Raw genomic sequence first — 72,089 nt, 5'->3', positions numbered from 1 at the left:
CCCCTTTTCTGAATCGTTTTGTCCACAATAAGCGTGGAAAGGTATACTCAGATGTGAGTCCCTTGCTCACTGCACCATCAGGATACAAGCAAGGCGGGCCGAATACTGCTGTAATGCCAGAAACTGGTCCCCGGAAGCTTGTTTCCTTTCCAGTATAAGAATTGGCTTGGTAGTTTGGTCTGCCCTGTTCCCATGATGCACTGGACCAGGGACAGACTAATTTGCATGTAGCCAGGTTCTCAGCTGGGATGGTGCAGTGAGCTAAAAAATGGTGATGGATCAAGCCCTGATCTGTTGACTGGGTACAAGTGTTCCTGTTTAATTCAGATACTCTGTCCATCACCACCCCATTTTCTGAATCGTTTTGTCCACCATAAGCGTGGAAGGGTATACTCAGATGTGAGTCCCTTGCTCACTGCACCATCAGGTTTCAAGAAAGCCGGGCCGAAGACGGCTGTAATGCCAGAAACCGGTCCCCGGAAGCTTGTTTCCTTTCCAGTATAAGAATTGGCTTGGTAGTTTGGTCTGCCCTGTTCCCATGATGCACTGGGCCAGGGCCAGACTAATTTGCATGTAGCCAGGTTCTGAGCTAGGATGGTGCAGTGAGCTAAAAAACGGTGATGGATCAAGCCCTGATCTGTTGACTGGGTACGAGTGTTCTGTTTAATTCAGATACTCTGTCCATCACCACCCCCTTTTCTGAATCGTTGTGTCCACCATAAACGTGGAAGGGTATACTCAGATGTGAGTCCCTAGCTTACTGCACCATCAGGATTCAAGCAAGCCAGGCTGAAGATGGCTGCAATGCCAGAAACCGGTCCCCAGAAGCTTGTTTCCTTTCCAATATAAGAATTGGCTTGGTAGTTTCGTCTGCCCTGTTCCCATGATGCACTGGGCCAGGGACAGACTAATTTGCATGTAGCCAGGTTCTGAGCTGGGATGGTGCAGTGAGCTAAAAAACGGTGATGGATCAAGCCCGAATCTGTTGACTGGGTACGAGTGTTCTGTTTAATTCAGATACTCTGTCCATCACCACCCCCTTTTCTGAATCGTTTTGTCCACCATAAGCGCGGAAGGGTATACTCAGATGTGAGTCCCTTGCTCACTCCACCATCAGGATTCAATCAAACCGGGCCGAAGACGGCTGTAATGCCAGAAACCGGTCCCCGGAAGCTTGTTTCCTTTCCATTATAAGAATTGACTTGGTAGTTTGGTTTGCCCTGTTCCCATGATGCACTGGGCCAGGGACAGACTAATTTGCATGTAGCCAGGTTCTGAGCTGGGATGGTGCAGTGAGCCAAAAAACAGTGATGGATCAAGCCCTGATCTGTTGACTCGGAATGAGTGTTCTGTTTAATTCAGATACTCAGTCCATCACCACCCCCTTTTCTGAATTGTTTTGTCCACCATAAGCGTGGAAGGGTATACTCAAGATGTGAGTCCCTTGCTCACTGCACGATCAGGATTCAAGCAAGCCGGGCCGAAGATGGCTGTAATGCCAGAAACCGGTCCCCTGAAGCTTGTTTCCTTTCCAGTATAAGAATTGGCTTGGTAGTGTGGTCCGCCCTGTTCCCATGATGCACTGGGCCAGGGACAGACTTATATGCATGTAGCCAGGTTCTGAGCTGGGATGGTGCAGTGAGCTAAAAAACGGTGATGGATCAAGCCCTGATCTGTTGACTGGATACGAGTGTTCTGTTTAATTCAGATACTCTGTCTATCACCACCCCTTTTTCTGAATCGTTTTGTCCACCATAAGCGTGGAAGGGTATACTCAGATATGAGTCCCTTGCTCACTGCACCATCAGGATTCAAGCAAGCCGGGCCGAAGATGGCTGTAATGCCAGAAACCGGTCCCTGGAAGCTTGTTTCCTTTCCAGTATAAGAATCGGCTTGGTAGTTTGGTCTGCCCTGTTCCCATGATGCACTGGGCCAGGGACAGACTAATATGCATGTAGCCAGGTTCTTAGCTGGGATGGTGCAGTAGGCTAAAAAACGGTGATGGATCGAGCCCTGATCTGTTGACTGGGTATGAGTGTTCTGTTTAATTCAGATACTCTGTCCATCACCACCCCCTTTTCAGAATCGGGCTCTGTAAAGGACAACTGTTCTGCTCCTATGTTCACCACACCATCTCTATCATCGATGTCGTTTAGGCAGCGTTTCCTTAAGGAAACGTTGGTAATATTTATATCTGAAAGGTGCCTTGTTTGACGTAAGTTTTCGGACATAAGACGTCAATAAAGATGTCACTAGGAAGTGATCGTCTCTCAGTGCTCATTAGAGTTCTATTACTAATCAAAACATAGCAAGCGGGGCTTTCCTAGGTTGCTGAGTTTTATCTTGTTGAAGAACTCGGAGTGTAATCTAGGAATCTTAGATAGTGGCTTCTGCTGTGTCATTTGCTCTAATGAGCTGCAGAGGAAGAGATTCTGAAATGTGGCTCTGATCGTGTTAGGCCAGAGACGAGGTTCTAAAATATCGCTCTTGATCGTTTATGCCATTATAGGGGTATAAATGGATTATAGCCGTATAGGGGCATAAGGTCACAGTATTGATGGGGGTCCTAGATTAGAACGCGACACCGTCACCGCCGGATTGTTACGCACCCGTTGGGCAAATGGCTCCATATAAAGGGCGAAGAGCAAGGGCGAGAGCGGGCATCCCTGCCTGGTACCCCTCCCTATGTTGAAGCTCCTTGAACTATAGCCGTTCACGCGATCCACCGCAGTCGGTACCCTGTAGCAATTCAGGATCATGGATCGGAACTTGTCTCCTATGCCCGCCTTCATCAGTACCCGTTCAAGATAAGGCCAGTGCACCCGGTCAAACGCCTTCTCAGCGTCTACCGCCAGCATCATTCTCTCACCCGGAATCCGGGAGGCTTTCTCCAAAAGGTGGACGATCCTCTTGGTGTTGTCTACCCTCTGCCTCCCCGGAACAAAACCAGCCTGATCTGGGTCTATAAGACCGGGAAAGTGGGCGGCTAGTCGGGCTGCTAGGATCCCAGGTTTGGGGATAACCGTAAGGGAGGCCCGCAGGATGTCAGGTGGGATGGCCCCAGGGTCAGCAAACGAGTTAAAAAGGCGGGTGAGAATTGGGGCTAGTGTCGTACAGAATGTTTTGAAAAAAAGCGAGGTATATCCATCCGGACCTGGCGCTTTGCCATGCTTAAGCCTGGTGATGGCAGAGATCACCTCATCTATTCGGATTTCCCGATCCAGGTGCTCCGCCTGCGAGGGATCTAAGGAGGGCAGGGTGACCGAGTCCAGGTATGTGGACGTTGCCGTCTCATCCGGTGGGTCACCAGCATAGAGATCCGCGTAGAACTTGTGGAATGCTTCCGCTATGTGTGCGTCTTCCATCACTACCGCACCTGTGGAGTCAGAGATCTCTTTCACCAGTTGACTCTGGTGCGCTGCTCGGAGCCTATTGACCAGTAGTCTGCCACAACGGTCTCCACCGGTATAATAGGTATGGCACAATCGGAGCGCTGCATATTCCGCGTGGTCTAAACCCAGGGCCGCCAGGAGTTTCCTCGCCTCCTTAAGCTGCCGCCATATTCGGGGGGCCCCAGTCCTGCAATGCATCTGTTCCAGCTCGCAGACCCGCTGGGTGAGTTCTTCCCTCTTGGCCTGTCGCTCCTTATTTTCAGCAGAGGAGATTGCCAAGAATTCCCCCCGAAGGACTGCTTTCAAGGCCGCCCACTGCGTTGCCCGGGTGGTGTCAGAAATTTTGTTGTGGGTCAGATACTCCCGGATCGCACACTCGATGCAGTCCACCACTGCCTTCCTGTGTAGCAGGGTGTCGCGGAGGCGCCATGTTCTAGGAGGACTAGCCGCCGGCGGCAGACACAGGGTGGCGGAGACCGGGGCATGGTCCGATAAGGATATCACTCCCATGTCCGACCCCGAGACCAATGCCCGCACCGGAGACGTGACCAGGAGGTGGTCCAGCCTCGCCTACGTTTTGTGTGCATGGTAATAATACGAATATCCCCTGTCTGTGGGATGCATGTGTCACAAGAGGTCAAGTAAGTCTACCTCCGACAGCTGTGCCCTACATCCGGCGGAGAACTCCCCGACCTGCGGGGAGCGTTGCGCGGATCTGTCCATGGTCGAGTCGAAAACCATGTTAAAGCTTGTGCACTTGTGTGTGAATCAAACCTCGAGTGCTCACCTGCTCATAGCACTAATCCCTACGCGTTGATACAGCCCTCTTCGCTCTTCCCTGAGACAGCGGTCCGCGCTGAGACAGGGAAACGCCCAAATCGCCCAAGGCGGTAGCCACGCCCACTGCGAGGCCACGCCCACCCTCAAGCACTACAAATACGCTGAAGACAAGCGGTTTGTTTGTTATTATTTCATGTGACCCCTCTGAGGCGGAAGCCGGAGGATTGTGAACTTGTCTTTTAAAAAAAAACTGTTTAAAATTTTAAAACTTGCTAGCTTGTGCACTTGTGTGTGAATCAAACCTCGAGTGCTCACCTGCTCATAGCGCTAATCCCTACGCGCTGATACAGCCCTCTTCACTCTTCCCTGAGACAGCGGTCCGCGCTGAGACAGGGAAAGGCCCAAATCGCCCAAGGCGGTAGCCACGCCCACTGCGAGGCCACGCCCACCCTCAAGCACTACAAATACGCTGAAGACAAGCGGTTGGTTTGTTATTATTACGTGTGACCCCTCTGAGGCGGAAGCCGGAGGATTGTGAACTTGTCTTTTAAAAAAAACTGTTTAAACTTTTAAAACTTGCTAGCTTGTGCACTTGTGTGTGAATCAAACCTCGAGTGCTCACCTGCTCATAGCGCTAATCCCTACGCGCTGATACAGCCCTCTTCACTCTTCCCTGAGACAGCGGTCCGCGCTGAGACAGGGAAACGCCCAAATCGCCCAAGGCGGTAGCCACGCCCACTGCGAGGCCACGCCCACCCTCAAGCACTACAAATACACTGAAGACAAGTGGTTTGTTTGTTATTATTTCGTGTGACCCCTCTGAAGCGGAAGCCGGAGGATTGTGAACTTGTCTTTTAAAAAAAACTGTTTAAACTTTTAAAACTTGCTAGCTTGTGCACTTGTGTGTGAATCAAACCTCGAGTGCTCACCTGCTCATAGCGCTAATCCCTACGCGCTGATACAGCCCTCTTCCCTCTTCCCTGAGACAGCGGTCCGCGCTGAGACAGGGAAACGCCCAAATCGCCCAAGGCGGTAGCCACGCCCACTGCGAGGCCACGCCCACCCTCAAGCACTACAAATGTGCCGACCATACCAGCGCAGCGGACGAGCGCAGCGGGAGTGCCTAGGGCAAGCCCGTCTGTGCCCGTCCGCGCACGGCCGGGCCCAGGGCCAGAACCCCTGCCTAAATCAGCCAACCCAAAGGTAAGCTACTCACGTAGAGAGCTACTAAGTCTTAGACCCCCAACCTCTTCCTGTGATTACATCCATGATCTAAATGGACCTTTCACTCGCTGCTCTCTATGTAAGCCAGCCCAGCTCACACTCCCTACAAAACCTCACAAGCCCGCCTCCCTCAAACTCGCTTCACTTAACTGTCGCTCACTTCCTAAACACGCGACACAGATTAACCATCTCATAGAAGACCTGGAGATAGATATCCTTTTCCTCACGGAAACGTGGCTTGCCCCACACTCACAATCAGACATGGCACTAGCAACTCCACCGGGCTATCTCATTCAGTCCCTACCCCGCCCCTTAGGCAGAGGTGGCGGTGTCGCCATTATCCACCGAGACTATCTCCACTGTAAAACCAGTGATGCGCAGATTATCGACTCAGAAAGTCTTCACTTTACTATTAAGCTAAACCCAGCCAACTCATTAACGGGAATACTTGTGTACCGTCCTCCAGGTCTCACAGGTCCCTTTGCTAGTTCCCTCCTGGACTCAGTTACTACCCAGGCCCACTCTCTATCAAACTTCATGATAGTAGGTGACCTGAACATTCATCTTGAAGACCCGGCAGACTCAGCAGCTAATGATCTGATCTTAGATCTGGCAGCACTTGACATTCGCCTCCTTAACTCCGTAGCCACCCACATCAAGGGTCATCTACTAGACCCAGTGTTCACTAGCTCTCCCTCGATGCAAGCGAAGGAGGCTCTTCCCCTTCCCTGGACAGACCACTTCTTAATCTCCTTCCAACTACCGGGAATTTTCAGGAAACCCCAAAAACCGCCCACCTACAGCAGAGACAGGACCTGGTCCAGACTCCCCACCGAAGAATGGGCCAAGACCCTAGAAAGGACCACCCCTGCATACGCGGAAGACCCGGCTATTGCCGACAAAAAATTCAGAGAGTGGATCACCTCCTCCCTGGACTTAGTGCTCCCACTTAGAACTAGGGAAGACAAAAACGGCAAACCCGGTTCGGCCCCGTGGTATACCGCGGACCTCCGACTACTTCGCAAAAACTGCAAAAAAGCCGAACGGCTTTGGAGGAGAAACTGGCAGCATGCCAACAAAGAAGCTTACCAGATCACAGTCAGACTTTATAAAGAGGCCATCAGACAAGCCAAAGCCTCACACTATGACACGAGGATACTAGAATCATCCAACTCAGTCAGGGAATCCTTCTTAATTGTAAAGGAGCTGCTCAAAGTCCCCAACACCCCCCCCTCCACCACCCCCAAAGTTGATCGAAGTAATGAACTAGCTCATTACTTTAACGACAAAATCACCCATATCCTGGCCTCCCTCCCACCCCCCGGCCCCCCTAGTCACATGGAAAGCCATTTATCCCTTGACCAGGCCGAAAGCAACCTGCGCCCCACACTGCTGACATTTCGGCCAGTAACTTGCCTAGAGGTAGAACGAACCTTGACGAAAATGAAAAGCGGATCACCTCTAGACCCAGCACCGATCAGGTTCCTCAAAACCGTAGCCTCAGTCATCGTCCCCACTGTCACGGAACTTATTAACAGCTCGCTCGCCCACGGATCTGTCCCCGACAGCTGGAAGAGCGCTGTGGTGAAGACACTTCTAAAAAAAACCCAGCTAGACCCAGCAGACATGTCTAATTACCAACCAATATCACTCCTCCCTGGTATCAGCAAAGTAGCAGAGAAATTGGTAAACGTACAATTATCCCAGTTCTTTGAAACCAACAAAGTACTCAGGCAATCACAAACTGGATTCCGCCCGGGCCATGGCACAGACACCGCACTCCTTGCCGTCATTGAAGAAGCAAGGCGCATACTGGATTCAGGAGGATCAGTGGCAGTGATCCTCCTGGATCTAAGCGCAGCCTTCAACACAGTCAACCACCGTGTCCTTCTACATAGACTGGCAGATGCAGGACTTACCGGGACGGCACTCAGTTGGATTGAATCCTTTCTTCCAGGGCGAACGTTCCAAGTGTGGGACGACAATCACCACTCATCCACCCTTCCACTCACAAGCGGTGTCCCTCAGGGCTCCTCCCTGAGCCCGACGCTTTTTAATGCATATATGGCCCCCCTTGAGGACGTGGTGACACCATTTAATATAAAAATGGTAAGCTACGCGGACGACACTCAGCTGGTCGTCTCCTTGTCCCAACTGATCGACCACCCAGAAAACCTGACCAACTGTCTTATAGAAATTCACAACTGGATGAATAATTCATCATTAAAACTCAATGGGTCAAAGACGGAGGTGATGCTCCTAGGGAAACAATGGACGACCATCCCTCCAGCACTCTGGCCTGACGTGTTCGGGGAATTCCCCCCCCCCAAAGCGTGAAATTAAGACAATCGGTGTGTGGCTCGAACCAGAGCTGTCTATGAAGACACAAGCAGCTAAAACCTCGGGCACCTGCTTCGGGCTCCTACGCACGACCCGCAAGATCCTCCCCTTACTGCCACCTACTTCCAGGAAACTGCTCATCCAGGGACTAGTAATGTCTCGCCTGGACTACAGTAACTTGGTCTACCTGGGAGCCCCCGAGGCCACCCTGACAAAGCTCCAGCGGACACAGAACGCGGCGGCACGCCTACTCACCAACCTCCCCTCCAGAATGTCCGCCAAGCTGGCCCTCAAAGCTCTACACTGGCTCCCTGTGCGCCAAAGGGTGCAATTCGAAGCGATGTGCATGACACATAAGCTGATCAACGGATCTGGCCCGGCGATCCTCAGCAAAATGATCACCCCCTACACAGCAATCAGATCCCTACGATCCCAGAACGAGAACCTGGCCAACATTCCTAGATTCAAAAGGACTCGTACAGGAGGACGACAATTCTCCGTTCAAGCAGCTGCTGGATGGAACGCTCTTCCATGTCCCCTCAGACTTGAACCTAATTACCTGGCATTTCGCAAGAAATTAAAGACACACCTATTCCCTAAATAGAGTCCCCCTATAAGTGTCTCTCCTCCCTCCCTCCCCCTCAACAGGATCACAAATTTTATAGCGCGGGGATGCCCTTGGGTCACCAGGCGCTTTAGAAATCGTTATTAAATTAAATTAAATTAAATTAAAGTGTCCTCCGAGTATAATGTGTCTGTCTTGTGAAGCGGTAACATCTACAAGTGCGGATTGCAGGAATCGCTCCTGCTGTTCGTTAGGACTATACCGTGATCTGACCGTGAAAGCGATACCTCCAATCCTAAACCGGTATGCTAACAGTCGACCTTTGTGTTCCGTGAGTTTGTGAAGGATGTCCCCTTTTAAAGTGTCTGGCTACCAGAATCGCCACACCCGCCATCTTAGTGGAACAAGAAGAGAAAAACTGTGTCGGGAACTTATGTGAGCGCAGCCTATGTGTGTCTTGTGGAAGTAGGTGCGTCTCTTGCAGGAGACACACGTCTGCACGAGTGTTCTCCAGGATAGACAGCACACCCCGCCACTTGACCGGGTTGTTCAAACCCCTGACATTCAGGGTCACTACCTTAAAAGTATCAGGATGCATAGGAGATGGTGTAAGTGAAAGCGTTATGTCCCCGCTCGGGCGAGGCAAGGTGCATGAGCGTCATTAAAGCTACTAGAACCTGCATAAAGCACTGGACGACCCCCCCTCCCTTCCAACTCCCCAACTCCTGCCCAAAACTCCCCGACCCCCCCCTCCAACTGCCTCCCCCCATACCCAACCTGCAACTACCCCAGCAACACCCCTCCCCTCCACCCCCCCTGCCAACTGTGTCAGAGGCCCAATTGTCCCAGTCCAGTCCTCAGTGGACAAGTCTGTGGAAAGTTTACTTAAGTGGACGTACAGCCACTACACCCCCACCCACCGCCCCCCTTCCCCAAACCTGCATTTCTGTGAGGGCTATGTCGATCTCCCCCCGGAGTTCTTTCTGGCCTTCAATGTAGTGTCTCAGTGCATCGGGCTTCTGGCCCCCTCTCGTACCATGCCCGTAAAAATCTCAGGCCGTCAGTGCGACGTCATTCAGGGCAGTGTCACCAGCTGCCTCTCGTAGAGCACCTTCCATTCCAGCACGGATAGTGGATGAGTCTGGTCTAGCAGAGGCGGTCGAGGATCGTCAGTCAGGGATTCTCTGCCAGCCCTCTCTGGCGGTTCGCCTACGTCGAGGTGTGTTGGCTTCGTCATCTGTCGCGGTGATCCCCAGCACTTCGCAAGTGTCCTGAAGGGACCAAAGTTGATGCAGGACGCCGTTCCACCGAAAGAAGAGCCGAAAGGGCTGACCCCATGAATATTGCGTCCCATGAGACCTCAAAAAGTCTGTTGCTATTTTGAATGTTCTTCGTTTCTGAAACGTAATTGTTGATAAGTCCTGGTAGAGTGTGACTGGGTGTCCCTGGAACTGCAGCGATTGCTGTTTCTGAGCTTCACGAAGGATTCACTCCTTAAGTGGAAAGTCTGGTAGAAAGGCCAATATATCAGGTGGGGGCGCCGAGGTCCAGCGCGCCATTCTCACTCTGTGTGCTCTGTCGTTCGCCCAATATTTCCAGGAACATGCCTTGTAAATATCCGGTCATGTCTTCCCCTTCTTCCCTCAACGTCACCCCCCGGACTCGGATGTTGTTCCGGCGAGACCGGTTTTCAAGGTCCTCGTTGTGTGCCTGGAGGTCTAACTGTTGGTCCCGGAGGTACAGCACCTCCTGCTGCAAGCGTGTGATCTCCTCATCCCTGGCGTGCCCGGATCCTTCCACCATATCCACTCTCTCACCTAGGCTATCGACCTCTCACTGCATCTCCTGGACTTCCCCGGCCACTTCCTGTTTCAGTGCCTGAAAATCATCCCTTAGGGAGCTGAAGAGAGATTCCAGAAAGGACCTGGTGACCGGTGGTTCTCCGTCTCCTGCTCCTCCCAAGTTTCTTGAAGGGCCCGGGGAGTGTTGCCTCTTGTCCTGCTTCATAGCACCCCTGCTCATCATCTCTGGTAGTGTCCGGTCCCCTTTCTTGTTCCCTCTGTTGTTAGCCATTGCGGAGGTGGGCACTACTCGTGCAGGCCTCGTCTGTTCTCTAAGTCCAGGCGGTAGTCAAAGACGATCAAGGGCGCTGCCTACCCGGAAGAGGACACCCTCTCCAACTCTGTCGTGTAGGTCGTCCGCTCCAGCATGCGCAGCAGGGTACCAGCTCCGATCACTGCTCTCCGGTGTACGTCCCAGATGCAATCACAGCGTGGTGGGCATTTTCATGCACAGGCTAGCCACGTGGTGAGTCAGCCAATCTGGCACGGTTCGATCTCGTGGCTCCTGCGGGCCTAGGCAGTCGATGCCACCTCCACAGCTCTCAGGCCACCTGACTCCTGCTGCTGTTTGGTAAGTCTTTGCCCAAGGTCCCAGCGGGGCACCGACCTGACCGGGAGCCTCTGTCAGTCGTCCACGCTGTAGTGGGGGATCTTGTGTGCTCAGTCTCTTCTCAATCCCCTCCTGAGATCGCGTAGCGTCTTCCCCGCCCCAAGCGTTCCGGCTTCTCTCCGGCTACAGGCCACGGCAGCGAGCCTGCTGCATCTCTATTGTCCCGGAGACCCTGTGGGCGCCTCGATCCACGGGCCCCAATCGCTGGCCGTCTCGCGCCACTACAGCCTGTGCCGTACGTTGGCGGTGACTCCCTTCGCTAGGCCTCTGCCGATCACTGCGTCCCTCCGCTTTGCTGAACCCCCGTACCTGCATAGGCCCGTGGGACTCTTCCGTGAGACTCAGGAGTGTTGTCCTTCAAGCTCGGGGCCAAGCCGTTTCTCCTGTGGTCCAGCCGACATCCACCGGGCACCCGGTCTCCGCTCTCTCAGTTCTGCGTCCGGGAGGTGGAGGGTGGGGGCGCCCGCCACACCCTATCGGGGACCCCACTTATAACCTGGTCCGAGATCCGGTGTTGACCCAAAGCTGCCAGGGCCTTTTCAGATCCGCGGTTGCTCGCCGACTCTCCCTCAAAGCGGTGGCGCCGGCAGGCCACCCACGTGGTCGCGCCTCCAATGGCGTCTGGCCTCTTCATGGGCCCGATCGCAGGGCTACTGCACTCCCAGTGCACAGCGAGTCTGTGGTCCAGGACGTTCTCCCCCTGCCGCTTCTTCCGTCGCAGGCATCCCTTCACCAGCCCTCTTCCATGGGTCGGGATCACCTGTGTCGAGCCCGCCACCGGGGTTCAGGTCGCTCCGGCCGCAGGCCGCGTCCCCGGCCTCGCGTAGCAGGCAATGCCGGTCTTGGCATTCCGGCGCCGCCGCTAGTCTCTTCCAGCCATGCTCCAGGCCCAGGGGCTTGGCTAAGGCTCCACCAGCGTCTCACTTGGCTCGCCGGCACCCGTGCTCCAGTCCGACCTGCTGCGGCCAGGGATTCAATGCCTCGGTCGCCGCCCGGAGGTGTTCGCCCTAGGCCCCGCCACTGCGCAGCCTCGCTCCGTGCTCGATAGCGGCTCCTCTCTGCCTCAGTACCGGCGTTCGGCTGGTCCTCGAGCGAGTTCAGGGCACTCCTTTGTTCCTGCTGCGATTTAGGCAGCAGATCGGGGGGAGATCCATACTATTCAGCGGCTTAGGGGCTCAAGGTCGGGAGAGCTTGCGAAGTGTGTGACCACTCACTCCTCCATCTTGGCCACGCCCCTCTGTGAGGTCTGCTTTAGAGGTCTGTAGAGATTCATACTGGTCTAAAAGCTCTCTAAGGTGGTCTGTAGTAGGGGTTGGCCCTGTCTTGAGACCTCTTGAGGCACAAAGCTGCCTCAATTCCTTAAAATTAAGCATAGCGAATTTGGATGGTGCCCTTGGTGGGTCACTCTCAACAGGGACAGTCCCAGTGGACCCCTCTGCTCCAGACATTGCTCTAGTGTGGGTGGATATGTTGCAATCTACCTACACTGGTGTTTACCTACTAAACCTATCTAGTAGTTGTAGTCAGGGTGTGCTACTCCCTATCCTCTACAACAACTAAGTACAGTAGAACTTAAGTATACTAGTCTTGTTTTATATGTACCTAGCAGGTACCTGTATGATCTTTCAAATGATACTCTCAAAGATTGTAATGGTAAAACAACAGCAAGCTCAAATCCCAACCGCTGCCACCAATGTGAGAAGTTGGCCTGGTATGTGATGCTCACTAATTCTAGTGATCACCTTGTACCATGCCAAGCAACCCTTATGATGATTGGTTGTAAGTCAACCTTATAGACCAGCTATCTTAGTAGCGTGGACAAAGCAGTCTTAGGCTAAACTCTGTAAAGGCATGTGAAGCGAGCTGTTTTACCATACACAATCCCCTTGAATACCAAATGAAAGGACACCAGACAGATTTATATTGAAAATATATATATATATATTTATTTACTACAAAATCCCCTATACTCTTTTTGAGCACAGAAGCAAATGCGTTAAAACAAAACACAGTTTAAATACACAAATGGTGCACAATATGGATGAGCCTTAAGGGCCACCTAAACCATATACTACAATAGTGGTATAAGAACCACCTAGCTGAAAGGAAGTAGGCCTAGGGCCTTGGGAATCGCTGGAGCTGTTCGGGACTAACAGCGAAGAAGTAGGGAAAGGCCCGCGGGACTCGGGTGCAGTGCTGAAAGTGCACGCATACACCAATGCAATGTCAATGGTACGTAAAAGTTACAAAGTTAGTGTTTAAGGAACCTTCCGGCTGACCTAGAAGGACAAAACGTTAGACCTAGGCACTAGAGGTGTATACCAGTGTAGGAACACCGGCGTTGCTAAGTTACCCCACCCACAGGAAGCGGGTGCACAGGTGCGAAGTAGTGTCGGGTTTCGTCACACAGGTCGATGGTGCTTGGAGCTGAAGATGCTGCAGGCGTCGAGACAAGAAGAGTTCCGGTGGACCCAAGGGTGGATCTGAAGTGGTGATGACCTGAAAGCAGAGGGGACAATGTTCAAAGTCACTAGCCAGTGACTACCGTGGAACCAGGATGGAACCAGGCGATGTCGGGTGCAAACAGGCGATGAGGTGAAGATTGTCTCTGCAGCCACGTGGACACGAAGAGGTCAAGGATGTCCAGGCGTTGGTCAACAGCTGTCCTGCAAATGTTCTAGCTGCTAACGGTGTCGGCTTCTTGATCGGAGCAAACAGGCATTGGCTAATGCAAGCCATGCAGGAAAAGATGCAAGCTTCTCACTCGGACCAGCAAGGTCAGAGCGGGTGCTCCTTTTTACAGAAGCGAGGGCAAGTCTAGATCAACCAGACCCACAGTGTAAATTGTAGGTTTTGTTGCCAAGATGGCCGCTGACCACGTGGCAATTGGTCAGGATGGCGCATCGAGTTGCACGATGCAAAAGGGCCCCATGCAGATCATGGAGATGCTGGGGGGCTGATCTTCAATGCAAGGGCTGCTCCATAATGAGGATTCTCAAACCCCAAAGCACAGCATCGAGGGTGCCTCGGGTGCTGCGCAGTCAGCTTCTTGGGGGTCTTCTGAGATGTCCGGTCCCACGTCCCTCGGTGCCTCCACGGCTCCCTTCTTAGCAGAGACTGTATATCGGCCTAGGCGAAGTCTGGGAGTTTGGGTCTCATCAGGCTCTGGGCTCAGGCTCCGGTAGGAGGCGGCGGCAAAGCAGACGTCGAGTTGCTGGATGTTGCCTGTGTTCACAGGGTGGCCACTCCTAGGCCACAAGGGAGATGCTCTTCAGTCTTCTGTGCAGCAGAATGTCGAAGTCCAGTCGTCTTCTTAGTTTCAAGTTGATTCAGGATGATCTGAGGTGCTATGGCACTGCTCCCACTCTTATTTCCAATCTGAGGGATGGATCACCTGCTAGGTCCCTCCTCTGGGTGGGACCAGGAAGGGGGGGCGGTTATACCCCCTTTCCTTTGTCCAGCTCCGCGCAAGGACTGGGGCTTAAAAGCCCCAGCACTGGTTTGGACTGGCTTATGCACGAGGACACCTTGTGTGCCCCGGGCATGTCTGATTCTATTCAGCCCTGTCCTACCCAATACACAAAATCCTGTCTGGGGTGGTGCTCGCACCTCCCAAGGCAGGACACCCTTTGTCCAAGCCTCCCTCGCTGGGCAGCAGGAGGTCAGACTTGTGCCTGTGGTGGCAGCTTCCATTTTGTGATGCTGAGGCTCTAGTTTAACTTTAACTGGTTTTCAGGTTATGTACATGTCGTGTCCCTCTAGAAGGGAGGAATGCTATCCCCGTCGACATAACTGTTGAGGGGATAGTATTCCAAATCATATGACACCTTACTCGACATGTTTTGATGAAGCCAAACCAAGTTAGCATATAACCGCGAGGATTAGAATGCACTTAAGAGTATATGGTATGGCAATATCCCAGAACAGCTAAGGGAGTTGTTCCCGACAGCTGCAGACAGGCTCAGCTCATGCTAGAGCACCAACTCACATGAAACCACGTACTCTGCCTCCAGGATTGTTAAGGCCTGCCATAGGAGTGACTTATAGGTTACCATGTGTCCAGTTAGGTTAGATATAGATATACTATACCTAAGTAAGAGGTGATTACACCAACTTACCCCAGCTGAGTGTCAAATATGGAGGCCAGGCCAGGGGTGGCACAATACATGCTGCAGCCCCTGGTAGGCCTTGGCTACACCTATGCCCTGGGTACCTATGCTACACTGTTACAGGGGCCTATAAAGTGAACCAGTTCCAATTGTGTATGTACCTAAGGTACATGGAGTCCATTTTAAGGAGAGAGCAATTAGCCTGGGGCCCTGAATAGCAGGATCCCAGGCCAACTATGTCAAAAACCAGCTAAACACCAGGCAAAAAGTTTGGGGGTAACTATAGTCAGATATCCACCTTCCTACACAACCTCTTTCAAATAACCACTTTTGACATGTCAAAACCTTAAAATATTTATAAGCCACCCCTTCGGCATTGCCAGACACATAATATTTAAATGTTATACATGAAAAATATTAGTGATTACCATGTCCTATAGCATGTCTGTCTGTTTCATAGTAAAGCATAAAAAGAAATATTAATTGTAATAATGTTATCTCTGGTTTGAACACAACTACAAAATTAATTCATGGACTTTTTGAAATAATCATTAATTAATTAATTCACTAGTGAAGTAGTATCTATAATAGATATTTTGGAGAAGGTATTTTTATAATGTTACATTTTCTCTGTTGAGAGAGTTTATTGATATTTGTATTTGTTCTCCAACCTCTGCCAGTCATAGAGGAACAGTTGAATAGGTGTGAAATGCCTTCCAGGAAAAAACAATAGGCTGACCTGAATCGGGAGAGATGAATGCTCAGACCGTGAAAGAATCTTCAGGATGGGTCTGTGAGCATCCTTTTTGACATTAAGGTGTCAAATCCCTCTAGAATGTCACATCCTGCTTAACAGGTCTGCTGGTCTTTCTTGATAAAACATGACTTTTACCATCTTGAAAATGCCCAAGGTAGGTTGGGTTGGCTCCAGTAACTTTTAAATTATTGGCTATTGGCATGCCTAGGAGTTATTCCCAATAATTAGCTCATGCCAGGCATTAATGTAGCACCTCACTGCAGCCACTCTAGAATATTCCAGTGGAAAATCAAAAGGACCGTATGTGCTGCCTGAGACTTAAGAAGAACCTAGTAAACTGGACCTTCACTCCAATGGTTATAAGGCTGACCTCCTTTTAAAGCTACAAGGACAACATGAGTCCTTTTCCTGGAAGGGTCAAGCTGACCAGTGCCAGCTAGACATGTAGTGGATCCTACTGTTTGTCCTCTGCCTGACACTGTGAGTTTCTAAGTTGTCTTGGCGGGCTTTAGAATTGTACTTTTGTGGCAAATTGGGACTTAAATGACTAAAAGTCAGAAGATAACATCTTTGACAGGGATAAATCTAGTTGGTGTATCCGACCCATTTTCCTTTGCAGTAATATTCAAATTGAGCCTCATCCATTGACTATCACAGCATTTAGTGCTTCTTGGTATTATGTTTCCTTAAAAATGTTCCCTTATTAGATTTTTTTTTTCATTCCCTTATTAAAATGTAGTTTATATGTTCTAATTCAGTTTGGGATTTGTATTGTTGTTCAATTTGACTTTAATATTGTTTTAGTAAACACATATGTCACTCATTACCTTTAAGTTAAGTCTGTCTGCTCTGTGCCAGAACTACCAGGGGGTTAAGCTCAGTTTATGTTAGTGATTTTAAAACTTCTTACAGTGAGGAATGAATAGTTTTCTAAATTGGGAAAATCATGGATAGGTTAGAAATTCGAGCTCTGCTGGTTTGTTAGTAAAAATCATTTTTAGCTGCGTAAAGTCGATTAGTGACTCTGATATCTTTCTGCCTCCAGACTGAAGGTAGTGTAAACACTGTGAGAGACGTCCTGTCCCTGCCAGTGGCAATAAGGATGCTTTGTCCATGCCTGTGGCAATAAAGGTCTAAATAACCATTTAGGAATGACATCTGTGGCAGTAATGCCTGATCTGCATCGAATGACAGATGAAAGCAAACAAAGCAGAGTGGATTCATCTTTTCGGTGTGTACTGTGTATAAGGAAGAGAGTAAACAGTGCATTACTAGCACGATGGGGCCAGGCAGCCAGAATAGTTCTGAACAGAGGAGCTTTTTTTTCTGCTCTGAGACTCAGCGCTGTGCAGCTGATAAACCATCTAGGACAGGCTCTGGGCACACAAACCACCTGTATTGATGGAGTTGAGTTTTCAGACTTGAATATTGCATCCAAGCATGTTAGTATTACTCCTGAGAGTAACTGGAGTAATTTTAGCAATTACGCATTACTTGTGTGATGCACAATTACAGAAGATTTCATTTTGTTTATCCTGTTTTTAAACGCCTGCACTTTCACTTACTCGCTATAGGCGTGCTGTCCCCGCTGGACTCCCCGTTCCACCGTGAGCAGTCTGCGCTTGATTGTTGAGGAGGAAGCCCATCGGTGTGACACCCTGCAATACCCCTCTACTTCGGGTTGGAGGAGGTGAGCGGTCTAGCGCTCACGCCCCCCTCACCTTAAAACCAGTCCCATATGACAACACGCAGAGGACGCGCACAGCGGGCGTGCCGGCGGCGCGACGAAGGCGCGCCAAAGGCAAGCCTGTCTGCGCCAGTCCGGGCCTAGGGGCTACCCCGCCTGCCGGTCAACAGTCTACTAGGGTATACTTCCCTCAAAAACTCATCTCCCTATGTGGCTATAATCCTCCATTCGAACATTGCTTAGCTCCAGATGTTTGGCTTACCTCATCACAATCACCCCGACTGTCTCAGCCCACACCGGCCACAGAGTCTGCCGCTAGCCCAGGTCTGTCAACTCTGCAAAGTAGCGATTTCCCTGCTCGGTCTGGTCATGACCAGAATTGTCTATCTATCTGGTACTTAAATACCCGCTCATTGGTGAAACACCAAGCAGAAATATTCTACTTCCTTGAAACAATCAAGCCAGATATACAGTTACTATCTGAAACATGGCTTACAGCCGATACGACCCCTGAAATTCTGGCCGCCATTCCTGATGGCTACTATATCCTTCAGGCGAACCGGCAGCAGGGTAAGATGGGGGATGGGGCTGCCGCTATAATTTCCCATACTCATAAAGTTAAATCTCTTAGCATGCGCCCCATACAATCGGTGGATTACGTAATTTTTAAATTCGATCAAGAAAGCTTCCCCCTCACCGTCGCTGTTTTTTACCGCCCTCCAGGACAAATGCCGCGCTTTATGCCCTCTTTTAGTGACATAGCTGCTGAACTGGCCATTAACCATGCGAGGACTCTCATTATAGGCGATTTTAATTATTGGCCCCAATCTCCACAGGAAAGTGCCTCCTCCAGGGAGTTAAATGACCTTTTAACTAGGTTGAATTTTCTTCAGTATGTTCATGTTGCTACCCATAACAAGGGCCATATTCTTGACCAGCTTTGGGCTCAAAACCAGGAATTGTTAAACTTACAGGAGGTCTCCATGTGCCTGGTCGGACCACTCTTTTATCTCCTTTCTCGTACCTAAAGTCCCCTCTATTACATGCTGCCCCACTAAGTGCCCGCTTACTCGGAATTGGGGTAAGGTAGACGTCCCCTCACTTTGTCTTTCATTGGCCTCCACCACTCCCTCCTTGTTGGATGAGGCAGGTGTCCCCCTGTCAGTTCACGCCCAGGCTGACAGAATCCATACCTGGGTTACAGACGCCTGAGACATTGTTGCTCCCTTGAAGAAACTCAGGTTCAAGCGCAAGTATGATGCACAACGCTGGTTTTATAAATCACTACTTGACTTAAAATTATCATTCCGTCAAACTGAGCGCAAGTGGAGAGCAGACTACTGCCCACTCAGAAATCTCACATTTCTTGCAGCACTTAAAGCATATAAGCGGGCCATCCTAGAGGCCAAAAATAAATATTTTTCTGAAAAATGCTGAACGCCACTAACAAGTCGAGGGAGATATTCTCTATTGTTGACGAATTGGCTAAACCTGACCGGATCACCTCTTTTTCACAGCCCCTCTGTGATTCTCTGAATCTAGATTGCCCTAATCAAGGCCAGCATTCCCTCACCCGATGTAGGTCCATATACAGCTAGTGCTTCAGAAAACAATGCCTCATTTTCTACCTTTCCCCCAATCACACTGGAAATGTTCATATCCCTTCTTAGAAAAACCGTTCTGGCTCCTTGCTGATTGTTGCCCTGCTCATATTGCCTGTGAAATCTTTCTTCGTCTCCCAGAGACTCCCCTCTCATTGCTTAATAATTCCCTCGCACTAGGGACAGTTCCCAATGCATTCAAATCCGCTGTTGTCTCACCAATTCTTAAAAAACTCATGTCTTGAGTAATTTCCGCCCAATATCTTTACTCCCTTTCTTGGGTAAACTTCTGGAAGCCTATGTAACAAACTGCCTTGGCTCTTTTGTAGAAAAGTCTCAGTTCTTGAATCAACATAAGGCTGGTTTTAGACCACGCCACTCGACTGAAGACGTTATGGTGGCAGCTCATGACGAACTGAGAAAGGGAGCGGACAATAACATCTTTCAAGATCTGGTGCTCCTTGATTTGTCGGAAGCTTTCGACACCGTTGACCATTCCATTCTTCTTCAACGGGGCGAGAGCGCCGGCATCAGGGGCACCTCACTGAGTTGGCTCACTTCCTTTTTACAGGATCGTGAGCAAGGTGTTTGCCTCGGTCCGTTCACATCTGAACCCAAAAACCTGACCTGTGGTGTTCCACAGGGCTCTTCTCTTTCTCCCTTATTATTTAATCTCTATATTTCTCCCCTTATTTCTAAGTTGTAAGAGCTTCCTGGGGCCGTCTTCAATTACGCAGATGACCTCCAGCTCATTTTTGATATTGTTTCCTCCCCTATCTCTGTCGAAAGATTCCAGTCCACCATGTCTTTTATTGGTAATTGGATGAATGCAAACCAACTTAAACTGAACCCTGGAAAGACCGAGATAGTATTGACCGGGCCTCCGGCCAACCCCTGGAGTTCTAACTTCTGGCCGCCCTCGTTGGGTAGTGCCCCATGCCCAGTGAGCTCAGTGAAGAGTCTTGGAGTCACCATCAGTGGGGACCTGACTATGAAACCACAAATTAAATCAGTTCTCTCAGCTTGTTTTTTCCATCTTCGCCGCATTAGGAAGATCAGCAGGTTCCTCACCCATGAGGCCCTGGTTCAGACCATGCTGGGGCTGGTCATATCCCGTATTGATTATAGAAATGCGCTTTATGCGGGGATTCCCCTCTATCAATCCCGCCATCTCCAGCTGATCCAGAACCAAGCGGCCAGGCTGGTCTTTCGCCAGCCCAGAACAAGCTCAGCGAGGCCCCTCCTGAAGCAATTGCTCTGGCTCCCTGTAATCCAGCGCTGCCTCTTCAAGTTGGGCTGCCTCATTCATCAAGCCCTCGCTCAGCAAGGCCCGGCATTCATCTCCTGCCGCCTTGATCGATACATTCCATCTCGGGCCCTTCATTCTTCGAGCTCCAACTTACTATCACCATGTCCGTTTAAACGGAAAAGATTGGGTGGACTGAGATTTTCTTCCCAAGCTTCCCTTTTTTGGAACTCCTTACCCCCAGGCCTCCGTCTCATCCCCTCTTATCTCAATTTTAGAAAGGTGCTGAAAACGTGGTTATTTTCTCAAGCCTTCGTTTAGCTTTTTTTTTTTTTTCTTTCTTTTGCTCAGGATATCAACTGGCAGGTTCTCCTCTGCTATCCAAAGCGCCAAGAAGCCGTTGGTGTACGTGCGCTTAATAAATTTCTTTTTTCATTTCATTTCAAGATATGTTATTAACTAAAAATATTTTAGGGCCAAAAACCTAGGACCTGATTCACAGAAGTACTTAAGAAAAAATCCTAAATTTACTACTTTTGGTATTCACTGAATGCACTTACTACTTTTGGTATTCACAGAATGGATTTACGACTACTAACTTTATGTCCTCAATCGGGCTAGAAATTCTGGCCCAGAGGCGGAGCTTCTGGCCCAGAGGTGGGGCTTGCTGCCTGGAGGCGGAGCTTCCGGCTTGGGGCAGAGCTTGCGGCCAGGAGGCAGAGCTTCTGGCTCGGAGGTGGGGATTTTGCCATGGTTGAAATCTCCACCTCTGGGCCAGAAGCTCTGCCTCCAGGCCAGAATCTCCGGCCCGAGTGCGGACATAAAGTTAGTAGTCATAAATCCATTCTGTGAATACCAAAAGTAGTAAGTGCATTCTGTGAATACCAAAAGTAGTAAGTGCATTCTGTGAATACCAAAAGTAGTATGTTTCGGACTTTGTCTTAAGTTAGTTCTGTGAATCGGGCCCACACTGTGGAAGCACAGAAACAACAAGCGAGTGAGAAGCTGCTGGCTACTGCTGTTCAGGACCTGGAGCATTTACTGCTATTTTCTAACCCTGGGCAATGAATTTGTTAACTACACATTCCATTAAAAACACAAAGTTCAGGCAAAAACTCTGCTCCTCCACGTAGCAGAGTCAGCTACTAAACTGCACCCACAAATGCTTTTATGAAGCAACTTTACATGCTAAAAAGCAAATAACCAATTCACAAAAGAGAACTTTGAAAATGAAAAATATCAGGCAATGAGAGAGGTGATTATCTTAGGGTCTCCCCTAACCAACGGGGGTGGGGACCAAGAAGATGCCTTGAACACAAAGACCATATCATGCTGAACGATTGAGTGGTGGTTCCATCATCTAAGGACCACCCCAAGCACAGTCATGGGCAAAAATACAATCCCAACAAAAGGCCCTGCAAAGCATTATGGGACAATATTAGCAGTGCGCAGTGAATATTATAGTATCCAATATCAAAATAATTCTACTAAGAGCTGCAGTTCAACTAGTCGTTACTAGGTGTCCTTCACGAGTCAAATGGAAAAGCATTGAAATTAGTTGAACTGCAGCTTGATGTCATAATTTCAATGCTTTTGCATTTAACTCGTGTCAAATTTTTAGTGTGCCTGAAGTAATATCATTGTATAGTTGCACATAAATGGACTCAAGCGTAATGTGTATACGTTCGTGCCAAATTCATACAAGACAATTATTGTATTAGTTTTAATTGACATTCTTTTGCTGATACACTTGAAGGAAAAAAAGGTATTTTCCTGTCTTATTATACAGTTGTCCTGAATAATTTCTGTATTAGATATGTTTGATCGAAACGATGGTACCAAAGTGCAAATTACAAAAAAATGTAAGTAACCAATGTGAATCAGGCCCGCTGAGTTGACGTTTGAACAATAACATGTGGAATCCCCACAGTTGGGGCAGAGATCCATGCACTCTAATGTATAGGGGAACAGAAGGATGTTTATTTATCTTAAAATTAAATGTTAAACATATGTTTTTGCTAAAAGTTAATGTAAAGCATTATATTTATTTTCTTTGAATATACTACAGAATAAAAAACAGTACAGTACTATTAAATTAAGTTTGAATTAAAACTTTATTGATTTAAAACTTTAACTAATGGAAATACTGTTGTCACTATGACCTGGCCTTCTGATGTAGGTGGGTGGAGTAGATGTCAGCCATAAATTTGCAAAGTTCTGAAACATGGGATATAATTGGATGCCGGAGGTGTGGCTGATCCCTCCCCATTTGGAGAGTTGGGTACATAAGGACAGACTGCTTCAAAACATTTAGAGTACTCCAGCCATCACCGCGCATCTGTGGTAACCATACACACCTGTAGAGCTCCAGAAAGTGAGTATTATGTGTTGCAATACTATAGAATGGTACTGGGAGAGATTAGAGAGACAACCCCAGAAAGAGAATATATTTCACCCTGAGGAACATATTGCAATGTTATGGGTGTGCCACTTTTCACAGTATGAGCAGGAGATGAATATGGCTGATATGACTGGAGATTCATAACAATTAATATGGAGTATGTAACACAATCAGAAGGAGATGGCATCTTTGGCGGTAAAGCTGGAGATTACATACAGAGTGTATGGCGAAACGAGAGTAGAGACAGTGAGTATGGGGTACAGTTTATTAGGAAAAGTGAGTATGGGATACAAGAGATTAGTATGTTTTGTTATGATATGTCATGTTATGTTATTAAAACGTGTACAGTGCGCAAATTCCCATAGGTGTCTTGGCACTTTCAGGGCCATAGACATACTGCGCTGAGGTACATCTAATTTCTGAAGAGCCAGGATTTTTTTATTAACATTTTTATCAGTATGCAGAAAGAATACAGTAGATAAACAGGGAATCTTGATACACCAACATGTTTTTTGCTATCCAACATACACTAATATCATGAATTCAAAAAGGCTACAGGTGCCCACAATTTCAAACCCAACATTTTTTTTCTCTTGCCCTTAGATCTATAAACCACAGGCTCAAGATGATATATGGATAGCAATCTAGATTGCCAATTGATAAACGTTGGTGGTTCAGCATCAAGCCATAGGGTTGTTATACAAAGTCAGAAAATAGACATACAAATAAAGATAAATCCTGCTTCGGCCTCCTACCCGGGTCTGGCCAAGCTTTCTTGAGAGCCTAAAATCACCCGGTCCAGAGATAATTGCAATTGAATATCTAAGCTGTGATTCAAAAAATATTCGACGTCCCTGATGAAATGACAAAGTTTAGGACAAAGAAAAAACATATGAGATGCATCCGCTGCATATAACCCACAGCGATTGCACTTATCCCCCTGTGCAGAGCTCCACTTTGCCAGTTTTCCAGGGGTGTAGTATGAATTAAAAATGGTCATAAAATGTTGACCCTTTAAGGGACCATTAAATAAAACATTAGTAGATAACTCAATTATTCTCTCCAAATTAATTAAAGCTATACCAAATTTATTTTGCCCCGTTATCTCCCAAACCAAGAGATCATCCTCAGTTTTCTCTATAAACAGCTGATTAAAGGTCCCATTTTTTTTATCTTAATTTATTTGCTTACATGATTTCAATCCTATTGACTGTAATCAAATTTTGAGTTATTTTTTGCTCAACAAAACTACGAACCTGAAGATATTTAAAAAAGTCTGTACGGCCTAAATTATATTTCTTCTGCAAAAAAATCAAAAGAGACTAACTGACTCCCCTGAAAAAGATCTCTCACCTTACAAATTCCAGCTCGATGCCACCTGGCCATGACCTGATCTCTGAATACTTCAGGGAATAGCAGGCAATTCTTGAATGGAGTATAAAAATTTAATTTAGAACTTATACCAATTCTCCTCTTAATCTTCCTCCAAATTTCAAAGGCAGTAGAGACAATCTTGAACTTTGTTTTCTTATGATAACTAGGTTCAATTATACGGACTAGACATTGTCGCGCCTCTGCGCCCAAGAGCATTTCGTATAAAGACGGGGTAGAAAAATCTTCTGTGGGATCGTCCTGTAAAAGTAAAACACCCATGTGTTGCAAAAGAGCTATCCAATAATATAAACAGAAGTTAGGGACACCCCATCCACCTCTTTATCTAGGTAACATACACCATTTGAAAGCTCTCCTTGATCGCGATAGCTCCCCAAAAACCTAGAACACATTCTCTCAATTCGAGAAAAGAAAGAGGTTGAAATAAGTAAAGGAATAATCCGAAATACATATAGAAGTTTTGGAAAAACTAAGCATTTTTAAGACATTACTCTGCACATAAAGTGACAGATGTAAATTAATAATCCTTTCTAATGTCTTATTTGCCGAAGTAATAATTGGATCCAAATTTAAATGCACTACATCCTCAACTTTGGCTGAAATTTTAATGCCTAAATAGGTTGCTTTGGGTTCGAAACTCATATCACTGGAACAACCAGCTTCCCAATATATCAATTGTGTCTTAGTGACAGTTAATTTGTACCCTGAATAACTCCCAAATGTCTCAGCTGCTACGACAATCTTAGGTAAGGCAGTACTAATATCCAGCATAACAATAGCGATATCGTCTACGTACGCGAATACCTTGTACTCACCATTTTGTATCTCAACCGGTTTTATTTCAGGGCAGTTTTCCAAGACATTTATAAAGGGCTCAATATAAAGAGCAAACAGCAAGGGGGAACAAGGACAGCCTTGTCTCTTCCCCCTTGCTATTGCGATATTCCCTGAAAGCCTACCCGAAATACATATAGCAGCACTTGGGTGAGCGTATAGTGTCTGAATGGCCGTAATGAAGTCTTGTTGAAATCCCTTCCATGCTAAGACTGCCTACAGGAATCCCCACGAGACCCTGTCGAACGCTTTTGCTGCATCTAACATGGCGACAGTGAGAGGGGATTTGTTAGCCTGTGACCAGTCTAGCATGGAGAGAATCCTTTTAACGTGATGCGTCGTATCTCTATGTTTAATTAACCCATGCTGTCTTTTTGACACCAAGCTCGGCATAAAGTCATTAAACCTATTGGCGAGTAGCTTCAAATAGATCTTACTTTCTGTATTAAGTAACGAGATTGGTCTGTAAGACCCCATTTCAGTGTCTTTTCTCCCTTTCTTTTTAAAAACCACAATGGTTGCTTCTGACCAAGAATCAGGAGAATTACCTAAAAAGGCTTGCTGACACACTTCTAATTGTTCACTTTTAAGTATAATCTTAAAAGTTCGGTAAAATTCGAGTGGGATATTATCAGGACCCAACGCTTTACCGAGAGCCAAACCTAGTAAAGCTGACTCAACTTCTTCCCAAACAATGGGAGCAGATAATAGCACTTTTTGTATATCAAGCAGTACATTAGAGTCTAGATCTTTCAAAAATTCTGCCTCATCCTGTACCGGTGGCTCTGCCACAGTCACACTATACAGAGATTGGTAGAAACTACGAAAGGCTTCTAAAACACCCTCCTTAGTTTCTTGCAGCACTCCATTTAAATCGGAAATTTTAGCAATATCATTGAAAACTGCTTTCTGTCCTAATCTTGTAGCCAAGATTTTGCATGTTTTTTCACTAAATTCATGAGAGTCTTCCTTATGCTGGACATATTTCAACGCTATTTGATCAGCAGTATTAGTGTGAGCTACCGCCCTCTTGATAGTAAGATCTCTCTGGGCATTAATTGGATCCAGACCCTGCCTAATCACCTTCGATAATTTCCGCTCAGCTAATGTGACCGATTCAAAATCCTTTTTGTGTTTAGCCCATATCTTTTTCCTTTTGGTATTCGAGAAACTAAGGGTTTCCCCCCTAACTACAGATTTGAAAGTATCCCAAACAACTTCATTCGAAGCTGTTCCTTTATTAAATTTAAAAAAACTCCTGAATTATCTTAGTCATGAATTGATGATACTCATCATCCAATAGTAAGTTCCTTTCAAAAGACCAGGCTTGGTTGCCTTCTTTTAGCTGAGGGCCTAAACTGAGATCAATTATTAGAGGATTATGGTCAGAATCAATTTTAAAGGAAGAGTGTCCGTCAGGGAAGGGTTCAGAATGGTTGTAGCACGTGAAATATGAGGCCAGTTGTAAGTGGTCAGATGAAAAGACCAAATTCAAGAAAAAATACAAGATTTTTTCAGGAAACCCTCACTCACCCTAGTGGTGACATGCTTCATCATCGGGTCTACCGGGAGAGATCGAATACCTCCCCGGTGTGCTGCAATGCCAGGAGACTGCGGAGCAGGTTCTTGTGAGGGTAAAGAGTGAAAAAGTGTAGTGAGTTTAAAAATGTCCAAGGTTGTACCAAAAAATCATGTATTGGCTGGTCAACCTGACATAATAAAAACTTGCTATGTGTAGGGAAAACTCACCAAATACAATATACTGGTGTTTCCCTCCTAAAAGGGAAACACCAGTATATTGTATTTGGTTAGTTTTCCCTACACTTAGCAAGGGACTCCATCTCCCATAGTGCCACTCTCTGCACTTGGAAAATTCCGAGCCAAGTTTCCTGCTCTTCCAAGTGTTCTATGTTAATTGCTGTGGTATTGCCTGTAGATTCTGCTACGACAATGATACGAGGAGAAGAGATTTCATCACTAGGTAAGTTCACCACCATTGCCTTATGTAGAACAGGTCCAGCACCATCCGCAGGCTGTAATGCAGCATTTTTGGATATCTGTCTCTCAAACTGGAAGAGTATGTGCTCCCTGTTTCACTACACGTGCAGCCGGGTTTGTCTTCTCTACACATACACCCCCCTTTTTTAAATTACGGGTAGAAGCATTTTGGATGGCGCTCTAACCTCTGTCTGCTGCTCCCCCTGCAGCATTTTCAGTGACATCCTCCGCCGCAGGCTGCTCCTTCGTTTTGCCACTACGCGTAGTGACTTTCGGTGGCATTTTCCTTCGGGTCGTGTCTTTAGCTCCTCCATGCCCATGGACTACCCCGCAGTATAACCCTACCAAAAAGGCAGGGAGCCGCCAAAATGGAGCTCTTCGCCGAAGAGGGAGGAAACCTACAACCATCCGGGCGGTAGCCGAAGAAAGTTTGACGCAGGTGTGCACAGAGCCGGAGAAATAGCCGAAATATCCAGGTGCTCGATTTAGGCAGAAAAAAAGAGTACATTTTTTTCTTTTTAACTGTGCCTTTTATCCTCCAGACCACCTCTATCCAGTATACAGTCTCAAAACCCAGTTGATAGCCGGTAGATAGCCGGTAATAACAGGTATATGGCAAGAGGTGTCCAAGGTGTCCCCAAAAACACACAAAAGAAAAGAAGGGGGGGGCACACTCTTTGCTTCACCAGCGTTTCCCCCTCATAATACAGTGTAACCATACAGTGCAGCTATACAACAATGTAACAGGAGGATTGGCTTTCATGCAGACTCATTCTCAGGTTTATACCTCTCCGCCTACCTCCGTCTACCTCCCTGCTTAAAACTCCCCAGCGAGGTTCTTAACGGTTCTTAGCGGTTTTTCCGCTTCAGCTGTGCGTCCCGGTGCCTCCCACCTTCGCTGGTTTCAGTCCTGTGGGTCTGTCTAGTCTAGCCTCCGGTTCTCACTTAGGCTCCCCCACGACTCTCCCGTCACTGTCTGCAGGCACACACCACAATTTTCTGCCGCTCCGCTCTGCACACCCGCCGAAGATTCTCACAGCAGGTGCGGCGGTCACCATCACCAGCTCTGTTGTTCCTACTTCCGCGTCCTGGGCAGCAGCTCCGATCGGCACCCAGCTCCCTGCTTGCACCTCCGGCAGCTTCAAGCACGTCTCCGAAAACATCTTTAGGGCAAGTATCCTCAGTAGTTTTTAGTACACTTCATACACTTCTCCAGGTAGCGAGGGTCTATACTTGTACCGAATTCTCTCACACAGCCCACGCCACGGCCGCCATCTTGCCTCCAGAACTCACCGCACTGAAGAGCCAGGTCTTGAGCTGTTTTCTAAATGCAAGATGGGTTGGTATGGTCCTAAGGCATAGTGGAAGAGAGTTCCACAACCCAATTGTATTGTATCTGAAACTCTTACCACCCCAGTTTGTTTTTTCCGATTCTAAAAGTGGTACTCAGTCTAGCATTGGCCTAGAGATCTACTTGGAGAGTACCAATTAAATGTATTCCAAATAAATGTTAGACCTTCTCTGTGCAGAGCCTTGTGAGCGATGCAGATTCTCTAAACTTGATTTCTTGGCGTGCCGGGAGCTAATGAAGATCCTGAATGGCTGCCACTATTGGCTGATATTTAGGAACATCCAAGATCAGTCTGGCAGCCGCATTTTGTACAGCCTACAGTTTCCTTAGTAATATGGTCTGAGGATTCATGTACAAGTTATTACAATAGTCCAGCTTGGACAGGACTGGCGAGGACACAACAATTTTCCTAGTGTTTCTAGGAATAAAGGGGAGGACTTTTCTCAAGGTGTTAATGGTATAAAAAGAGGAGGACACCACTTTTGACACCTGGGTCTCATAGATAAGTGTCTCATCCATGATAAAGCCAAGGTTATAGGATGTCATCACTGGAGTAGGAGGAGGGCCCAAATTGCCTGGCCACCAGGCAGAAGACCAAGCTGGAGTGAGGTTACCGAACAGTAGCACCTCTGTTTTGCTTAAATTCAATTTCAAGCAGTGCTTGCTCATCCTGCTACTCAGGGCAGTCATGTAATTTTAGAGAATGGTTAACGTTCTTATCCACAACAGAGATCACCAGCTGGGTGTCATCAGCATAAGATGTTGGGTTCAGGTTAAAAGTTCTAATCAGTGGGGTGAGTTCAGAGACATAAATACTAAACAGCGTTGTCGTTAGTAGAGTGAGAGCCCTTCCTCTAATCTCTATTGTGTTCAGAATCAGTAAGTTTGGGGTACAAGAGGTTAAAGGCAGTGAGTAGCAGGATAAATGCTGTCCTCAATTTGAGCTAAACCAGCAGTGGAACTTCTAATACTAATATCGCTTCGCTTCCTGGCGAAGGTCTAAACTTAGAAAGCTCAACAAGTCCTCCTAAAGATATCCCTCTTATTGTACATATCGAACAGATTATGAAGTCCCTTATACTGCCAGTACTTGAGAGGGTAAAGGCTCTCTCAAAAAGGCTCAATAGTTTCGAACAAGGGACTCTTGACAACTTCTTCTCGCTAAAGGCGTTAATCAAGCTACATTAAAAAAATAGCCTTGCTTTAGACTAGCAGAAGTTGCAAGATTCGCCGCAGTCATGCACTATTGCTTCCCCAAACCAAAAAGGCTTCCCTGGGATTACGGGTAGCAATAATCCCCCAGTACTAACTACAAAAAAGGGGAGCAAATTAAGCAAACATACGATAGCAAAAAGGGATAATGGGTGTAGAGGTAGGGAACTTCCCCAACCCCAAGTAGACAAAAATGCACCTAGTAATGTACCAACTATAGAATCCACAGGAGCCAGTACTGCTGTTCCAGAGCAGACTCTGAAAGATAAAAATATCCCTAGTAACGTAGCAAATGAGAGGTCAAATCTGGCCCACAGATCGGGCGAAATAGAACGCGATCGGCCTGGGTCTCCCCTTATCGACTTGCCTCCTGCAAGTATGCCCTATGTAGTTGTTTTAACAGGAATTCCTCGGCTACCGCCTGGCAAAATAGAATCATATTCTGAACTCAAAAATAAAACTACATACTGGCTAAACAATAACAGGCCCTTGCTAAGGCAAATAGATGGAAAGGTTCTGTTCGCCAGAAGAGTTGGCTGGGTGGGCAGTAGAGTAAAGGATGTCCCAGGTGATTGTATACTAGTTAATTTTCGGGATATGCACCCCGTAAAGTTGATTTGCAACCGTCATAATGAGTCTGGTAACAGTGGAATAAGAGCATTTGGCTTGGGTTATTTCTACCCGCTACACGTGCCTCAGACCCAAAAGCAGAATCATGGCTACCAATCCTGGGGAGGGTTTCCTAGTGACTACTGTATCCATCCTACTTTAAACTTTGGTAACAGGCGGGAATATTATGCCCCAGCCTTAGGGTATTGATATATCTATTCCTTCCTTTCTAATCCAGTAGATAGCCCTATAAGTCACCCTCTGGCCCTAGTGGTATACCCAATTGATCATGGAGATGTCCTGCACTTAGGCTTATCCCCTCAGCTTGTAGAGCCAGTCAGAACTGAATCTAACTCTCCCAGAGTACAACTGGACTCCCAAACGAATCAAGCCTTAGATGCTACTGAATTCCTTAAGGTCATCAACGGGATCATAGCAGGCATACATAGGAAATTAGGCTCACCGGATTGGAATACCTTGGTGGAGGCGCACAAGATTTGCATCTTCCAGGAGACGTGGAGCTTGAAACCCATCCACAGAGTTGGTTATGTTACCTATTTTATACTCGCAGTATCCCCAATTACTGGGAAGGGTCGTCCTTCAGGAGAGCTTCTTATCTGGGTAAGCATTTCCCTGGGTTGCTATATCACACAAAAGCAGTGCAACTCCCCAGATACTCTTAGAATTTCGTTGAGGGGTCCTAATAGGGGGAGAACCCTTGAGCTATATAACATTTACGCTAGGGGTACAAAAAATGACTCTCCGTCCCCAATAGTAACCATCCTTGAAAATGAGCTTAGAGACTGCATTGATGGTATGCAACTTTTGGTCGCAGGAGATTTTAATTGAACATTTGAGCCTCTTAGACCTAGGTGAGGTTGATGCAAGGAGGAGTATACTTGATAAGTACAAATGAGTGCGCTGGGTTGCAATGAAACTCAAAGGTTCCTTCACCACATTTTTTTCAAAGTTTCATCCGTAAGTTATTCAATATATTACAAATCAATGATCCATACTAGTAATCCTTGTGATTATTGTTTTTATTTCACAATTTCTTGCAGGTTATCTTGCCAATAATCAATACAACTTTAGTACCCAATGCATTTCGGGTCCAAAGAAGTAGACCCTTCTTCAGGGGATTATGGAATGAAAGGAAACAGGACCAATTAATTCACTGTCCAATGTACACAAATATCAATACAGTTACCTCAGTGGTAAAAATGAACTTCCTAAATTATTACACACCAATGTTGAGTCTTTATGTATAAACAGCTCTAGTTCGTAAATGCAATGCAATATCACTTTCCTCATATCAAACCAGTCTAAATAAAAAATGCGCTTCGCCACCTCACTGATAAAAAGGAAGTATTATAGTACACAATCGCATGGCTTTAAATATACGATCACACTTCAGATCTACTTACATTCGACCATCAGGTCTGTTACACGCAAAGTGCTGGCGTATTGGCGTTCTCAAGATTACGCACCAAATGTTAAGGGGCAAACTAATGAGCAAAGTTCCGCTCACATGATCGGAAAGCCTTCCAATCACGGCAGTGTATTACTCAAGTCATGTGTCAAGGTCCATTCTAACTTCAAGGAAGTGAGTATTGTAAACAAACTAAGCGCTACCGGTACGATATGCATGGAAAAACAACACATATACGTGATATTGACATTGTGTATGTGCAACACTCAACTACAATACAATGTAAATTGAAATGAATAAAAAAGAACATGTAATTAACTTAATCAGGATGCAAGAATCAGTTCAAGGGTCACGGATATGGTCCAAGCCCATAGTTGCAAAAATTTACAAAAAACATGAATATTCTATTCGGTCATTAAGCCCAATGGCGTGGGCAGAATTGAGTTTTTTGATCCAGTAATATTCGCATCTAAGTCTTTGCTTAGAAGGATCCAGGTCGCTGCGTGGTGAGATTCTCTCCAAAACCGTGAATCTTAACTGAGAAATTTGGTGTCGAGCTTCAAGCCAGTGGCATGCAATAGTGGATTTGGAATTCATGAGTCTAATATTGCTCTTGTGCTCAGTTATGCGTGTTTTGACTTTTCTTTCGGTCTGTCCTACATATGTTTTGCCACACGGACATTTGATGGCATACACACAATTCATAGTGTCGCATGTACTATTGTGTTTCAGTTCAATTTGATACCCTTTGGTGGGGTGGGTAAATTGATTTCCCATAATCACATTTCCGCAATGGGTACAGTTTTGGCATTTGGTCATAGTGGGTTTCTTTGGAGTGTTCAAAAGTTCCTTAATGTTTTTCGACCTTTGAAACGCAAAAGTTATTTTTTCATTGTAAAGATCTTTTAAATCTGGCTCTTGCTGAATAAGTCTCCAATGTTTGTTTACAATTTTTTTGATTTTAGGTGCATCTGTAGAGAATTTCAATACACATACAGTTTTAGCTTCTTGGGTTTTGATTGACTCTTTTAACATGCTGGTTCGAGCCCGATTTGCCACTTTATTTAAAGATGTTTGCAATACATCATTTGGATATCCTCTTGATTGATATTTCATTACTTGTTCTTGCAAAACTTTAGACAACTCTTCTTCATTGGAGGTGATTCTTTTCATTCTTATAAATTGTGAAGTAGGTAAATGTTTTTTCAAGGACATAGGATGAAAACTTTGAAACAATAGTCATGAGTTTCTATCTGTTTTCTTGATGTGGACATTCGTGTTGATGATGTTATTTACAATTGCCACTTTAACATCAAGGAATGCTATAGATGGTTCATCTATGGTGTGAGTGAATTTGATCTGTTCATTACATGCATTGAGTGCAATGATGTTGTTTTTCAGGTCTTCTCTTGCTCCTCTCCATATTATGAATAGATCATCAATGTACCTTTTGTACATAATCAAATGTTCTGTCCATAACGGGTTTTCAAGAAAGTGCTCGGTTTCAAATGTGTTCATAAAGATATTGGCGTATGAGGGTGCCCCCCCAAAACCCATAGATGTGCCGCTACTCTGGTTATAAAATTTTCCGTCCCATTCAAAATAGCTGCAAAATAATGCAAATTGCATGAGTTGTATGATGAATAGTTTCTGTTCCTCTTCAAGGTCACTGTTTATAAGGCTCCACTCTAGTGCCTCTATACCCTCGTTGTGGGGGATAGAGGTGTAGAGGGCGGTAACATCAATGGTGCACAGTAAGTATGTTTCATTCATATCTAGTACAATATTTGTCAACAAGTTCAAAAAAGCCGTCGTGTCTTTAATGTATGTAGCACAGTTTTCTACAATCGGTTGCAAGAACCTATCAACAAATTTCCCTATTGGTTCAGAGATTGACCCACACGCAGAAACGATGGGTCTGAATGGCGGGTTGTTAAGATTCTTATGTATTTTCGGTGTCATATACAACTTCGGTCGTCTGGGGTGTTTCATCTCAAAATACTGTTTAGTTTTTTCATTTATCCACTTCATCTCATGGGCATGCTTGATGATTTTTTGTAGAATCAGTTGGTATTCTTGTGTAGGATCAGATTCTAGTGGAAGATATACATCAGGGTTGTTCACATGATCATTCACATTTTTTGTGTAAAAATCAGTGTCCATGACCAGTAGGGCCCCTCCTTTGTCTGCCTTTTGGAATGTCAGTTGTTTGTTGTTGTTCAGATTTTTCAAGGTATTCCATTCACTAGATGTGAGGTTACTTTTTTTAGGTTTGGTGTATGTAATTTGTTGAACATCTGTGAGGACCGATCGCTCAAAAGCTTCGATTGTTTTATGCGGGAATGGAGCACAGAATGAGCTTTTAGGTCTAAATTCTTTCTCCCAAGTTTTTTCAGCTTGAACTTCAGTGGAATCTTTAAAGAAGTATCTTAATTTCAGCGATCTGAAACATTTAAACAGTGCAATATCTGTTTCAGCTGGGTTGGAGCAATATGTAGGTACAAATGTCATCCCTTTGTTTAGAATTTTAGTTTCAGCTGGTGGAAGTTGTTTCGATGAAATGTTAACAATTAGTTGGTTTTCGTTTTTTGACTCCTTGTCCTCTCTGCAATGCTTTTTTCTGTTTCCACGTCCTCTTCTTGTGGTTCTATAGTTATTGGTGGAGCGTTTGCAGCAGGGCTGATCTCTAAAAAACTCACTTGCGGGGTCACATTGCTAGTTGAAGGTTTTGCTCCTGTATTATCTATTGGGATTGTTGTTTTAGTGATAGGTCTTCTTGTGGATGCTATATCTGAATCAGATACAACGCTTTCTTGAGATGATGATGTGGTGGTCTTTTTCGATTGTTGCTGTTGTGATTGCCATTTCCTTTGATTATAAATATCGGCCCAGGTATAAACCTCTTCCAGTTTATAATCCAAGGTATCTCTGCGATATTTGCGAATTTTTCGTTCATTCACTTCTTTTGCATATTTATCTAGTTTACTGTTCACATCTTCTAGAGTTTTTTGCAAATCTGGGATGATAACAACTCCACAGCAAGGAGGAGTATACCCTTATTAACTATTCAGCCAATAAAAAGTTGGTCCCAAAGGGCGATTCAGTTAAATGCATTGACCATGGAATTTGGGTTAAGAGCTGCTAACGGTCAAACCATTTTGGACTCCATGGGTGCTGTTACATTTAATAGGGTGAACCACATGATAAGGACTGATTATATCCTCCTTGATTTTACGCCCTGGAAGTTTGTCCAGGATATGGTTGTCTTACCCACTGTAGATAGCGACCACAACTCACTTTCGCTAACCCTTAAGAGCTTGTGGCCCAGAACAAGTAATGAAGTAACATCAAGTAAACTGGAGCTTGCCCCCAAAGTTTTTCCATCAAACTGTGGGAGACGCCTTAAGTGGTGTAAAGTAGCCCTGGATGAAATAAAGCTAGAGGCTATAGACACAACATTAACATCTTCGGAAAGGGAGCTGGACACTATCTCTTTAGCCGACCCTGCCCTAGGTAGGACAACGCTCATTTTACAAGATACCATCAAGTCTGTGGGGAAAGTATTTTTGAAGCAAGCACACAGGGGCAAGATGATAGGGTCCCAGAAGCCAAAGGGTGCGCACGATTGGTTCACTTCTACATGCAGGCACAAAAAGTCTGCCCTGATTAAGGCCATCAAAGAGAAGTCACAACCTTTGATACAGTGCTCTAGAAAAGAGTATAAGCAGGCAATAATAAACGCAAGAAAGGAGTGGGAAGATCAGTATTGGCAAACATTAAAAGAGGCTAGTTCTAGCAAGGATGCTAGACGCTTCTTGGATACAATAAGAGCTAGAAATAGACCGGATAGCGAACTCATTACATGCAATATTACTAGCCAAGCATGGTTTGACCACTTTTCAAAACAGTATACCTGCCAGTACAGGACTAGTGTTTTAGTCACATCTAATATCCATGTCTTGGAGGATGCTTCTAATGAGTTCCCTTTCACAATTAACGAAGTGGAGTGTGCTATTAGTACCATCGTGCCAAAAAAATCAGCCGCCCAGATGGCACCCTGGGGACATGCTTTGCTCGGATAAGCCGAAATGGGGAAGCTCATACACTCTTTGCTTATGGCCATCGACAGAGGCGCTGCCGTCCCTGAGTCCTGGAAAGGGGGTGAGGTTATGCCCATTTTGAAAAAGGGACTGAGGGACGACCCTTCCAATTATCGGCCTATAATCTTATTAGACTCAACTCAGAAGGATGTTGGTAAGGTGCTGCTGGAGAGAATATTACAATGGATTGACGAAAATCAGATTCTCTCCGATTACCAAATGGGGTTTAGGGCTGGTACGGACACAATAGAGCAGGCCTTAAGATTAATGCTAATCTACTGGAAGGTGGTGGTTCTAGGCAAAGGCAGTCTTTATCTCGCGTCTATCGACCTATAGACTGCCTTTGACCTTGTGCCTAGGGAGACTCTCTGGGGTGTACTCTCTGATATGGGGCTCCCACGTTACTTCCTATCTATTTTGGTGAAGCTCCACGAAGGCAATTTTGCCCAAGTAAGATGGGGCACAGAAGGCGAGAAAACAAACAGAATCCCGGTAGAGGTAGGGGTTCACCAGGGATGTGTTCTCGCTCCCACACTTTTCTCACTATACGTGAACGGTGTGGTTGAGCATCTGCTAAAAGATCCTTAAGACGAACCATCTCTAGCGGGCGATCCAATTCCTACCCTCCTATTTGCGGATGATACGCTTCTAATATCTAAGACCCCAATGGGCCTCCAAAACCTCCTTAATAACTTCCAGGTTTTCTGCATGCAGCGGGGTTTAGTAATTAATACTAATAAAACAAAATATTTGGGGATGAATCCCCCAACAAAACTTAGCCGCCCACCTACACAGAATCTTGTGCCTCTGGAAAGGGTGATTGTGTTCGACTATCTAGGCATACGCATCTCGCATACTATGCAGTGGACCCCGCACCTCTGTAAAATGCTGTTAACTCCCAGGAGGGTAGCCGGGGCACTGCTCAAGGAACAGCGTTCTTGTTCGATTAGGCCAATAGCCCCTGCCATTGACACTTATATAGCTAAGGGAGTTAGCTCTGCTCTTTATGGGGCAGAGCTATGGGGCACTACTGGTACAGATGAATTTAGAAAATAAATTCTATAGGGATCTTATGTCACTTCCCCAGAGTACCCCATTGATACCCTTATTGCTTGATTTAGGGTGTGGCCCTATTAGCGATCTGGCAAAGCTCCGGCCGTTGCTCTCATGGGCCCGGTTGTGGCGGCGAGTACCTGAATTGCCAGATATGCTAAAGGGCTCTCTGAAGTAATGTCATTGCCTGGATGGCATAAAGTAAAGTGGCAAAAAGATGTAAAAGCCTTGCTAGGTGACTTGGGCCTCAGTGAGGCATGGGTTAGTAGGTCCTCTCCCCCGAAGGCAACCCTAAAGAGACTCTATTGGAATTGGGTTGCGTCTAGAACCAGCACTGATCATGCTCTGGGCAGGCTCATGGACGACTTTCTCGAATTCAAGGATCTACCAATCCGGGAACCTTACTTGGATATCATCTGGAAACCATTTGATAGGGCCCTCTACTTCAGTTTTAGGGTCGGGGCTCTCCAAGTGCGTGCTTTAACAGCTCGCTGGAAACCCTCGGCTCAGACGATAGTATTCTGCCCTTTCTGTCTAACCGGACTAGAATCAATAGCACACTTTATGTTTGAATGCCCGGCGTATAGGAACCCAAGGAACAGGTGGCTCAAACCTCTGTGTCGGTTGCTAAACACTAAGTCTAATATTGAGGCACTGCGCATTCTAATGGCAGACTCACTGCCATTGTATGCCTGTGGTCTCTCCATATTTGTATCATGGCCTTGGCATGTTAGAAGTAAAAGGCTTAAATTAAATGTTCAATCTGATTCTAAATTGATTGCTTAAAATGTTGCTTTTAACATGTAAATATGCTTGTAAAAATGTTGTGTAAATAGATTATTTCTTGTTTTTAATCCCTAATGTGTTTTTTAAAAAATTGTGAAGCTTTTATAATATGTTTTTATCGAAATAAAGCCTTTTTTGACTTTGACTTTCAATATAGACATGAAGACAACAAGAGTTTTTTTACTAATCAAATGAATATTAAAACTTCTAGGACCTGCCTCCCCAGCCATTCTTAGAGCTTTGGGGGCTCGAACAGTCTGTATTGTCACAGTGTGATGGCTAGTAGTTGCACATTTACTGCATTAGCAGCTCTGGCAGTGGCAGTGGGTGGTGCAAGCTGGAAAGGCCCAAAGAACTGGGTACCGGTGAATTGAGAGAGTCCGTATAGAGGTATTTAACTCAATAAGAAAGAGGTGGTAGCAATGGAGGTTCCACCAGGACACTAACGTCCATGAATATAACACAGTGAGTATGGGATACAGGAGATTGAAAACACTGAGCTTGGGTACAGGAGATTAGAGACAGTGAGTATGGGATACAGGAGATTGAAAACACTGAGCTTGGGTACAGGAGATTAGAAACAGTGAGTATGGGATACAGGAGATTGAAAACACTGAGCTTGTGTACAGGAGATTAGAAACCGTGAGTATGGGGTACAGGAGATTGAAAACACTGAGCTTGGGTACAGGAGATTAGAAACAGTGAGTATGGGGTACAGGAGATTGAAAACACTGAGCTTGAGTACAGGAGATTAGAAACAGTGAGTATGGGGTACAGGAGATTGAAAACACTGAGCTTGTGTACAGGAGATTAGAAACAGTGAGTATGGGGTACAGGAGATTGAAAACACTGAGCTTGGGTACAGGAGATTAGAAACAGTGAGTATGGGATACAGGAGATTGAAAACACTGAGCTTGGGTACAGGAGATTAGAAACAGTGAGTATGGGGTACAGGAGATTGAAAACACTGAGCTTGGGTACAGGAGATTAGAAACAGTGAGTATGGGGTACAGGAGATTGAAAACACTGAGCTTGGGTACAGGAGATTAGAAACAGTGAGTATGGGGTACAGGAGATTGAAAACACTGAGCTTGTGTACAGGAGATTAGAAACAGTGAGTATAGGGTACAGGAGATTATATAAATTGAGTATGGGGTACCGAAGACTAGAGAAAGTAAGGATACAATACAGAATATTAGAGGCATTGAGTATGGGGTATTTAACTTTATATGAAAGAGATTGCATACAGTGAATATGGTGTACAATAGATTAAAGACAGGGAGTATGCAATACAGCAGATTAGAGTCACTGTGTTGGGGTAGAGTAGATTAGAGACAATGAGTATTATGTAAGAGATTACAGACTGTGAGTGTGAGGTACAAGGTTACAGACAATGAGTTTGGGTAAAGAGAAGAGATATAGTGAGTTTTGGGTACAGAATACTAGAGATAGTGAGTATGGAATACATAAGATTAGAAGCATTGACTATGGAGTATTTCACTTGATAAGAAAGGGATGGCAGTATTGGAAGAATTGCACAAGATCAAAGACAGTGAGAACAGGGTACTTGTGGAAGAGGTGTGGTGCAGAGGCCAGGGCGACTGACGCCGGACGCTGGGGATCACGCTTCGATCCCCAGCACCGACGGCAAGGCTCTTCCCAGGACCATATGATTCTGGGCAATATCTTGCTTAATCTTACCGACTGCCCCCAGCGCCGGGATGCCTATGGGTAGCTGTGCGATTTACAAATACTGGATTTATTTACTAGAGATTAGCGACAGTGAGTCTGTGGCATAAGAGATTACAGACAGTGAGTTTGGCGTATAGCAGACTAGAGAAAGTGAATATGAGATACAATAGATTATATACAGTGAGCAAGGGGTATAGAGTAGACAGAGTAATTATGGGATATTTAACTCAATAAGGAAGAGAAGGATGCATTGGAGGTACTGCGGGTCGTTACTGACAGTGAATACGAGGCACAAACGATTAGAAACTGCAAGTATGGGATACAGGAGACTAGAAACAGTGATTATTGGGTATTTAACTCAATATGGAAGAGGTGGTAGCCTTGTAGGTAGTGCAGGAGATTACAGACAGTGAGTATGGTATAAAAGAGATCAGAAACAGTGAGTATGAAGGATCGGGCATTGCAGATAATGAGTATGGGGTACAAGAGGTTAGGAGAAGTGAGTATGGTGTACAGGGGAGAATAGAAACAGTGAGCATGGGATAGAAGGGAATTTAGACAGTGACTATGGATACAGAGAATTAGAGACAGCGAGTATCGGCTACAGGAGATTAGAGACAATGAGTATGGGGTATTTAACTCAATAAGGGAGAGATGGCAGCATTGCGGGTAGTGCAAGAGATTACAGATAGTGGCAATGAGATATAAGAGTTTAGAAACAGTGAGTAGGGGGTATTTAATCTGATAAAGAAGGCAAGGCAGCAATGCAGATAGTGCAGGAGATTATGGGCAGCCAGTATGGGGTTTAAGAGATTAGAGGCAGTGAGCATGGGGTACAAGGGATCACAGGCAGTGAACATAAGGTATTTATCTCAACAAGAAAGTGATGGAAGACTTGGGTGCAGTACAGGGTATTAGGGAAAGTGAGTGTGTGGCATTTAACTCTCTTAGAAAAATATGTAATGTAATGTAATGTAAAAATTACGGGACCTTAAGTAGGGCTATGTGGGAAGAATGAAGATTACGAGAGGGAACATAAGAGTGTAATAGTGAAGAAATAAAGAGGGGTCTCATGCCGGCGAGAGACTTAAAGATGGTACAGCCCAGCTTAAATTTACACCGCTCGGACACAGGGAGCCAATGGAGGGATTTTAACAGAGGGCTCACATGTTGATGCCTAGGTTGATGGTAAATGAGGCGTGCAGCCTGGTTCTGAACGAGCTGCAGTCTCTTCACTAAATAGGACGGGATACCTGCATATAGAGAATTGGCATAATCAATCCTCGAAATGACTAAAGCTAGCAGGACCAGGGTGAGGGCCTCAGTGGTCAAAAAGCGGGCAATCTTCTGAATTTTATGAAGCTGGAAGAAGCTCGACGAGACTACAGCATTGATCTGGGGCTTCATCGTGAGAACATTACTGACGATGACTCCCAGACTTTTTGCTGAGTCGACAGTACTCGGGGGGGGGACCTAGGCTCACAGGCCAAAAGGTAGATTTCCATGGGTTGGCAGCTCCCCCGACAAGCACCAATTCTGTCTTGTCGGGGTTGAGCTTGAGGTGATTAACCCCCATCCAGTCGCTGATGTGGCAGAGGGTAGACTGGAAGTTAAGGAGGAATATGTCAACATTAGATACAGGCCTGGGCACAGCACTCTGAACCAGAGTTTTTATTTTCCTAAACTCCCTGAGAAATAGATAAACATATCCATGTTTGTGAATTTCAGACATCAAATAGGGGTTATTTAACTGCAAATAGATGTGACTGAGATAATGCAGACTCCCATAGAGTGAGCAGGAGGAACATACCTCTCTGCGCTACCAACAGCAGAAGGAGTAGCATGTATTTACCTTTCTGAGGGAGTGACTGCAGAGTGAGTAGGATGCATTTATCTCTTGGAAGGAGTGATAGGAGATGTAATATGGGCAATGTCCCTCTTTGCATGAGCAACAGAAGATACATGGATAGGCAGGAGATTCTCACAAAGTGAGTTGATGTATTCACCTCTCAGAGGGGTGACAGCGGAGACTGCAGGGCTATGGAGAGAGCAGGAGATTAAGTCACTGACGTTTAACTCTGAGTGGAAGATATGCTAGCGGTAGGACTTAAGATTACAGCAAAGAGTGGTATCCCAGTGTATAGGGAACATATGTGTGAATTAGGAGGGATTGGCAAGGATATCTAAGCCATGCAAGAGTGAGTTACAAGTATGCAATATAGTATGTGACTGAGTGTTTAATTAATATAGTCAGCCCAGTCTTTACTTACGGTATCTGAGTCTATATGTAATATAATGTAAGTCTGACGCAGTTTTAAATTCCAATTTAAATGCCAACAAGTGGATGCACCCAAGGGTCAGAGAGGGGGTCATTTAAAGACCACACAAGCTAACGTTGGCATTTACTCACTAATCAAATATAGGGCATTCACACCTTTTAGGGGTCTTACATATACATACCCTACACTGACCTCAGATGATACCATTAATGAGCTTACAATGAGTTTACAGATGATTAATTTACTAGTATTTATAACTACTATTGCAATGGTATTGGCAGGTACAACATAGATAAGAACACAGGGCCCGATTCACAGAATGAACTTAAGACTCAATCCTAAACTTACTACTATTTTGGTATTCACAGAATGCACTTACTCATTTCGGTATTCACAGAAGGCACTTACTCATTTCGGTATTCACAGAAGTTAGTAGTCCTAACTTTAGGACTCCTAAATGCCTTCAGTGAAAACAGAAAGTCTTAAAATTAGGATTTTTATAAGTTTAGTAGTAGTAAAGTTAGGACTCCTAACTTTAGAAATCCTAAATGCTTTCTGTGAATACCGAAAGTCTTAAAATTAGGATTTTTCTCAATTTAGTAGTAGAAAAGTTAGGACTCCTAACTTTAGGACTCCTAAATGCCTTCTGTGAATACCGAAAGTCTTAAAATTAGTATTTTTCTCAGTTTAGGAGTCCTAAAGTTAGGAGTCCTAACTTAACTACTACTAAATTTTGAAAAATCCTAATTTTAAGACTTTTGGTATTCACAGAAGACATTTAGGAGTCCTAAAGTTAGGACTACTAAGTTCTGTGAATACAGAAATGAGTAAGTGCCTTCTGTGAATACCAAAATGAGTAAGTGCATTCTGTGAATACCAAAATAGTAGTAAACTGAGGATTGAGTTTTAAGTTCTTTCTGTGAATCGGGCCCACAGTGACAAAAGCAATGTATAGATTTGAGGAGGATGGCTAACAAATAATTACCTCACTCCCATAAAGGTATCACACATTTCGAATAAATCATTCATGGGGTAGCTGTTATTATAACATATGATACCTACATACACATAACTAATGCCTACCTTATACTCTCACAACTTACACCTAACAAACACCCACCTTCTTACCCCTTACGCCCACACACACCAATGTTCCCAAGTAGCCTTGGATACGTGTAATGTACATGGAATCCTCTGCTTCATCCCCGTTATGTCTGCAATGTAGGAAATTAAGTCACGATGGATCCATGCAGTACTTGACAAGTGCATTCATGAACTGAAGCCTAGAAGTGGTGAATCTAATCTTACACAGTGCACGTCCCACAGCGCTGGATATTCCCACCATCACCTGATGTGTTCAAGTGACTAGTATTGTGCAAAGTCAGGAGGGAAGTCTGCACCTTGATATCAATTATAACCACAATTACTAAATCTATGACATCAACAATTGGCAGTGGCTAAGAATCAGTTGCAAACTATGACATTCTCACTAATATTGACAAAATGTACCCTCTCTTTCAGATTTTCAAATGTGGGGGTACATTGTGTTTCTGCTTCTTGCCCAGAGGGCATCTGCAGACTTGGGAACTTATGGTGAGTGCTGTTTGTCTTACAGGGTAATTATACTGTCTGATGATTTATACATGTACAGCTTTTAGTGCAAGAGAAAACACGAACTAAAGTGATGATCTAATGCATGTATGTATTTATTGTGGATTTTGTGCAGCAAAATTATATGGCCTCTTCACGTCCTCTATAGGGCAACAGAAAAACCAGAAAGAGTGTTTGATGCCTCTGGGAAGTACAAATGCTGGTGTGACATAATGTTGCATACAAAATGCAAAAAGAACACTTGATGGACAGAATGCAGAACAATGTCATACATTCACCCGAGTAAGGAGACCTGGGCCTAAATCCATGTTTTTTTTGCTCACCATGCTATTGGCGTCCTTCTTCGTGGAGAACGTTTGTGTAATTTATAGGTCCTTTTCACCCATACCAGTACCTTAGAGATCTATCCTTTCCAGTCCTGAGCCGACCACCAGACTCATAGTGATCCCTGAAATCTCCCATGAAGAGCTCAAAAGACTGTGTGGAAAAATTAAGTCTGGCTCTCCTGCCGACCCCCTAAAACCCGCCCAATTTAGGGAGGCATCCACGCTTTTGTTGACTCCCCACCGTCAGATAATAAATTCCTCCTTTCTGTCGGCTGTGAAACCAGCGAAGTGAAAACAGGTGTGGGTATCCCCTATTATCAAAAAGTCCATGCTGGATCCTACCAAACCTGAGGATTTTAGGCCAATCTCCCTTCTCCCTTGGGTGGCTAAGGTAGCAGAGTCAGACGTTAATAGTACTCTTACCAGCTTTATGTGCTCCAATAACATTCTGGATGCCTCTCAGCATGGCTTCCGCTCCGGTCACAGCACAGAGATGGCGCTTCTAGCCATGACCGAACACCTGCGGACCATTCTTGACTCTGGTCAAACGGCGGCACTGATTCTACTGGATCTGAGTGCCACCTTTGACACGGTCTCGCATGGTGTTCTGTTACATCGTCTGGAAGAAGCAGGTGTCATGGGCCAGGTCTTGGAGTGGTTCAGATCCTTTCTAACTGGAAGATCCTTCCGGGTTTCCACTCACCCGTTTCTATCCCAGGAATGATCTATTGAGCAGGGGGTCCCTCGGGGCTCGGTGCTCAGTCCCACTTTGTTCAATCTCTATGTTCAGCCACTGGCTGCGGTTGCCAAGCAATGGGAACTCTCAATAGTCTCATATGTGGACGGCACGTAGCTAGTGGTTGCCCTGGCAGATGATTCCCCTCAGTGCGCCTCCAGGTTTAAGAATGGCCTGACGACCGTGGCTATCTGGATTAAGTATGGGCGGAAAATCCGTTTCGCTCGCGGATTTGCGGATTTTCGGTAAATTCGCAATCCGCGAGATTTGCGAATTTCCCGTGAAATCCGCAAATCCGCGAGCAGCGGATTTTATGGCTTGCTCGCACTGTTCGTGGCTTGCCAGTACAACTTCGCACCCCGCGAGTAAGTGCTAAATTGCAGAAATACGATCTTAGCAAAACTGAAACTACTTACCAGGTTCAAAAGTTCAGGCTCATCATTAGTAGCCATTTCCTGTAGTGCTTCCTGAGGGGCCTCTCCAGAGTTCAGTTGCCAGTTGCAACTATTATGTGACCCTGCTCTGAACCTCAGAATAGTTACACATATGCCACAAAGGTCCTGAATTACAGCTAAGGGAGACAAGCAGGAGCCAGGCTGGAAGTTAAAATCCATTAATCAGCCCCTAATTCATTATTGTCAGTTGGGGCAGGGCAGGTGTTGTAACTAATTTTGCAACAATGAAAGCACTTAGCAAGTGCAAAAGATCACTAATCAGGAAGCACTAAGGAAGCAGGTGCCAGCTAAAAAAATATTCTGTTACACATTAATCAGCCCCAAATTAATTCAGGTCACTTGAGGCAGGGAAGGTGTGCTTTGCTTTGCCGAAAATAATGTACACTGGACAACCAGAGGGTGTGGTGATGAAACAGAGGGTGGCATGGGTGGGCCAGAGGGTGGCATGAGAAGTCAGAGAGTGGCAGTGGTGACAGAGAGTGGCAGTGATGAAGAAGAGTGTCCCAAACAGACTGGACACGTAGAAACAACAAGTTCGCAAAACTTGCGACCCGACAGGTAAGTTCGCAAATTGCGAAATTGTAAAAACCCTCGCGAACTGGCAGAAACACGCGCGAACACAAAAAAAAAAAAATCCGCAAATTCGCGGGAATTCGCGGATTTTGCGCATTGCGAGTTCGCAAATCTGCAAAATTCGCGAACGCGAGATTCGCAAAATTCGCCCATGCTTAATCTGGATGACCGCTAATTACTTGCAGTTAAATGCGAGTAAGCCAGAGGTTCTGCTAGTGGGTAAAAAACGCCAACTTCTGGGCTGAACAGTGGTGGCCGAATACACTAGGTCAAATCCCGGATCCCAAAACAGAAGTTAAAAATCTTGTGGTATGGATAGACTGCTCTCTCAGTCTCTGCACCCATACTGAAGAAACGGCAGCTATGTATTTTTGGCTCCTATGGGGTCTCAATTTTTTGACCCTCCTACCCGCCAGATAATAGTGCAATCGACTATCCTCTCTCACCTGGACTATGCTAGCTCCTTGCTGCTAGGGGCTAACCAGGCAGAGATCAGGAGAATGCAGCATATACAAAATCCGGCAGCGAGAACCCTGGTAGGACTTCTATGTATCCATCCGATTGCCGATACTATTAGCAAACTTCCTTGGCTCCCTGTGGCAAAGCGGATCCAATTTAAAGCTCTTTTTCTCTCTTTTAAGATTCTAAAGCTCGCCACTCCACCGATGCTCTGTACGCTACTGACCCTTTATGTTGCCCTGCGTGCACTGCGCTCTGAGGGTCAGCCCTTGGTAGCTGTTGCACGGATGAAACGTTCCCGGATGGGCGGCCGTTCGTTCCGCTACCTTGCTGCTAAACTATGGAACGCTTTGCTGTCCCAGATCCATGGCTTAGAGGACCTGCTGACTTTCAGAAAGGCCATTAAGACCCATCTCTTTCCTTTGAAGTAAGCTCCAGACAGCTGTTATTTTGCGTTTAGTTGTGCTACCTGTTTGGGGCAGCCTGTCCTTCTTGTCTGTGATAGCGCCGGGACGCCCCTTGGCTGGGGCAGCTGAACGCTATATAAAACCATATAACATAACTTAACATTCCAGTTGGACCCAGCCATATGTAAATCAGCCTTGACCCTGCACCCAATGGGAACAGTCCAGCCCAAACTGCCAGGCCAGGTCCTCCCTGGACTAGAAACAAGCATCCTAGGACTGGTTTTATGCTTTTAGACCTCATCAGCCAGGATAGTTTGACTCCAGTGGCATGGCGAGCACGGGTCACACATCTAGGCATACCCGTCCCACTCAGGGTGACAAATGCAAAAAAAAAAAATAATTGGACAGAATGCATAACAATGTCACACATTAATCCCAGGACAGAGATCTGGGCCTTAATTCATTGTTCGGTCTGGACTGTCCCCATGAGGCACAGGGTCAAGACTTATTTGCATATTGCTGGATCCAAACTGGGGTGGCGTAGTGGACAAAAGAACCATGGATTTAACCCTTATCGTTTGACTGGAGGAGAATGTTTGCATTGTCAGGATTCCGGCCATCATTTGTTTGCCGTAACACTTAATGTTGCATAACAGCATTACAACATACTATAACTACATACTACTGCACAGAATAACATTATCTCACAATGACATAATATAACCTATTAGAATGTATGATATATCTATATACAGCTGTATTTATATACATATTCACTTAAAGAACATGCAAAGGTTGAAGTGATGTTATAGTTAGGTGAATATGTCAGTGGATTGTGCCTACACCATGCACTGCACACAACTTCACATATTGCACCACATCATTGATAGCATCACTGAGACAATCCCAGTTAAAATCATTGATGACATTTCTGATGACAGCTCTGGTGACATTATCCAAGGTTATTTTGTACACTTTGCGCTATAAATGGGCATAGCATTAGAGCTCGGAATGTGAGTGCAAAATAGCTCAGAAGAATATGAGGCCACATTAATGCCATCGGAGGAACAACTCCCTTAAATGTGGAAAGAATGTGTTATCATCCATATTGCTCTGATATCATACACTTCACATTATTAATCAACCAAAGATTTGAACACAGTGCTCAATCTGTACACCACTATTTAGAGAAATTTAAGTTTTTTTAAAAATACTGCTCCAAAAGTAATGCCCTAAATGGAAAGCTTTAATCTGTATCAACCCCCTGGCAGTTACTGAACGTACATTGAGAAATTCAGTTGTATGAGTGGAGAAGTGGGTACTGTAAACTATATTTACTATTTGGAGAGAGTTTTTACTGTACAAGACTGCAGGCAGTGAAACTCTCCTGAGAAATACACTAGATTACTAGAGATTATCTACTAAGAACAGTGAACATTTGGCAAAAAGGGTCCTACTTGATAAAATAAGCTATTTGTTAAAATAAGCACTACCTGAAGGTGCGAAAGATCATATACATATACACAGCCTATCTCTTGGAGAAAAACAGGTCCTTCTGCATTGCATAATACCTGATGAACCCAGTTATAAGTTAAGTACAAATTCTCAAAATGAAATATATGTTTGTCTAAACCTCAAGGCTGCTTAAAATACTTAAAGAACTTTTTTTATGTCGCTGAAAAAAGGTGTGTGAAACATAGTGAACACAAATTGTCAACTGTCACCTTCACACATTGTTATTCTTCAGTACAGAGATATAAAAATACACAATAACTTTAACCCCTTCCATGCTCTGCACATTCCCCTGCTGTGCTGGGGGATGGGGGGGGAGGGCGTCATGAGCATGCAAGGGGTTAAACAAACACCTATGATGCATTAGGAGCACATATGTTTCGTAAACACATGCATTAGCTGCACCCAGGCTGTACAGAATTAGGTAGAAAAGTGCTATGGTAATTACCTGATGCTATGTAAACTATAAAAACTAGCACACTTATTGGATGAAGTCATCAAGTTCAAGTTCATTCTTTATTGTTTGATTACTCAAAATCTTACACTATAAAACCAGAATTTAAAAAAAAAGAAGTAAAAACAGTAGGAGGTAAAAACATGAATAATTGATGCCTTATTTTTAAATAGTTGAACTTTGATGATATCAGTTTGATAACACTATTAACATATAAATATACGTCATAAAATACATATCAATTTAAATCTGCTGGTCTAATTTTGATACAGTACTTATAAAAAACTTTACAAAGGCTGAGTTTAATGTTATATCGTCTGATTGTAAGTACTTTATCAAAGTTTGCTTGCAATTCCGAACTCCTCGTGCGTTAAAATGCCCTTTAAGAATAGTTTGTGTTTCAGTTTTTAGTTCTGGGCATACACACAGCAAGTGGATAATGTTTTCATTAACGACAATGCGGCGGTTCCTCTGTTCTTAGCCATGGCATAAGATGACATATCCCGGGAATTCCACCAAAACAAGCTTTTATGAAAATGCGCTTGAGCTTCAGTGACCATGGGGTTTCCAGGTACTCACAAAACACTAGAGACGTCTAGAGTGGGTAGGCACTAACTCCGCCACAGATGAGTGGGCCAAATCCTATTTATTGACTGTTGGTTAATCAAGCTTGCAGGACACAGTGTTCCTAAAATTGTGCATTAAAAAGTTTATCTTAGTTCCCCTGAACAAAGTTCTTCTTTACAAAAATGACTGAGACAAGAGATAATACAATAGTAAATCTATACATCCCAGCAGGAGAAGAAGATGTAGACGCATCTCCGATTGCAGAAAAATCCAGACAAACAGTCACCCTGAAACTGTTAAAAAATGGTTTATCAACTAGGGATGGCATAATACCTTTCGTGGTTCAGGCACACAATCAAACAAAACTGAGGTATTTTATTCGTGGTTTACTTCAATCAATCAATCATTATATTTGTAAAGCGCTCTACATACCCCTGAGGCGCTGGGGGGGACTGCTACTGATCGAAGAACCAGGTCTTGAGAAGTCTTATGAAAGCCAGTAGGTCCTGGGTTGTATGTGAGGGTTACTTTCCCAGCAGCAGATGCAAGAACTCAGACATCTACACAGAAGGAGATGCAACCATGGAATATTGTCCGATTGAGGACATTGAGGTTCAGCTTACGCACCAGGAACACTTAGACAGGTTTAAAGGCACCATATCCCACATAAGAGGAAGATTAGGCCCGCTCAGAGGAGAAGAGGCAACATGGCCGATATTATTTGTTTATTATTTTATTTATTTAACTTGTAAGGCGCACAGCTATCCGCAATGGGTTTCCCGGCGCTAAGGGACAGATTAAAAGAGGGCAAGGGGAGCAACCGTGAATCATTGCCAAAAGGGCCATGTTTTGAGTCCTTTGCTGAAACGGAAAAGGTTGCTTTCAATTTTCAATGCAGCGGGTAGGGCGTTCCAAAGCTTAGGACCTAGGTGGGAAAATGAGCGGCCACCCATTTTCATCGACCTAAATCTCGGAATCACAAAATCACATTTACCGGACGATCTCAGAGAACGAGGAGGGTGGTAGGCTTGAATGAGTGCCTGTAAGTATGTGGGGGGCGCACCTTGTTTGATCTTAAATATGTAGCAGAGAGCCTTGAACTTAATTCGACTGGTAATCCTAAGCCAGTGAAGATCATAAAGTGATTGAGAGATAGAGGCATAGGAGTCGTGCAGCCGCATTCTGCACAACCCAAAGTTTTTTTAGGGTTCCTTGATCGGTTCCTAAATAAAGAACGTTATCGTAGTCCAGGTGGGAAACAACTAGAGCCTGAACCACCGCCCTTTGTGTTGAAACAGGGAGCATCCAAATAATTTTGTAGAGCCAGCTTAAAATAGTAAAAGTAAAACAGGTGGAAGCCACCCTTACTACTTGCTGCCACATAGAGAGATTCTCATCAATGAGAAATTAGAAATCTGAGGTTGCGAACCGAATATTAGCAGCCCTTACACCACATCTTGACATTGAAACAATGCCATCAGGAGACTTACTCAAACAATACAAAGATTGTATTAAAATCTTCAGAAACATGACACAATTTTTCAAGAGAATATTCACTGTCCAACAGGCAATAGTTGCAACAAGTGGAACTCAGTCTCAGAGTACAGCAATTAAAATCACACCACAAACATTACACGTAGTGCTGGTCAAAATGTCCACAAAATGTGAGCAAATGCCATTCTGCATAGCTCAGAAAATAACTCAACTCGAGGCATTATCTAAAGACAGAAGCATTCCTACAATATGAACAAGAATATCCTCTACCAAATGAAATAATGCCTCTTGATCAGTATCAAAATATTATTTACACTGATGGATCGACTCAACAAGGCTATAGGGAGTAAGCAACAGAATAGCGCAGCATGTGCAATTGTTAAAGGTTGCATGCTGGATGGAAAGTTCAATCCAAGTTGCACAAACAGCCATTCTCCAGGAGAACGACAGCACAGTTGACAGAATTAAACGCCCTAATATTGGCACTAGTGAATACAGATTGAGATTTCCACACACTAATTATGTGTGATTCCTTTAGCTTTGTTGAGTCTAATGATGAATATTTGAAGCATTGGGTTCAAAACGGATTCAAAGACGCAAAAGGTGGCACAATGGAGCAGACAATCCTATGAGAACAGGTAGTGCAATTGAAATCCGAACTACCAAGGACTCATGTGATACAGTCATCAGCGTGATGACTTTCATATTGAAGGGAATTCATTGGCTGACGAAGCCGCAAAGGTGGCAGTACACACAGCTTCCATAGCTGCAATCACTCATTCTAAAATAAAAATAGACAGTTAGATGATGGTGGCTGTCATTGCTTCACAGAAGAACAGCAAATCACTCAAGCCCTCAAGTACTCCTACAAGTTAGATGCTAATAACATTCCATTTGCTCAGATTCCTGGAGTTGGGATAGAGAAATTCAAAATATGTATTGTTAGGTTTCATTCTAGCAGCACACAAAGGGATAGGTTCTGCACATGCAGGAGTTATGGCATCTATTTAATTGTTGAAACAACACTATTGGTGGCCTGGAATAACCCATCAGACTAAAGACTAAAATGAAGTAGTGTGGCTCACTGGTTAGAGGCGGCAGACCCGAGAGCAGAGGACGGCCCGGGACCAGGGTTCGATTCCCGGCGCGGCAGGTTTCTGGACCAGGGTCAGCGGACTCGATAATTCTCTTGCCTCGGTGCCCACTCTGATCAGCGATCACACTCGGCAACTCTGGGCATTAGCTTGCCTCATCTTCACTAACGGCCCCAGCAGACCGCCGGGGATGCCTGGTCTCACCCTGGAGATACCCATTAAGGGACCATCTCTCAGGGAAGCCAGGAAGGTTTTCGCAGCGGTCGAAGCGCCTTGGGACCCTACGGGTAAGTAGTGCGCTATATAAATGCCTATACACTATGTCTTAAAGGGAGACATCTGTCTGCAGATGAAAGGTTCCACTGTAAAATGTCCAGCACAGACACCATTGTTAATATCTGACAAACCATTAGCATGTGTTTATTTGGACCACTGCAGCCCCTTGAAAAGAGACGGGGCTTACAAGTATATCAAGATTGCAGTGGATTCCTGTTTGAGGGTATGGCCCCAGCGCTCAGCTAACTTGCAAACAGTTGTAAAAGATCTGCGAGTCTTCATAGGGACATATGCAACTGCCATATTACATTTTGACCGGGCCCCTGCGTTTAGCTCTCTGACTTACAAGGAGGCCATGCAAAGATTGGGTATAGCATTGCGTTACTCATCTCTGTACCATCCTTAGGGATATTTGGTTGTGGAGAGAAAAAACCTGACTTAAAGCAAGCTTTAAAACCTAGAGTAACAGTCACGGGTGAAAGTTGGGTAAAGCATTTGTTTGGAGTCCAGAGAGCTTTGAACAATATGCCAAGAAGTTCTCTCGGGGGGGGGGGGTTACTGCTTATGAGGTCCTATTTGGGACGAGAATGTGCGTACCTGATCTTGATTGTAAAGGCGCAGTGGCAGATGTAAAACCATTTGATATCCATGATCGTTTCACTGTTTTATACGATCTACATGAATCTAAAACAGAACAAAGTAATGTCCACCTGAAGCAGACCCCCACTGGGTAAGTCAAATCAGTCACGGTAAGCCTTGTCTGGATCACCAAGGTTGGGGTTCTGGTCAGAGAAAAAATAGCGGACAAGAAAGAATTTGGGCCATTCTACAGAAAGCATGTACTGGTCGTAGCCATTGAAGGAACATAAAATGTACTCCTACCACCTCTTGCCGGAAAAAAGGAGAAAATATTTGTCTCAATCAGTTTAATCAAGCCACACTATGTGGCTGATACTAAGGAGAAGGACACATGGACTCCAAAGTAGGAGACACCCTCCTCTCGCTCCAATTAAAGCAGTTCAAATGGAAAGACCCATCACTTTCGAAGAGTTCCCTGTAGGAATGATGGACAACAATGCTATGGATCTTGTTTCTCTTGAACCTGAAGTTCAACTTCAAATCAAACTCAAACTTACAGACAAACAGCTGTGAGACCAAATACTGATGTCTACGTCAGCATGCCTCAACAAGAGCAAAGTATGATTTCAACAAATCCTCATGCAATCCCAACAATGATCGAACTGCTTCTGGATACTTCTAGAACTTTGATACAGTTTCTTTGGATCCAATTGAACCTGAAACAAGGCCAGCCCAAAAATCACACAAGTAGCAAGTTAAAGACTTCCTGAACTTCCTCAGAAGAACTTACCTGGTATAACCGTGTGTAGAACTATGGATAATTACCAGGGTGCGTTTCTTTCTTTTCTGGTTAGGCTTAGTGATGGTTTTTTGACATGCCTATTGGTGGACATTACATTCAGCAAAGCGCTGCAGCCCAAACAGTTAACTTAATTTTAAAACCACATGAATCATTTCATCTAGAACAAAGAGACTTGTCAACTGTGAACATTACAGCAGTTCCTATACCGGAAGGTATAGTTTGGGACAAGATTGATTTTACCATATTTGGTTTGACCGAGCTTCTAAAAATTCCACATGTATTTAAAATATCATTAAGTGATATCATTACCTCAAGTACATTTCCCGATGATTGGGATATTGAAACTGGGAATAATGTTGTCAGATTGGAATAATCTGCTGCATTTTTCAATAGTGAAACATTAGAAGGCACATCAGAACATGAATCTATGTACTGTTATCGACATTACGGTCCTCCTTTTTTGCACACGTCTGCTAATCCTAGAAATTAGTTCACATACCACCAGTAGGAACATAGTCCAACACCGCCAAAATGTAGTTCAAAAATGTTTGCACAAAAGTTTCCTTATTTTTCAGGATTTACTATGTCTTATTCAGGCTCATATTATTATACGGTTGCACCAACAGCAGCACAGAAAGATAAGTTGACAAACACCATACAAGTGTACTCTGTTTCCTTTATCGCGCAGTTGTCTGAACAAGTTTTTGACTTATTGAAAGGGTGTCTTTTCGGGTCTGAAATTATAATTAGGGTTTTTTCTGGGGTCAAAAAATTAAATTAGTGTGTCTTTTGGGGGGCAACAAATGAAATAGCATGTATTTTGGGGTCAATAAATGAAATTAGAGTGTCTTTTGGTGGCAAAAAATTAACTAGGGTGTCTTCCGGCCGCAATTTTGACATTTAAGGTGGTTTTGGGGGTCTGGGATGAGTCTCAGTGATCAGGGGTTGTTACGTGTTACCAATGTTTCTTTTTGGGTTACACTCACTGTAGTGGGAAGTGTAATTTACAATGCTACCCTATCCAGCTCTTTCTCCACTGTTGCAATATGAGACCTTTTGGTATGCATTGTATTGGACTGCAAAAGATATTCCTTTGGTATGCCACTGATCTGCCTGCTGCACACCCACACCCACTCAGGTGTGGGGTCCCTCAGGGCTCCTCCCTTAGCCCTACCCTGTTTAATGCCTACATGGAACCCCTAGACAGGATAGTCCATCCCTTCGGTGTGCGTATCGTCACCTATGCGGACGATACCCAACTGGTGGTCTCTCTAGACCACTCTGAGGGATCGTCCCACACCTTAGGCCCCTGTCTGGAGGCTGTTGCCAGATGGATGCAATCTTCCTGCCTAAAACTTAACGGGGAGAAGACAGACGTCATCCTATTGGGCAATCCTTCTCCCTCTGTTCTTGCATCCATCTGGCCACCATGTTTGGGCCTGCCCCCCGTCCCCAAGTCCCAAATAAAAAGCCTCGGGATCTGGTTCGATAAAGCTTTGGACTTTTCAGTCCAAGCCACAAAGACCGCCGCCACCTGCTTTGGGCTTATGAGGATGTTGCGGAAGGTGCTCCCTCTGCTCTCATTCCAGGCAAGGAGGATCCTGGTCCAGGCCCTCATACTCTCCCGCCTGGATTACGGGAATGCCCTCTACATGGGAGCTCCGACCTTTGCCACCCAGAAGCTCCAAGTCACACAAAATAGTGCGGCCCGCCTACTCTATAACCTCCCTTGCTGGCAGTCAGCGAGGAATGCCCTAAGGGAGCTTCACTGGCTCCCTATAGTGGCAAGAGTACAATTTAAGCTATGTGTATCCTACACAAAGCCTTTCACCGCACAGGTCCCACCATTCTGCATCCCTTGGCTACTCCCTACGTCCCGTCCCGTTCCCTCCGCTTCTGCACCCTCCGGCTGGCCACTTCCGCCAGAGTCAGGAAAGCTCGATGGGGGGGCCGCTCTTACTCCCATACTGTGGCCAAACTCTGGAACACCCTCCCTCTATCCCTTCGAGACAACAGTAACCACCAGTCCTTCAGGAAAGCCTTGAAAACACACTTGTATGCCAAATTCTGCTGACCTGCCCTGAGCCTGCATTAAGCAAATTCAGTCACAAGCGCTACGAGGCCTCCGGGTAGTTTAGCGCTATACAAGTGCAATTTTCATTCATTTACATGGCTGCACAGCATCAAGCATTTAGAAATGACGTAGGGGGCACTGGACAGCTGGGAGGTGGAAAAAGCCTGAAAAGACATTGGAGAGGGAATGGATGCAGGGGTATGTGTGAGCGGTGTTTGACATCACATTACAAATGGAAATGTACAACAAGTCCTGGCCCTGCTTATTCTGTGCACCTGCTCCTCTGAGACTGCTTCGAGAGACAGGAAGCAGCCAGGCTCCCTCACCTAAGTCACTCACAAGGCTGCAATGTGGCGCTGTGATTGCTCATGTGCACAGGGACAATGCATTCAGACAGATGATTAAAAGGTGGCCATGTTCTCCATGCATGCTATAATGCTGGCTGCATTGCAAACAGGGAAGTGCACATCACTTTTCCAGGCGGACTGGAAGGGCCAAAGAAGCAGTCATGGTACACTTTAGTGGGCATACTCTGAGCCCTGGGCCTACTTGGGAGCAGAGCAGCCCCAATCACCCTCCCACCCAGAAAGGAAACATAGCATGAGCACCTCAAAAAGTGACCTTGATGTTATTTGTTTCACCTTCTTGTACTGCTCACAATCATTGGCCCAATGCTCCAGCACCAAAGTGGCTAACCTGCCACTGGGGGTCCCTCACGGTGCTACCCCTGCACCCTACTATACGCTGGGCATCACCCGCTACACATCACACTGTAATGTGGTTCCTATATCCCTGATAGGCTCCACGCATTGGAATAATATACACTATAGATTTGGTATAGGACTGAGGTCAGTATGTCTCTATCGAGTACATTAAACTTAATTACTTATGTGTGCCAAGTAACTCAGAGGTCACTAGAAACATTCTCGAGTGAACAAGAAGGGATTAGTTACTCGCAACTGCATAAACATGACAACTTTGTTTCCCTTAGAGTCAGAACAATATCTTCAGAGTTGTGGAAACAATAGCTAACCATTTCACTCACTCAATCGTGCATGCTTCGTTTCTACAGAGTTGCACAGAAATAGAGAGACAGGCGTTACAATAAAAAGGGTTTATTGAACAGTCTTCTTTAGCATGCAAGAGATATAAATTGCTACAATCGTAAGACGGAATGCGAAGTATAATGTGTACAGCGTAAACAGTAATATGAAATAATACTGTAATAGCATGGTCTGTTGCTATGTCAAACTTAAAAATACAAATATAAATAACACAGGTTAAAATACTCAACTGGTGCTTCTAAAATAATTAGGCGTGGGCGCAAAATCCATTCCGCTCACGGATCTTGCAGATTTTTGGCAATTTCGCAATCCGTGAATCTCCCGAAATTGACGAAAAATTTGCAAATCCGCTCGCGGGCGGATTTTGGGCAGTTGAGTACAGGTATCGCACTAACCGGTGGCGTCTTCGTGGATAAATATGAAGGGCAGGGGTCATTCTGGCACGATGCTCCTGTAACAAAAATTAAACCTCAACAGGAAGCATTTACAGATATAAATAAAGCAGCTCCCGAGTTGAAGCTCAAGTTCAGTAACGCATGTTTCAGCCCAAAAGCAATCGTGAGCTTTGTCGAAGCTGGGCAGGTGTGCTTTCTCCCCATATCTACTGTCAAAAATTAGCTGTGATGCTGGATAGAGGCCTTTGCATCCTTTACTTTCACGAGCGCAATCCCCTTGCGGTTCCTGTGACCAGGAGCTTCTTTCTCCTCATCTGCTGCTCTGATCGGTCTCCGACCTTTTATACACACAAGAGGCAAGTGAACTCGCATAGAAGCCCTGCCTGTTTGGCCCCGCCCACACACTAGCGTTGTGCACCGTCTTCCCGCCATTTACCCACTATGATGGACAGCTCACTCAAGGGACCCCTGCGCCCTTCGGCGCAATGGCATAGTAACACACACATGGTCACTGGAGACAACTATTTTGGGCATGTTACTCAGCTGTAGTGTAGAAAAAGCATTATACATTTACCTAACGAGGTAGCACTCACTGATTAGCCAGTAGACAGTGGGAAACAGTCTAGGAAACAGTCTATTTGTGCAAATCCGCGAGTTTCCGAATTTTTTCGCGAACTCGCGGACCGCAAATCTTAAAAATGTGCCCATACTTGAAAATATTCAAACCCCTGTGTACCTAACCTAAGTCTAGTATGAGGGAAGAAGTAGGTGCTGCTTTTAGCTATAGTCTAGTTTAGTTTAGTTTTGCCAAGACTTGCTAAGAGTTTCTCTAGGTTCTAATCAGCTCCATACCTTAAAAATTAGAGAGGTTGGTATCTCTTTCCCGGGACTCGATCTCTAAAACCTCCCGCGGGAAATCAGAAACACTGGAGCTGGATTCTCGGCAAGGAGGATGCCAGTGTCTGGTCAGTACATCAGTTGGGGAGATGGCTTCCTTCAGGACTTGCTGTGGTGAGCCGCATTGTGCAAGTAGGTAGTCGAACAGCACCATGCCTTGCCATAGCAAGTGAAGGTATATTTATACCTTGCAGATGTTTAGGCATGCCAGTATTGACTTAGAAGTCGGGCATATGAACGTCATGAATGATCCCCTAAGGAATAGATGTTCATGCATAATAAATGAGTTCTTGGAGAAATCAAAATTCAAGCAAGGGGAAGTCCTAAAGGCTTAAGAGTCTGGTTTTCCAGGAACCCGTTGTGACGTAGATGAATGGATGTAAGTAGCCATGCCTGTATTTGGTTAGCATGGACTATGTCTAAATAAGGACTGGATTTTTATGCCTATATAAGGGCAATGTAAAATATACCTATATAAGGGCGTGAATCAGGAAATTCATAAGGAATCTACATTGATACACAACAATACCTTTCACTGAATTGGACATCGACACAGTGGTATTATCTGTGTCACTCGCTCAAAGTTAGTGACTCAGCCAGCATGATCCCCTGCTAGGTGGTCTTACACACGCCTGGGTACAGCATTCACTGCCAAGACAGCTGGGTAATCACATGAGGAAGGTGATGCAACATGCATCACTTAGTCATGTGGTTTTAGTGCTTGTGCAACATAAATTTGTGTCATCTCAGGATCTTCACCTTCCACAGCGTATGGCCAGGGACCCATCTTCTGGCATCTGATACAGATATGCGCTGGCCACCATTGGCAATATCCTTTGTGCAGCCCAGTGTACTGCCGGGCACAGTTTGCAATGCGTACCACCCCACATACTTTCTAAGGAGGATATGTACTATTCACAGCTACAAAGGGGACGAGGGTGTATTCTCACAAAAGTCTGCAACCTGCCTCCATGCGACCTGATTGACTATACCACCAGGTCAGGGTAATGACCAATGCTTAACAACACAGACCAGCAACTACACTGCACCTTCGCATCCCAGTTTGGCTCACAAATGCCGGGCCACCATTGCCACCTTCAGCCAGGTACTCATTGGTGCTTTTGTGGGTTTGTATGCCATTGTGTAGCAGGAGTGCCCAATGATAAGTGATGCACACTGGTATTGCTCCGCAAAGCGCATGTACTCAGTATTGTAGCTTAGATTTTCTTCTTTCCCTGGTCATCATGGCTGTTGGGGGGCTCGGGAAGTGTTGATCAGTGATGGACTGGAGCCTGGCTAATCCATTCTGCATGACAAACAATGTTAGTCACCTAGTTATCATTGTAGGTTGATTCATATGCTTGTTTTCACTGTTGATGCCATAAAAAATAGGGCTGACTAATTTGATTGCCTTTGCCACTAATGTGCCTAAAGCTTTTACAGCAGTTATTCTGGCAGTCATCATTGCGGACAACTACAAATCTCGCCATATCACAATGTATTGTAAAAACATCACTAACAGTGCGTTCTTTGTGGGCAATAGGCCGGCACAAAGCAAACTTCCACTAACTCATGCTAGTGGTAGTTTGAGTGAGGACTTGTACAAATAGGCCATAATGTCTCCAAAATGTGCATGGAAACATATCTTTATTTTGGCAGTATGCTGTGCTTAAAAGGAGGCCAACACACTGATATCACACACTATTTTAGAATTGCCAATGCAGTGTTGCCAGAAATTGCATCTACTACTAAGAGCAACATTTCCAATGCAATGTATGTACACAGGTCAGTATCAATGAATACCAATGACCAGCACCACGACTGTACCAATAAGGGGTGCAATGTCCATGCACGTGAGTATGAGTCTTGAGCATCAGTCTGCATCAGGACATAGATTTCTTGACTGTGGAACTGAGATCAGCTATGAAATCCCACATGTGATGCATCTGCTTTAACCTCACTATAATTGAACATGCAAATACAACTAACACATTTCTACATTATTTTTCAGTGGATGGAACTTCCACAACACAATTGCAGTATGACACCGCTCAGGTGGAGTTAGAAAGACCCCTTGTAGCTCTAGCACAGGAAATCACCCGAGAGGTTTATGTGGCTATTGTGGGTGTGAATGGCCTCCTGCAAGCAACACTCGAAAGCCTGACTCCTGATTTGACGATCGTTGGTACAGAACTATACCAAAACATCAAAACACCATTACTTGCACCAGGACTTAAAGAAACTCTGGCTAACATAATCAACAGTCAGAAAGATTTAATACAAAGTGGCACCATTGATCCTGCTCAGCTCCTTCAAAGTATTGATGACAAATTGACATACATGAGGAAACATCAAGACATGTACATGTCAACTATGGCTGTTCTTCAGAGGAAATTGCTCATTATTGTTGAAAATCTGCAAGGAGTGTTGCATTCACTAATAGAAAAGTCCATGTAACCACAAAACATGTTCCCTTACACCTCTTCTGACACTGCTGGTGGTAGCAGTGAGACAACATACCCTGCAGCTACAGAGACAAAGAATGCCTAATCTGACCGCTCTGAGGAGGAGGACGAGTCAGCAACACAGTTCACTAGGAAGACTGGTCACTATATTGACCCAAAGTCACAAGTGTTGTATAACAACAGATTCAATTTTCCTTCAATGAGTAAAATGTCCTACAGACACTATCATTTAAAAAACAGTAACACCTGTGCCATACATCTTTTTTCCCCACTCACTGAAGTAGAATACATTGTGATGACAACAATGTATTAATCACAGCATAAAATACAAATAAAATATCTTTGTTTCAACAATCACAAACATGTCAACTTGAGTGCTGCTTCTCTACTTGTGTGTCAAGAAAATGTGTCCTTGTTTCGTGTTGGTTCCATTCCTCAATTTCACTGGGTATTATGTTTGTTGTAAAATGTGGACTCACTTGAAAGAGTGTGTAAGTACTTGATCATTGTCTGTTCAGTATGACAATGCATGTGTGAAAATATGTGTTGTCATATGGAGATTTAAGGGGCAGTCTTACTTGAAAGTGTTGCAGCGCCGCACAACAAGCCCTTTGTCCTTTCCACACTGTGTAACTTTCTGAGCACAGGAATGCCACATAGATCCAATGGAATGTGGCATCCCTGTGGTTTCCCAAGTACTGGCACTGAAGCAGGGGCCATGCGCCTGTGCATGCTCCCTTGCACCATGGGGCAGGGATGCCTGCGTCATGGGGAATGTATTTGTTGTGAAAGAAGGGGCAGCTTCCGGCACAAGAATGGTCTCAGCAGGCTTTTTCCAAACTCAATGCATGCTGTGGACTGCAGCAAGCATTACAAGTTTTAAAACATTGGAGAAATTAAAAGCTTGCTTCTCATTGCACCTCTCTATGCCACCTCTAGGGGGCATAGCATACTGAAGCATTATCAGGTTTACGAATCCACGTAAACCTGGAAATGTGTCTGGTTCCATGGGTGTTAGGTGTCAACACCCACAGCAACACATATAGAACGCCCCTTTCACAAATAAAGCTGTGTCTCAAGTGGCCATAGTTACAAGGACATGAAAGGCCGGGAAGAGTGGCTATTCACGTCATTGTAAATATGAAAAGCGCTGCCAGTGTGTCACAAAAAGTGACGTACTGGATGCACAAGGGGATTATTAATCTGTACATAAATAATTAATGATGTAGTGTCAATACAATGAACTTGTACAGCCCAGAAATTATACATACCAGTGAACAATATTGTGGTCAAAGTTTGACCAGGGTACTTCATACACCAGCCGTGCCACTCACCTCCACCTGTATACAGACATTGGGTAGTCCAATCGTATGAATTAGCCACTCGTAACACAATGACTACTTGTCCTTGAACATGTAATAGCTACTACAACACAGAGAGAGATAATGTGTAGTGTGTACGTTCTGTACACCTGTGCAGGAGACAACCCATATTTCACTTACACATAGCAACATCATACATAGAAGACATGGATTTCTGATAGATATTCATGCAGAGGTTGGCCAAAGGTTTGAATCAGGTCCATATGTATGTGAAGAAGCAAAAAAAGAATCTCCCCACAACTCAGGCATCCAGGCGCAAGGTTGTCTGCGCTGGCATAGGGCAGTAGTTTGTGTGCCAGCGCAGGAGGAAGCTAAAATACAACATATTGTTCTAAATATGTCGCATCCATGCGCTTCTAAACTAACGCAGCTTGGCGCTGAAAATTTAGATGCTGCACCATGCTGATTTTTATTCTTGTAGATGTACCCCATAGTTTATAGCATCACAGAAATATTGTGTGCAAATATACCATGGAAAAGTCAACATCTGATAAATTTGTAAGAACATGTGTGACCACACAACATGCAATTAGTTCCTTGAGGTCAGATGTATTTTCTCTGACACCATCGCAGCACAACTGAATCCATCTGGAAATATGGGCAGTGCAATGTATGGGATTGCTGTGCACCTCTAACAAAACAAATAGGACTACTAATATACAGTTACTTACCAGTTGGCCCACCGACCTCCAGGCCAAGATGGTCCAGCAAATCTGCATCTCGGTTGCTCACATCCTGTCAGTGGTGTTTGATTTGGTGGGGTGTGCGTTTCACATCACAATCCTTGCAAGGTGCTGCTGGGTGGCTATGGCCCCTCCTCTGCTTGCCTTAAGGTGCTGGGTAAATCTTGCTGACCCAGACATGTTCGCTTATGAGTAGTTGGTGTAAAGGAAACTTATTGAAAAATAAAATACAGAACAATTAATTCACCCCACCCGCATAATAATGTTACACCTAACTACCCCTATTAAAAAACACAAACCCCAAAATACAACTATTTAGATCACACACAAGTCTTACAAGTATCGAAAGACAGACCAACAAATGTTAAAACTACACCCAGGACTGAAAAAACACATTCCAAAATCCAATCACAATCTTAGCACTCCACACCAGCCTCCTCAACCAAGCACAATCCTAGATATAGTAAGAGAAAGTTAACGTAACTGTATACTTCCTGGTTTACAACATTCTGGAAACAACGCATCATTTCTTGCTAAGATGCAACATGTATTGAGGTTTTGCGTGATTGTAACAGGCTTGTAAGTTAGCGATACTTAACGATCAGATGCCACACGTTTCAGGGGGTCTGAGTGAGTCAACCCAGATTTAAAGAGGCATCAGGCTTGTAAGTTAGCGATACTTAACGATCAGATGCCACACGTTTCAGGGGGGCTGAGTGAGTCAAGGCAGATTTCAAGAAGCTTTACACTTTTGACTTTGCAACACTTTACGGTGAGATGCAACAGGTTTCAGTGGTCTGAGTGACCCAACCCAGATTTGTAAGTCAATAGATGGACATGTGTGTATTCCTCCTCAACATGTTGCATGAATTAATGATGAGTCATGTACACCATGGGGTATGTGTACATATTATTGGGAAAATTGATTTGTTTCTTTGTGGTACTTTTAATTTGGACTTGCAAAGCAGTTCGATAACATTGCATCATGCATCGTTGACACTACCTGCAGTACATTTGTTACCATGTAACATCTAGGAACCATGTGTCTTCTTTTCAGGCCCCTTGCAGCACTGGTGCATCACTTTTCACATGTCAAAACATGACACATGAGCAGCACAAGGGGCTTTTGTATTTACCCATGTGTTTTGGTGAGTGACGGTAGGTGCCACTTTCTGCACTTATGCATGTCATCCAAACCACACAGACATCCTTAGATCTTGGTGAAAGGGTGTCAGAACCAGCTCATATCAGCTGTTTGTGTAAAATTGCAGAGTTGTATAAAACAATGCAACATATCATTATGATAATATTGCATTCCTGTGCTCCAAAAGTGCCATAGCTTCTAACAGTCAAAGTGCTTGCACTGGCATTCAGCCACAGTTTCATGTTAATCTGCAAATACATATATATCTCATATGACCTGTGAAGCAAATACACACAAAGTTGATTCTCCTACTTAATTTTTTATTGTGATATTGGTGCATATTGTAATAAAAGTATATTTGCTACACCATGAGAAGAATTGTGTGACAATGTGTGCACAGTGTCTAATCCCTGCTGCAGTGTGGAGTATTTCTCACCCTCCTGCTTCAGCTTCATCTTCACCATCACACATTTATTCAGGGGGCTGTTCCTCTTCATCCCAGGGCACATTGGTTTTTACACATATGTTATGGAGTATTGCACATGTCATTATCATCTTGCACACAGATTCTGGAGAATAGAGTATCCTTCTGCCTGCTAAATCTAGGCAATAGAACGTGGACTTGAGCATTCCAAAGCTTCTTTCTGTGGTGTTTCGAGTTCTTCAATGGGCATGGTTTTATGCTTTTTGCGGATCAGTCTCTGGATTACAAAATGGTGTCATCAACCACTTCTGTAGACCATTTCCTTGATCAGCTGTAAGTGGAAAGTAAGTAAAATGTGTTTCTTTTTGGTCACATCAGTATATATGGCATGTATTGTACATAATGTTTGTGAAGATTGTAATAGTGAATTACGTTGGTGCCAATTACTTGTTACGATTCAAGTTGGTGGTCAGATTTTCATGCCCCTTGGGCCAACATTAAGTTACTTTCTGTGACGCACTGGCAGCGCTTTATGCTGCCCCATATTTACAAGGACTGAAAAAGCCACCCTGCATGGCTTTTCCTGTCCTTCTTAATATGGCCCCTTCACATGCAGCACTTTCCACTAAAGGTGCTTACAAAGGTGTTGCTGTGGGTGTTCTCATGCAACACTCATGGAACAGATTTAAAAGGATTAGCAAATCTGGATATGCGTCAGTGTGCTATGCCACCGTAGGTGTGGTTTTCCAAGGCGCTACGCGGATTAACTGTAACCTACATGAATTTCATCAATCTTTTTAATTCTGTTTCGGATGTAAAAAGCCAAATGGAGAATTATAAATTAGTTGGAATCTGTTTGGGTGGCGACTTTAAACCTAAGATTGCCAGGGAAAATGAATTGGTTGCAGCCCACCCACTCCAAGTACACCCGTGTAAAATGAGGACAGAATTATTGGATCACCTGTCTACCCACAATTTAATAAACGTGATGGATACCGCGGCCATAAATAATATTGACAGCTGTCCAATCCCCACTTATAGAGGCCGCGGCTGTGCCTCAATTATAGATTATGTTTTCATATCGCCTACTTGGTTATATTCAGGGTTGCCCTTAGGCCGAATGTTGTTAAAGTGGGCGAGTAACTTAGTAGCCTCAACAGATAATTTAAGAGTGATCTGTAAAGACATTGATAAAAGTAACCTGTTTTCAAACATGTTAACAACTTACTGATCGTCTGTTGAAACCTGTTTGGTGTCTATTGATCCCAATCCTAAGGCAGTTAATGCTTTTAGCCACTTATGTGATTTCAAGACCTGCATTTAATAATAATCAGGGGATATTGTTATTGGTAGAGGGGTCAGGCAGGGGTGCGTACTGGCCCCACTCCTGTTCATTTTCTACATTAACTAGATTACCCGTCGCGCGTTGCTGCAATCTCAGAAGAAAGGAAATTAAAGGAAACTCGTTATGATAACGTTTAATTTACAATGTGTCATTTTTATTGAAACGTATTCATTTTAATATGGAAAACATTTCAAAGTGTCATTTTAATTCTATTTATTTATTCGAGGTCTTGTGAATACATGATATTTTTTGTTTTTTCATCTGGTGCGTACACGAATAAATCAGAAGGTTTTTTGACGCGTGAGCTGGCCACATACAGTTGTCCATGTGAGAAGCACGGATTCTCCAAATCCAGTCCACAAACCTGCAGCGATTGTCTTTGTGCTTTGTTGATGGTCATTGCAAAAGTGAGTCGCACCGGAAATTCTAAACTTGGATTCAAAAGGCATATCTGTGGGGATCATTTGAATATGTGGCAACAGTACATCTTCCCCTTTGAATTTCCCATTTGAAATTATAGCTTTGATGACATTGTTCCTCATCTTTTTCTCCGTAGTCTTGCAGCGTTGCAAAGTTGTGGTGGATTGATGTTTTTTGGGGGGTTTTTTGTCCTCATATATGCCACCAGTAGATATTAGCTCTAAATGGGCGTACTTCAGGCCACTGACACAAACCTACCTTTCCTGCCCTTGAGTTTGTGGATAGCCGATGAAGATTGCCCAGAGGTAGGGTTGTTTCCAGTCCTACCCCCTCTCGTGATGTTACTTGCCACATAGGGAGGACCGGACCACTTAACCTCTGGCATAATCACTGGACTTTTGTTGTTATTTCTCACACCATGTTTTTAAGGCAGACTGACTGACTGACTGACTGAAATATTTGTAGAGCGCAAGAATGCCACGGTGTCTTGGCGCTAAGATACAGGGAGAGGGGAGGGCCGGGGACAGATGGGTTTAGTTAAAGAGCCAGGTCTTTAGGTCCTTTCTTAAGTTAGTTTTAGATTTTTGGGCACGAAGTGTTGGGGGTAACGAGTTCCAGATTTTAGCTGCCTGGAAGGAAAAGGACTTTCCCCCCCCATCGGGCTCTTTTTATTCTAGGTTGGCATACTAGGTCAAGGGTAGCAGACCTCAATGTACGCGAGGGTACATAGTGGAGGAGTAGGTTGTTGAAGTCGTCCGGTCCTTTACCATGAAGAGATCTATGAACCAGGCAGAGTGCTTTAAATTGGATGCGACGTCTGACCAGGAGCCAGTGCAGCTCCCGGATGGCATTAGACGTGGGGTGACGTCTGGAGAGGCTTAGTAATGCTCTGGCCGTCGTATTTTGGATTTCCTGGAGATTGGACATCTGTTTATCCCCAGCTCCCAGATAGAGGGAGTTGCAGTAGTCTATCCGGGACATTACCAGGGCACCCATCACCATTTTCCTTAGTGTGGCCGGGATGTAAGGTAGGATTTTCCTGATCAGTTTGATGCTGTGGAAGCAGGTGGACGTCACCTGATTCACCTGGGCTTCGCATGAGAGTTCTTTGTCTAATAAGAAGCCAAAGTTTTTGACTTTGTCAACAGGGAGAGGGTAAACTCCTGCTTCAGTGGGCCACCATAAATCATTCCAAATGGAAGGTTTGTGACCAAACTCAATGATTTCAGTTTTGTCTGTGTTCAGCCGTAAAAAGTTGTTGCTCATCCAATTTTTGACCTGAGTGAGGCATTGCCTAAAACGTTCCGCCGTTGCATCAATGGAATGGGAAATAGACACAATGATTTGTGTGTCGTTGGCGTAAGACACCAGTTGGAGGCCATGGGATCTGATCAAGGCTGCAAGGGGGGTGACATAAAGATTGAACAGCGTCGGAGACAGGGCCGAGCCCTGCGGTACTCCACCCGGAAGAGAGAATTCAGCGGATTGTATTCCGTTCCAGATCAGTTGGTTAGTGCGGGAGGTTAGGAAGGAGATGATGAGGGCCAGGGCAGGGCCAGTAAAGCCTAGGGACGCAAGTCTTTTTAATAGGACCGAGTGATTTACGGTGTCGAAGGCCGCTGTAAGGTCTAATAAAATCTGGGCCGACCGGCCACCTTCGTCCATAGTTTTACAAATTTTTTCGGTAGCCACAATAAGGGCTGATTCTGTAGAATGAAGGGACCTAAAGCCATGTTGTGAAGGATCGAGTAGCTTCATTTCCTCTGCGTGTTGCATTATTTCTTGGTTCATAGCTTTTTCTAGAATTTTTGCGGGTAGAGGCAGACAGGAAATGGGACAATAGTGATTGGGCTCCGAGGGGTCAAGGGATTCTTTTTTAACAATGGGTCTGATGCATGCCATTTTCCAGTTTTTTGGAAATTCTCCATGAGAAATGATTTTATTGAGCAAAGGGGTTAGGGTGTTAACGATGGTCTCAGGGATCTGGTGTAGCACATAAGAGGGACATGGGTCCAGTGGGGAACCAGATTTCATCTGGATAAGTAGATCTAAGACTTGCTGATTATCAAGTGCAGAGCAACTCGAAAAAGGGGGGGAGGTTTGTCAGTAGAGTCAACTACATTGGAGGGTGTGGCGGATGTCATGATCCTGAGATCGTCATATACTGTCTGTACTTTCCTCTGAAAGAAGGTGGCCATACCATCTACGAAACACTGGTCGGGACTAAATACTGTGTCGCGAGGGGTTTTAGTTAGGTGGGATACAGTTTTGAAGAGTTCTCTAGTGGAATTTGCAGAGTTTTGTATTTTCTCTGTAAAATAGGCGGATTTAGCTTGAGCAATAGTGAGTTTGTACTCATGTAGGGTTTTAAGGTATTCCAGTTTTTTCTCGTGGCTATAGTCTGCGCGCCAAGATCTCTCTGCCCGTCTGCACTTAATCTTGATTGTTTTTACCTCAGCAGTGTACAATTGAGCAGTAACGAGCCATTTAGTGGTTTTTTTTAATTCGATTGGGGCCAACTGATTAGTAGCCTCGGTGATCTATGTAGTGAAGTTGGAAGCCCAGTCATCGCTGTTGCCACTTTCGAAGTCGGGGGGATTTCTATCCAGTGTCTCAGCGAGTAGGTTGGGATCAAGTTTTTTCCAGGGACGGTATTTTTCAGGAGGTTGGTAGCTTTGAGGTTGTGTTGAAGAATTTTTAATTTGTAAGTTAAAAAAGATGGCATATGATCTGTCCAAGGTTCAGGAGTAATGGATCCGATGGTAATGGAGTAGCTGTTGGAAAAGATCCCATCGAGGGTATGCCCTGCTGAGTGGGTGGGTTTGTCAATCAGTTGTTTCATATCGAAGCTGAGGAGATTGTCAAGGAGAGTGGCTGTGTCAGAGTCATTATTTAACTCTATGTGGTAGTTGAAATCACCTAGGATCGTATAGGTGACAGTATCAAACGTGGTTTCTAAGAAAGTTTGTAGAGCTTTAGTGAAAGGCTCTCTGGGGCCGGGGGGGCGATACACTAGCAGTCCTTCAAAAATCAGATGATTACTTTCTTTGTTTTTAAAGGTCATAGCTTTGGCCTCTAAGTCTAGTAGAGGGCAGGCGATGATTTTAAGGTGTGATCTGTATATTATCGCAATTCCTCCACCTACCGATCCTATTCGATTCAGGCATTCAACAGAGTAGCCTGCGGGCTTGGCGGCGTTCCAGTCAGGGCCAGAGGCCTGAGATGCCCAGGTTTCCGTGAGAAATGAGATCAGCACTGTGATCGATAAGTAAAGCTTCTATCTCGTATTTATGTTTAGGCATAGACCTAACATTAAGTAAGATGCATTTGAGGGATCTATTCCTGTGTGGCCTTGTGCAGGAACAGTTATCCGGAGGGTTGAAAGTAATAGGTGATGGGATAATTGGTGGAAGAAGGCCACAAGAAGGACATTTAGAGATAGTGTCAGTGTTGTTAAAATCAGTTTTGGTCGGATAGTCACAGCGGTGTTGGTCCAATTTACATAAGTCTTGTTTAGAGTATTGTAGATTGGGCAAATGGGCAGAGTTTCCGGCCGTCGGCGCAGGTCTGGCGCGGACGGGCGCAGACGGGCTTGCTTTAGGTGCGCCTTCGGCGCGCAAACGGCGCGCGCGATGCGCTCATCCGCTGCGCGTACAGTATTTGCACATACTTTATGGGAGAAGTGAGGCGTTGGTGGGGGGGGCATGGCCGACCACAGTGGGCGTGGCCTAGGGGTTCCCCGATGACGTTGTGAGCAACAGGAGGAAAGCCGCTGTAGCGATAGGTCCACTACGCGTGAAGTTTAGATTTCGGTCGCTTTGCAAATGAGGATGCTCAGAGAGCGAAATAATGCTAAGAACAAAAGTTTTTACACAAGTTTAAAACAGAATATGGCAGCGATCTGTCTCCCGGCTGTGCCTCAGGAGGGGTGTATCTATGAGTGTCGCGCTAGCAGTCAGTGCTTTTATTAGGCGTAGGTGGGGGGGGCGTGACCGTCCGTAGTGGGCGTGGCCTAGGGGTTCCCCGATGACGTCGTGAGCAACAGGAGGAAAGCCGCTGTAGCGATAGGTCCGCTACGCGTGAAGTTTAGATTTCGGTCGCTTTGCAAATGAGGGTGCTCAGAGAGCGAAATAAATGCTAAGAACAAAAGTATTTACACAAGTTTAAAACAGAATATGGCAGCGATCTGTCTCCCGGATGTGCCTCAGGAGGGGTGTATCTATGAGTGTCGCGCTAGCAGTCAGCGCTTTTATTAGGCGTAGGTGGGGGGGCGTGGCCGACCGTAGTGGGCGTGGCCTAGGGGTTTCCCGATGATGTCGTGAGCAACAGGAGGAAAGCCGCTGTAGCAATAGGTCCGCTACGCGTGAAGTTTAGATATCGGTCGCTTTGCAAATGAGGGTGCTCAGAGAGCGAAATAATGCTAAGAACAAAAGTTTTTACACAAGTTTAAAACAGAATATGGCAGCGATCTGTATCCCGGCTGTGCCTCAGGAGGGGTGTATCTATGAGTGTCGCGCTAGCAGTCAGCGCTTTTATTAGGCGTAGGTGGGGGGCGTGGCCGACCGTAGTGGGCATGGCCTAGGGGTTCCCCGATGATGTCGTGAGCAACAGGATGAAAGCCGCTGTAGCAATAGGTCCGCTACGCGTGAAGTTTAGATTTCAGTCGCTTTGCAAATGAGGGTGCTCAGAGAGCGAAATAAATGCTAAGAACAAAAGTATTTACACAAGTTTAAAACAGAATATGGCAGCGATCTGTCTCCCTCCTCAGGAGGGGTGTATCTATCAGACCAAAGCTTAACAGACTTTACCCCTCCACATAGCATATCAAATCTGCTCACCGCCATGATATTTCTAAGACAGTCCACACATTTTGGAGGGTGTTCTGATTTCCACTCTTTACAGATCTCTCTTCTGGCGATGACAACCACATAAAAAATAAACTGTGATATACAACTGTTTATATCATAATCAGATAGAAAACCAAAGAAGACTAGTCTGGGAGTGCATTTAATTGGTGATAACAGTACCTCTTCCAGGAATCCACACATCTGTCTCCAATAACTACCTATTTCAGGGCATTCAACGAACATATGAGCATCATCTGCTGCTGGAAGCTTACATCTTGGACATGAGTACTGTACTGTTGTCATTTTTTAAAGTTTCGCCGGAGTCCAATAAGCCCTATATACTGTAAACAGGTGGTTTCTTCTCAAGTTCGATGGTTTAATAATTTTTTGAGAAATTGTGAAAGAATCTGTCCAGACTTTTAACATGTCACCTGAAATCTGCACTTAGAGGTATCCCATAACTTGATTATTTCAGCCTCTAGATTATCTTTGCTTCCCACTAAAATGCTATACGACTCGGCGATCTCGCCCTTCCATCCCTTCTCCCTAATATTAATTCAAGCGGAAGGCTCTCTTCTTCTGTATTCCAGTTCTGACTTCCCCACCAGGCAAACAGTTGGTAAAACTTAAATCTTGTAATGGTACCTTCTGTTAAGCTTGATAGGGTTTCCCAACTTAATAATGTCGAAGCGTTACAAAGGTCCCCCAATTTTGTAAGGCCAGCTTTCCTCAACGGGAGAGCTAGTTAATCCGTTAAGCATTCCGGAGTGCCGGGGGAGTCCCAAATTGAGGCCTGAAAGTGGTAGTAAGGGATGCCTAAAATTTTCCGTATCAGTTGCCAATTATCTAGGGCTGTCCGTAGGAGCTTTAGACAAATTTATTTGAAAAACATTTGGTCTCCAAACTTGAAAACAAAAAAGTCTGAACTATATGGAAGGTCTAATAACATAGCCTGGAAAATTCTGCTGTGTGAGGTAGAGTCCAACTTGTTAGCTAGAAGTCTGAAGTTTTTAAACTGGAAGGCGTAGCAATAAAGAAGTAGATCTGGAAGTGCCAACCCACCAAGCTTTAGTCCCCTCCTCAACTTCTTCCAGGCTATTCTAGGAGACTTAGTAGCCCAAATAAAAGAACCAATCCTCCCTTGCAGATTAGAGATATCTTTTTTATTAAAGATCAAGGGAATAGAATAGAATAGAAAGTTGACCTTTGGCAAGATTATCATGTTGACTAGGTTCACCCTACCATAGATGTTTAAAGGTAGATTGTTCCATCTAGTCAGGAGTTTTCTAACTTCCTTTACAACTATTAGCCAACTGGTCTTAGGAGTTTCTTCCAGGTATTGGGTGAGATGGATCCCCAAATATCTGATTTTGGATTTTGCTTCTGGGATAGGGACAGGGTTATTCCAGCACATTATGTCGGTTTTGTCTCTATTAATGCTGTACCCTGATATTATACCAAAATCCTCGGCCAATTTGAATATTATTAGTATTGCCTCCTCTGGATTAGAGGAGGAGGTCATTGGCATAGAGAACTGTCTTGAGCACTAGGTCTCCTATTTTGAATGGTTTAATTTCTGGGTCTTGTCTTAGGGAACATACAAAGGGCTCAATATAGATATCAAATAAGACGGGAGATAGGGGGCAGCCCTGCCTTGTCCCTCTGGAAATATTCAGCCATTCAGACAGACTGCTGTTAACCAAAATGTTAGCCCTGGGACCCCTGTACAAAGTTTCAATTCCCTTGTTAAAAATCTCTGGGAAACCAAATGTTGTCATTGACTTCCATAGAAAGAGCCAGTTCACTTGATCAAACGCCTTAGCCGCGTCTATCGCTACAATGGTAAGCAGCACCTTTTTTTCTATTGCAATGTCTATCGCTCCAATGACTTGAAAAGTCAGTTCATTCAGTTGGTGGCCTGGTATAAATCCCCTCTGGTCTGGGTGGATAATAGATGTGATTATTTTAGCTAGCCTAGACGCCAAGATACCAGAGTAAATTTTTGAATCTGAATTTAAAAGCGAGATCGGTCGCTATGACTCTATCTTTTCCGGGTCTTTATTTGGTTTGACTATCAGAAAAATCGTGGCATCTAACCAGGAAGATGGAAATTGCTCTCCCTGGATAAATATTTTATTGAAGAGTCTCTGTAGTGGGACTAAAATTTCTTCTGCATTATCTTTGTAGACCTCGGTCGGAAGTCCATTAGGGCCGGAGGCCTTATTTCTAGCCATCTTTTTCAATAGTGACCTAACCTTTCCCTCTGTTATCTCAGTGGCTAAGAAAGCTTTGTCTGAGTCACTCAACTGTGGCAAC

The 72,089-nt window shown here is 45.0% G+C and overlaps 1 protein-coding gene across 1 annotated transcript; it reads left to right on the top strand.

Annotated features, from left to right (window-relative positions):
- Nucleotides 1–22,472: 22,472 nt before the first annotated feature.
- LOC147729448 (uncharacterized) lies at nucleotides 22,473–59,879 on the top strand. The gene is made up of 3 exons (XM_086958430.1): nucleotides 22,473–22,526; nucleotides 42,810–42,881; nucleotides 59,075–59,879. Exons 2-3 carry the CDS (start codon nucleotides 42,818–42,820, stop codon nucleotides 59,518–59,520), a joined length of 510 nt encoding a protein of 169 aa, XP_086814556.1. The 5' UTR covers nucleotides 22,473–22,526; nucleotides 42,810–42,817; the 3' UTR covers nucleotides 59,521–59,879.
- The last annotated feature ends 12,210 nt before the right edge of the window (nucleotides 59,880–72,089 follow it).

This window comes from Lissotriton vulgaris, chromosome 2_1 (assembly GCF_964263255.1).
Source record: "Lissotriton vulgaris chromosome 2_1, aLisVul1.2, whole genome shotgun sequence".
In the NCBI taxonomy this organism is placed as follows: Eukaryota; Metazoa; Chordata; class Amphibia; order Caudata; family Salamandridae; genus Lissotriton; species Lissotriton vulgaris.
This window is presented reverse-complemented; position numbering and strand designations above follow the sequence as displayed.

Bases quoted from the DNA above. Each gene is read 5' to 3' on its own strand.
- LOC147729448 (XM_086958430.1), top strand. From the start codon at position 42,818: ATGTGGGGGTACATTGTGTTTCTGCTTCTTGCCCAGAGGGCATCTGCA. The intron at 42,882-59,074 runs GTGAGTGCTGTT...ATTATTTTTCAG, and splicing joins TGCAGACTTGGGAACTTATG to TGGATGGAACTTCCACAACA.